This window comes from Leptodactylus fuscus, unplaced genomic scaffold (assembly GCF_031893055.1).
Source record: "Leptodactylus fuscus isolate aLepFus1 unplaced genomic scaffold, aLepFus1.hap2 HAP2_SCAFFOLD_409, whole genome shotgun sequence".
Classification (NCBI taxonomy): Eukaryota; Metazoa; Chordata; class Amphibia; order Anura; family Leptodactylidae; genus Leptodactylus; species Leptodactylus fuscus.
The window spans coordinates 1-69,102 of NW_027440433.1; the positions used below are offsets into that span (position 1 = coordinate 1).

Here is a 69,102-nt window from a genome sequence, read left to right on the forward strand (position 1 = left end):
ATAAACCCTGCCTGCATGTCAGTCTGTCTCCGGAGCAAGCAGGCAGCCACAAGAGGGCAACAAGCACTGCGAAATAAGAAGAAGAGGAGGAGGACGACAACAACAGCAGCAGTAATAGCAGTAGCAGTAGCATCAAGTTGTGCAAAATCCAGGTACAAGTGCAAAGCAATTTCTCTTGCTTGCCTCAGAAATTTTAATACTCCATTCTCTTCCACGGAAAAAAAGTTTTCAAGTCAGCAGGAAAATCTGAAACAAAATGAAGAAACCAAAATGAAAATAAATAAATTTGGACAAAAGAAAAAACAATTACCAAAAATTACAATGATAACAATACATCATATTTATATAGCGCCAACACATTCCGCAGCGCTGTACAATTTGTCAGGTTAATTTACAGACAACAATATACATTACAAAACTAGTCATTTCACACAATGCAGAAACTGAGGGCCCTGCTCGCAAGAGCTGACAATCTAAGAGGTAGAAGGGGTGACACAAAATTATTGAACCAAAAAAAATAAATAAAATTCGGAAATACAAATAGGATTTCTCATCTAATTCTTCTGATTTGTTGCAAGACATTGAAATGCCAGCAAGCAAGCAGCAGAAGGAAAAAAGAAATTCTTTTTCTATTTTTCAACCAAATTAAGAGGGGTGCACCGGTCCTGGAGATACTGCAATACCAGGTCAATGCGTGGAGTGGACAGAGCAAGCTCTATTTCCATCTCCCTGTTCCAAAAATCCATTTAATATATGGTCCCCAGATAGGGGACGTATCAGATATTAAACTGATAAGAACAGATACTACACTTGATCTTAGCCAAAAGGCCGAGAAGCGATAACCCAAAAATTGGACGCACCCGAGCGGCGCCCCCCGGAAGCAACGTGCACTGCCAAAGGAGAAGGAAGAACAGCTAGCAACCTGGTCAGCAACTCTCACACCCAGGCAAGAAACACAGGTGCACAGCATTACCACAGTCAGCCAATCAATGGTTAATCACTACAGGAAAGTGACCACAGGTGATAGTAGAACTTTGGCGGCAAGGACTCGGCAGTGCACTGCCTTCGCAGCAGGCAAATCTGCATCAGGCCCGCCTCTGCATTAGACCACACCCACTAAAACGTACTTCACGAAGAGTTTGTTTGCTTTTCCTCGAAACACAGCTTCTACGGTTTAATTCCCAAAAAATAGAAAAGGAATACATTACATCACAAAATTGGGGCCCCCACAAGAAGAGAGTGAGTGGGGGGAATAGGAAAGCAAGCAGGGAGAAGAAGAAGAAGGATGGCTCTGGCTCTAAGACTCGTCAGGTTTGTCCACCGGAGGCCCGCACGGCTGGAGCATCTTCTCCATCAAATTGAAGCGCACACGGGCCTTGCTCTCGTTCTCAGCTACAGCAAAGTAGTTCAGCAGGTCAAAGTGGCCCATGTAAGAGCAGTAGGAGTCTCGGTGCTGATTCACCAGCCATTCCCACTTGGTGGTATCTGCGTGACCAGTGCCAATATATTTGGACTGGAGGTGCTCCAGCTGGCTGTGGATAGTGTACCGATCTGTCATGGTGTGTGAGGTCTGCACCAAAAGGTGAACAGGGTGATAGCCAATGCGTTTGGCATCACAGTAGGGCCCACGGCCCCACCTCTACACTTCTCAGCACATCGCTGTCTGCTTGGTACATTTTTGTCGTCATCAAAGCAAGTCCAAAAAATGCTAGACAGAGAAAATTTCCGAAACCGTACGAAGAATGTTCCTCTTGTACAGCGAAACAGATCAAATCCAGTTGCCACTACTGTCACTCAGCGATGCACAGCGCTTGCTGCAAATCTGCATAAACCCTGCCTGCATGTCAGTCTGTCTCCGGAGCAAGCAGGCAGCCACAAGAGGGCAACAAGCACTGCGAAATAAGAAGAAGAGGAGGAGGACGACAACAACAGCAGCAGTAATAGCAGTAGCAGTAGCATCAAGTTGTGCAAAATCCAGGTACAAGTGCAAAGCAATTTCTCTTGCTTGCCTCAGAAATTTTAATACTCCATTCTCTTCCACGGAAAAAAAGTTTTCAAGTCAGCAGGAAAATCTGAAACAAAATGAAGAAACCAAAATGAAAATAAATAAATTTGGACAAAAGAAAAAACAATTACCAAAAATTACAATGATAACAATACATCATATTTATATAGCGCCAACACATTCCGCAGCGCTGTACAATTTGTCAGGTTAATTTACAGACAACAATATACATTACAAAACTAGTCATTTCACACAATGCAGAAACTGAGGGCCCTGCTCGCAAGAGCTGACAATCTAAGAGGTAGAAGGGGTGACACAAAATTATTGAACCAAAAAAAATAAATAAAATTCGGAAATACAAATAGGATTTCTCATCTAATTCTTCTGATTTGTTGCAAGACATTGAAATGCCAGCAAGCAAGCAGCAGAAGGAAAAAAGAAATTCTTTTTCTATTTTTCAACCAAATTAAGAGGGGTGCACCGGTCCTGGAGATACTGCAATACCAGGTCAATGCGTGGAGTGGACAGAGCAAGCTCTATTTCCATCTCCCTGTTCCAAAAATCCATTTAATATATGGTCCCCAGATAGGGGACGTATCAGATATTAAACTGATAAGAACAGATACTACACTTGATCTTAGCCAAAAGGCCGAGAAGCGATAACCCAAAAATTGGACGCACCCGAGCGGCGCCCCCCGGAAGCAACGTGCACTGCCAAAGGAGAAGGAAGAACAGCTAGCAACCTGGTCAGCAACTCTCACACCCAGGCAAGAAACACAGGTGCACAGCATTACCACAGTCAGCCAATCAATGGTTAATCACTACAGGAAAGTGACCACAGGTGATAGTAGAACTTTGGCGGCAAGGACTCGGCAGTGCACTGCCTTCGCAGCAGGCAAATCTGCATCAGGCCCGCCTCTGCATTAGACCACACCCACTAAAACGTACTTCACGAAGAGTTTGTTTGCTTTTCCTCGAAACACAGCTTCTACGGTTTAATTCCCAAAAAATAGAAAAGGAATACATTACATCACAAAATTGGGGCCCCCACAAGAAGAGAGTGAGTGGGGGGAATAGGAAAGCAAGCAGGGAGAAGAAGAAGAAGGATGGCTCTGGCTCTAAGACTCGTCAGGTTTGTCCACCGGAGGCCCGCACGGCTGGAGCATCTTCTCCATCAAATTGAAGCGCACACGGGCCTTGCTCTCGTTCTCAGCTACAGCAAAGTAGTTCAGCAGGTCAAAGTGGCCCATGTAAGAGCAGTAGGAGTCTCGGTGCTGATTCACCAGCCATTCCCACTTGGTGGTATCTGCGTGACCAGTGCCAATATATTTGGACTGGAGGTGCTCCAGCTGGCTGTGGATAGTGTACCGATCTGTCATGGTGTGTGAGGTCTGCACCAAAAGGTGAACAGGGTGATAGCCAATGCGTTTGGCATCACAGTAGGGCCCACGGCCCCACCTCTACACTTCTCAGCACATCGCTGTCTGCTTGGTACATTTTTGTCGTCATCAAAGCAAGTCCAAAAAATGCTAGACAGAGAAAATTTCCGAAACCGTACGAAGAATGTTCCTCTTGTACAGCGAAACAGATCAAATCCAGTTGCCACTACTGTCACTCAGCGATGCACAGCGCTTGCTGCAAATCTGCATAAACCCTGCCTGCATGTCAGTCTGTCTCCGGAGCAAGCAGGCAGCCACAAGAGGGCAACAAGCACTGCGAAATAAGAAGAAGAGGAGGAGGACGACAACAACAGCAGCAGTAATAGCAGTAGCAGTAGCATCAAGTTGTGCAAAATCCAGGTACAAGTGCAAAGCAATTTCTCTTGCTTGCCTCAGAAATTTTAATACTCCATTCTCTTCCACGGAAAAAAAGTTTTCAAGTCAGCAGGAAAATCTGAAACAAAATGAAGAAACCAAAATGAAAATAAATAAATTTGGACAAAAGAAAAAACAATTACCAAAAATTACAATGATAACAATACATCATATTTATATAGCGCCAACACATTCCGCAGCGCTGTACAATTTGTCAGGTTAATTTACAGACAACAATATACATTACAAAACTAGTCATTTCACACAATGCAGAAACTGAGGGCCCTGCTCGCAAGAGCTGACAATCTAAGAGGTAGAAGGGGTGACACAAAATTATTGAACCAAAAAAAATAAATAAAATTCGGAAATACAAATAGGATTTCTCATCTAATTCTTCTGATTTGTTGCAAGACATTGAAATGCCAGCAAGCAAGCAGCAGAAGGAAAAAAGAAATTCTTTTTCTATTTTTCAACCAAATTAAGAGGGGTGCACCGGTCCTGGAGATACTGCAATACCAGGTCAATGCGTGGAGTGGACAGAGCAAGCTCTATTTCCATCTCCCTGTTCCAAAAATCCATTTAATATATGGTCCCCAGATAGGGGACGTATCAGATATTAAACTGATAAGAACAGATACTACACTTGATCTTAGCCAAAAGGCCGAGAAGCGATAACCCAAAAATTGGACGCACCCGAGCGGCGCCCCCCGGAAGCAACGTGCACTGCCAAAGGAGAAGGAAGAACAGCTAGCAACCTGGTCAGCAACTCTCACACCCAGGCAAGAAACACAGGTGCACAGCATTACCACAGTCAGCCAATCAATGGTTAATCACTACAGGAAAGTGACCACAGGTGATAGTAGAACTTTGGCGGCAAGGACTCGGCAGTGCACTGCCTTCGCAGCAGGCAAATCTGCATCAGGCCCGCCTCTGCATTAGACCACACCCACTAAAACGTACTTCACGAAGAGTTTGTTTGCTTTTCCTCGAAACACAGCTTCTACGGTTTAATTCCCAAAAAATAGAAAAGGAATACATTACATCACAAAATTGGGGCCCCCACAAGAAGAGAGTGAGTGGGGGGAATAGGAAAGCAAGCAGGGAGAAGAAGAAGAAGGATGGCTCTGGCTCTAAGACTCGTCAGGTTTGTCCACCGGAGGCCCGCACGGCTGGAGCATCTTCTCCATCAAATTGAAGCGCACACGGGCCTTGCTCTCGTTCTCAGCTACAGCAAAGTAGTTCAGCAGGTCAAAGTGGCCCATGTAAGAGCAGTAGGAGTCTCGGTGCTGATTCACCAGCCATTCCCACTTGGTGGTATCTGCGTGACCAGTGCCAATATATTTGGACTGGAGGTGCTCCAGCTGGCTGTGGATAGTGTACCGATCTGTCATGGTGTGTGAGGTCTGCACCAAAAGGTGAACAGGGTGATAGCCAATGCGTTTGGCATCACAGTAGGGCCCACGGCCCCACCTCTACACTTCTCAGCACATCGCTGTCTGCTTGGTACATTTTTGTCGTCATCAAAGCAAGTCCAAAAAATGCTAGACAGAGAAAATTTCCGAAACCGTACGAAGAATGTTCCTCTTGTACAGCGAAACAGATCAAATCCAGTTGCCACTACTGTCACTCAGCGATGCACAGCGCTTGCTGCAAATCTGCATAAACCCTGCCTGCATGTCAGTCTGTCTCCGGAGCAAGCAGGCAGCCACAAGAGGGCAACAAGCACTGCGAAATAAGAAGAAGAGGAGGAGGACGACAACAACAGCAGCAGTAATAGCAGTAGCAGTAGCATCAAGTTGTGCAAAATCCAGGTACAAGTGCAAAGCAATTTCTCTTGCTTGCCTCAGAAATTTTAATACTCCATTCTCTTCCACGGAAAAAAAGTTTTCAAGTCAGCAGGAAAATCTGAAACAAAATGAAGAAACCAAAATGAAAATAAATAAATTTGGACAAAAGAAAAAACAATTACCAAAAATTACAATGATAACAATACATCATATTTATATAGCGCCAACACATTCCGCAGCGCTGTACAATTTGTCAGGTTAATTTACAGACAACAATATACATTACAAAACTAGTCATTTCACACAATGCAGAAACTGAGGGCCCTGCTCGCAAGAGCTGACAATCTAAGAGGTAGAAGGGGTGACACAAAATTATTGAACCAAAAAAAATAAATAAAATTCGGAAATACAAATAGGATTTCTCATCTAATTCTTCTGATTTGTTGCAAGACATTGAAATGCCAGCAAGCAAGCAGCAGAAGGAAAAAAGAAATTCTTTTTCTATTTTTCAACCAAATTAAGAGGGGTGCACCGGTCCTGGAGATACTGCAATACCAGGTCAATGCGTGGAGTGGACAGAGCAAGCTCTATTTCCATCTCCCTGTTCCAAAAATCCATTTAATATATGGTCCCCAGATAGGGGACGTATCAGATATTAAACTGATAAGAACAGATACTACACTTGATCTTAGCCAAAAGGCCGAGAAGCGATAACCCAAAAATTGGACGCACCCGAGCGGCGCCCCCCGGAAGCAACGTGCACTGCCAAAGGAGAAGGAAGAACAGCTAGCAACCTGGTCAGCAACTCTCACACCCAGGCAAGAAACACAGGTGCACAGCATTACCACAGTCAGCCAATCAATGGTTAATCACTACAGGAAAGTGACCACAGGTGATAGTAGAACTTTGGCGGCAAGGACTCGGCAGTGCACTGCCTTCGCAGCAGGCAAATCTGCATCAGGCCCGCCTCTGCATTAGACCACACCCACTAAAACGTACTTCACGAAGAGTTTGTTTGCTTTTCCTCGAAACACAGCTTCTACGGTTTAATTCCCAAAAAATAGAAAAGGAATACATTACATCACAAAATTGGGGCCCCCACAAGAAGAGAGTGAGTGGGGGGAATAGGAAAGCAAGCAGGGAGAAGAAGAAGAAGGATGGCTCTGGCTCTAAGACTCGTCAGGTTTGTCCACCGGAGGCCCGCACGGCTGGAGCATCTTCTCCATCAAATTGAAGCGCACACGGGCCTTGCTCTCGTTCTCAGCTACAGCAAAGTAGTTCAGCAGGTCAAAGTGGCCCATGTAAGAGCAGTAGGAGTCTCGGTGCTGATTCACCAGCCATTCCCACTTGGTGGTATCTGCGTGACCAGTGCCAATATATTTGGACTGGAGGTGCTCCAGCTGGCTGTGGATAGTGTACCGATCTGTCATGGTGTGTGAGGTCTGCACCAAAAGGTGAACAGGGTGATAGCCAATGCGTTTGGCATCACAGTAGGGCCCACGGCCCCACCTCTACACTTCTCAGCACATCGCTGTCTGCTTGGTACATTTTTGTCGTCATCAAAGCAAGTCCAAAAAATGCTAGACAGAGAAAATTTCCGAAACCGTACGAAGAATGTTCCTCTTGTACAGCGAAACAGATCAAATCCAGTTGCCACTACTGTCACTCAGCGATGCACAGCGCTTGCTGCAAATCTGCATAAACCCTGCCTGCATGTCAGTCTGTCTCCGGAGCAAGCAGGCAGCCACAAGAGGGCAACAAGCACTGCGAAATAAGAAGAAGAGGAGGAGGACGACAACAACAGCAGCAGTAATAGCAGTAGCAGTAGCATCAAGTTGTGCAAAATCCAGGTACAAGTGCAAAGCAATTTCTCTTGCTTGCCTCAGAAATTTTAATACTCCATTCTCTTCCACGGAAAAAAAGTTTTCAAGTCAGCAGGAAAATCTGAAACAAAATGAAGAAACCAAAATGAAAATAAATAAATTTGGACAAAAGAAAAAACAATTACCAAAAATTACAATGATAACAATACATCATATTTATATAGCGCCAACACATTCCGCAGCGCTGTACAATTTGTCAGGTTAATTTACAGACAACAATATACATTACAAAACTAGTCATTTCACACAATGCAGAAACTGAGGGCCCTGCTCGCAAGAGCTGACAATCTAAGAGGTAGAAGGGGTGACACAAAATTATTGAACCAAAAAAAATAAATAAAATTCGGAAATACAAATAGGATTTCTCATCTAATTCTTCTGATTTGTTGCAAGACATTGAAATGCCAGCAAGCAAGCAGCAGAAGGAAAAAAGAAATTCTTTTTCTATTTTTCAACCAAATTAAGAGGGGTGCACCGGTCCTGGAGATACTGCAATACCAGGTCAATGCGTGGAGTGGACAGAGCAAGCTCTATTTCCATCTCCCTGTTCCAAAAATCCATTTAATATATGGTCCCCAGATAGGGGACGTATCAGATATTAAACTGATAAGAACAGATACTACACTTGATCTTAGCCAAAAGGCCGAGAAGCGATAACCCAAAAATTGGACGCACCCGAGCGGCGCCCCCCGGAAGCAACGTGCACTGCCAAAGGAGAAGGAAGAACAGCTAGCAACCTGGTCAGCAACTCTCACACCCAGGCAAGAAACACAGGTGCACAGCATTACCACAGTCAGCCAATCAATGGTTAATCACTACAGGAAAGTGACCACAGGTGATAGTAGAACTTTGGCGGCAAGGACTCGGCAGTGCACTGCCTTCGCAGCAGGCAAATCTGCATCAGGCCCGCCTCTGCATTAGACCACACCCACTAAAACGTACTTCACGAAGAGTTTGTTTGCTTTTCCTCGAAACACAGCTTCTACGGTTTAATTCCCAAAAAATAGAAAAGGAATACATTACATCACAAAATTGGGGCCCCCACAAGAAGAGAGTGAGTGGGGGGAATAGGAAAGCAAGCAGGGAGAAGAAGAAGAAGGATGGCTCTGGCTCTAAGACTCGTCAGGTTTGTCCACCGGAGGCCCGCACGGCTGGAGCATCTTCTCCATCAAATTGAAGCGCACACGGGCCTTGCTCTCGTTCTCAGCTACAGCAAAGTAGTTCAGCAGGTCAAAGTGGCCCATGTAAGAGCAGTAGGAGTCTCGGTGCTGATTCACCAGCCATTCCCACTTGGTGGTATCTGCGTGACCAGTGCCAATATATTTGGACTGGAGGTGCTCCAGCTGGCTGTGGATAGTGTACCGATCTGTCATGGTGTGTGAGGTCTGCACCAAAAGGTGAACAGGGTGATAGCCAATGCGTTTGGCATCACAGTAGGGCCCACGGCCCCACCTCTACACTTCTCAGCACATCGCTGTCTGCTTGGTACATTTTTGTCGTCATCAAAGCAAGTCCAAAAAATGCTAGACAGAGAAAATTTCCGAAACCGTACGAAGAATGTTCCTCTTGTACAGCGAAACAGATCAAATCCAGTTGCCACTACTGTCACTCAGCGATGCACAGCGCTTGCTGCAAATCTGCATAAACCCTGCCTGCATGTCAGTCTGTCTCCGGAGCAAGCAGGCAGCCACAAGAGGGCAACAAGCACTGCGAAATAAGAAGAAGAGGAGGAGGACGACAACAACAGCAGCAGTAATAGCAGTAGCAGTAGCATCAAGTTGTGCAAAATCCAGGTACAAGTGCAAAGCAATTTCTCTTGCTTGCCTCAGAAATTTTAATACTCCATTCTCTTCCACGGAAAAAAAGTTTTCAAGTCAGCAGGAAAATCTGAAACAAAATGAAGAAACCAAAATGAAAATAAATAAATTTGGACAAAAGAAAAAACAATTACCAAAAATTACAATGATAACAATACATCATATTTATATAGCGCCAACACATTCCGCAGCGCTGTACAATTTGTCAGGTTAATTTACAGACAACAATATACATTACAAAACTAGTCATTTCACACAATGCAGAAACTGAGGGCCCTGCTCGCAAGAGCTGACAATCTAAGAGGTAGAAGGGGTGACACAAAATTATTGAACCAAAAAAAATAAATAAAATTCGGAAATACAAATAGGATTTCTCATCTAATTCTTCTGATTTGTTGCAAGACATTGAAATGCCAGCAAGCAAGCAGCAGAAGGAAAAAAGAAATTCTTTTTCTATTTTTCAACCAAATTAAGAGGGGTGCACCGGTCCTGGAGATACTGCAATACCAGGTCAATGCGTGGAGTGGACAGAGCAAGCTCTATTTCCATCTCCCTGTTCCAAAAATCCATTTAATATATGGTCCCCAGATAGGGGACGTATCAGATATTAAACTGATAAGAACAGATACTACACTTGATCTTAGCCAAAAGGCCGAGAAGCGATAACCCAAAAATTGGACGCACCCGAGCGGCGCCCCCCGGAAGCAACGTGCACTGCCAAAGGAGAAGGAAGAACAGCTAGCAACCTGGTCAGCAACTCTCACACCCAGGCAAGAAACACAGGTGCACAGCATTACCACAGTCAGCCAATCAATGGTTAATCACTACAGGAAAGTGACCACAGGTGATAGTAGAACTTTGGCGGCAAGGACTCGGCAGTGCACTGCCTTCGCAGCAGGCAAATCTGCATCAGGCCCGCCTCTGCATTAGACCACACCCACTAAAACGTACTTCACGAAGAGTTTGTTTGCTTTTCCTCGAAACACAGCTTCTACGGTTTAATTCCCAAAAAATAGAAAAGGAATACATTACATCACAAAATTGGGGCCCCCACAAGAAGAGAGTGAGTGGGGGGAATAGGAAAGCAAGCAGGGAGAAGAAGAAGAAGGATGGCTCTGGCTCTAAGACTCGTCAGGTTTGTCCACCGGAGGCCCGCACGGCTGGAGCATCTTCTCCATCAAATTGAAGCGCACACGGGCCTTGCTCTCGTTCTCAGCTACAGCAAAGTAGTTCAGCAGGTCAAAGTGGCCCATGTAAGAGCAGTAGGAGTCTCGGTGCTGATTCACCAGCCATTCCCACTTGGTGGTATCTGCGTGACCAGTGCCAATATATTTGGACTGGAGGTGCTCCAGCTGGCTGTGGATAGTGTACCGATCTGTCATGGTGTGTGAGGTCTGCACCAAAAGGTGAACAGGGTGATAGCCAATGCGTTTGGCATCACAGTAGGGCCCACGGCCCCACCTCTACACTTCTCAGCACATCGCTGTCTGCTTGGTACATTTTTGTCGTCATCAAAGCAAGTCCAAAAAATGCTAGACAGAGAAAATTTCCGAAACCGTACGAAGAATGTTCCTCTTGTACAGCGAAACAGATCAAATCCAGTTGCCACTACTGTCACTCAGCGATGCACAGCGCTTGCTGCAAATCTGCATAAACCCTGCCTGCATGTCAGTCTGTCTCCGGAGCAAGCAGGCAGCCACAAGAGGGCAACAAGCACTGCGAAATAAGAAGAAGAGGAGGAGGACGACAACAACAGCAGCAGTAATAGCAGTAGCAGTAGCATCAAGTTGTGCAAAATCCAGGTACAAGTGCAAAGCAATTTCTCTTGCTTGCCTCAGAAATTTTAATACTCCATTCTCTTCCACGGAAAAAAAGTTTTCAAGTCAGCAGGAAAATCTGAAACAAAATGAAGAAACCAAAATGAAAATAAATAAATTTGGACAAAAGAAAAAACAATTACCAAAAATTACAATGATAACAATACATCATATTTATATAGCGCCAACACATTCCGCAGCGCTGTACAATTTGTCAGGTTAATTTACAGACAACAATATACATTACAAAACTAGTCATTTCACACAATGCAGAAACTGAGGGCCCTGCTCGCAAGAGCTGACAATCTAAGAGGTAGAAGGGGTGACACAAAATTATTGAACCAAAAAAAATAAATAAAATTCGGAAATACAAATAGGATTTCTCATCTAATTCTTCTGATTTGTTGCAAGACATTGAAATGCCAGCAAGCAAGCAGCAGAAGGAAAAAAGAAATTCTTTTTCTATTTTTCAACCAAATTAAGAGGGGTGCACCGGTCCTGGAGATACTGCAATACCAGGTCAATGCGTGGAGTGGACAGAGCAAGCTCTATTTCCATCTCCCTGTTCCAAAAATCCATTTAATATATGGTCCCCAGATAGGGGACGTATCAGATATTAAACTGATAAGAACAGATACTACACTTGATCTTAGCCAAAAGGCCGAGAAGCGATAACCCAAAAATTGGACGCACCCGAGCGGCGCCCCCCGGAAGCAACGTGCACTGCCAAAGGAGAAGGAAGAACAGCTAGCAACCTGGTCAGCAACTCTCACACCCAGGCAAGAAACACAGGTGCACAGCATTACCACAGTCAGCCAATCAATGGTTAATCACTACAGGAAAGTGACCACAGGTGATAGTAGAACTTTGGCGGCAAGGACTCGGCAGTGCACTGCCTTCGCAGCAGGCAAATCTGCATCAGGCCCGCCTCTGCATTAGACCACACCCACTAAAACGTACTTCACGAAGAGTTTGTTTGCTTTTCCTCGAAACACAGCTTCTACGGTTTAATTCCCAAAAAATAGAAAAGGAATACATTACATCACAAAATTGGGGCCCCCACAAGAAGAGAGTGAGTGGGGGGAATAGGAAAGCAAGCAGGGAGAAGAAGAAGAAGGATGGCTCTGGCTCTAAGACTCGTCAGGTTTGTCCACCGGAGGCCCGCACGGCTGGAGCATCTTCTCCATCAAATTGAAGCGCACACGGGCCTTGCTCTCGTTCTCAGCTACAGCAAAGTAGTTCAGCAGGTCAAAGTGGCCCATGTAAGAGCAGTAGGAGTCTCGGTGCTGATTCACCAGCCATTCCCACTTGGTGGTATCTGCGTGACCAGTGCCAATATATTTGGACTGGAGGTGCTCCAGCTGGCTGTGGATAGTGTACCGATCTGTCATGGTGTGTGAGGTCTGCACCAAAAGGTGAACAGGGTGATAGCCAATGCGTTTGGCATCACAGTAGGGCCCACGGCCCCACCTCTACACTTCTCAGCACATCGCTGTCTGCTTGGTACATTTTTGTCGTCATCAAAGCAAGTCCAAAAAATGCTAGACAGAGAAAATTTCCGAAACCGTACGAAGAATGTTCCTCTTGTACAGCGAAACAGATCAAATCCAGTTGCCACTACTGTCACTCAGCGATGCACAGCGCTTGCTGCAAATCTGCATAAACCCTGCCTGCATGTCAGTCTGTCTCCGGAGCAAGCAGGCAGCCACAAGAGGGCAACAAGCACTGCGAAATAAGAAGAAGAGGAGGAGGACGACAACAACAGCAGCAGTAATAGCAGTAGCAGTAGCATCAAGTTGTGCAAAATCCAGGTACAAGTGCAAAGCAATTTCTCTTGCTTGCCTCAGAAATTTTAATACTCCATTCTCTTCCACGGAAAAAAAGTTTTCAAGTCAGCAGGAAAATCTGAAACAAAATGAAGAAACCAAAATGAAAATAAATAAATTTGGACAAAAGAAAAAACAATTACCAAAAATTACAATGATAACAATACATCATATTTATATAGCGCCAACACATTCCGCAGCGCTGTACAATTTGTCAGGTTAATTTACAGACAACAATATACATTACAAAACTAGTCATTTCACACAATGCAGAAACTGAGGGCCCTGCTCGCAAGAGCTGACAATCTAAGAGGTAGAAGGGGTGACACAAAATTATTGAACCAAAAAAAATAAATAAAATTCGGAAATACAAATAGGATTTCTCATCTAATTCTTCTGATTTGTTGCAAGACATTGAAATGCCAGCAAGCAAGCAGCAGAAGGAAAAAAGAAATTCTTTTTCTATTTTTCAACCAAATTAAGAGGGGTGCACCGGTCCTGGAGATACTGCAATACCAGGTCAATGCGTGGAGTGGACAGAGCAAGCTCTATTTCCATCTCCCTGTTCCAAAAATCCATTTAATATATGGTCCCCAGATAGGGGACGTATCAGATATTAAACTGATAAGAACAGATTTTTTTTTGATTTACTAGCCACTAAGGGCCATTTTTATTAAGCAAGAAAGTCAAGTAACATACATTTTTATGATTATTCATGTATACAAATAATCACATAATTTAGCATAAAATAACATAAATATACAAGTTTACACGTCTCAGTCACAGAAATGCATAAAATATCATATCACAGTTCATTAAAAGATTCCGACTCGGTACATAAGTTGGACACATGGTGACGTCAAGTAGCTGTTCTCCACTCCTCATAATGCCATAATTTTATTGCAGGAGCGTTCTGTTTTTTGTCTAAAACATAATATAAATACATTCCACTAAAACACAGATTTAAAACGTCGCGTGTAGTTAAAAGTTCATGTTTAAAGACTAAAATGTTTCTCGCCGCCCAGAGTGCGCCCTTTGCTGTGTTGATGGCCTTCCACGCCGTCGCCTGATGTCTTTGGGAGGGGCATCTGAATAGTCCATATAAAATAGTTTCAGGGGTTAAAATCTGGAGGTCCGCCATCTTCTTTAAAAGTGGAAAAAACAGCTTCCAGAAATCTTGCGCGAAACTGCAGTCCCAAAGGAGGTGTTGTATTGTTTCATCTCTCCTACATCCAGTCCTGGGACAGACGGCGGACCTCGCATAGCCCCTCCGGTATTGGAACGCCCGGCATGGAAGGCACATCTGGGCGCAACTCCAGGCGAGGTCTCTCTGTGGGTTAAAAAGATAAGAAGCGTTAATTAAAATCCACGCGGTTTTGCTCTTTTGCTCACTGAGGTTACCAATCTTACACACGACCTCTTTGCTTTTAAAATCTGCGGTTAACTTTTTGCTATTCTTAAGAAGTTCAACACTCTTACTTTTTAAGTCATATAAAAACACAATTTTTTCTATTATCACATAGTGCGGGACTAATTTAAAAGAGTAAGGGGCTGTTAAAACGATATCGAACCACTTAAATCTCCGCATAAAAAAACCTAGATAATAACGAGTAAAATATGACCAATGGTTGTTTTTAAAAAGAGTGTTAAAAACGTAGCAAAAATATTTTAATAAAAGGAATCTGCTAAAATCGGGAAAATCCCTCCCCCCGTTCTTTTTGGACTTCATTACTTCACTTCGTTTTAATTTCTCCATAGGGGAGTTCCAAAAGAACGTGTAACAGTTTTTCGTGATTTTTTTAAGCATATTTGTGGGGGGAGGGAACACCATGCTTAAATAGAGTAAAATCGGTAAAATAATCATCTTTAAAACCAGCACTTTACCCTCCATGGACAGATTCCTCAATTTCCAGAGACACAGCTTAGCATTTACCTTGTCCGCCACCATGTTCCAACTTGTCACGCCATTATTAGACTCGCTGAAAGAAATGCCTAAAATGGTTATTGACTCTAAAACTGGGACGGGTACATCTTTAAAATCCATTCCTCTCCCAATTTCTAAAACAGAGCTCTTGTTAAAATTAACCTTAAAACCAGAGGCACAGCAATAAAACTCGATTTGTCTTAATGTTTTTAAAAGCGAAGGGGTGTCCCTGCATAAAATCGCGACATCGTCCATGTACCCCACTGCTTTAGCCTCGACCCCCGCCCCCCCTGGGAGGGGGACGCCATGGATCTGCTTGTCTTTGCGTATTACACTTAAAAGAGGCTCTAACGCACAAATAAAAAGCAGTGGGGACAAGGGACACCCCTGTTTTACCCCTGATTCTAAAAAAAATTCCTCTGTTTTAAAACCATTGATTAAAACTTGGCTAGTACAACAGTCATAAAAAGCCCGTAGCGATAATAAAAAACCTTCAGGTATGCCCATCTTCTCTAAAACCTTAAACAAATAAAAATGCGACACTCTGTCGAAGGCTTTTTCAAAGTCTATGGAAAGTATTGCCAAATGACCTCTGCGGCTCTTAGTATCCTCTATCACGTCCTTTATTAAATTAAGGTTCTCCCAGATGTTGCGCCCCGGGATTGCACATACCTGGTTTCCGTGAATTATTTTAGCGGCGATGTTTTTGAGGCGGGTAGCACACAGCTTAGCCATGATTTTATAATCCGTGTTTAGGAGTGTGATTGGCCTCCAATTTTTTAAATCACTTTTTTCTCCTTTTTTATATATCAAAGTTACCACACCTCTTTTCCAGGACCCCGGGATCTGCTTGGATCTAAAAACCTCTAAAAACAAAGTAAAAAGGTCATCCTTTAAAACTTCATAAAACTTTACATAAAATTCGACAGGCATACCATCCAGTCCGGGCACCTTCCCCGTCTTAAAGCTTTTAATAGCGTCTAAAATTTCCCTCTCATTGGGCTCTCGGGATAAAAAGTTTTGTGAGACAGGGTCTAAAACTGCTGTAATTTCTTTCAGCGAGTCATCTAAAAAAGACTGATCCACGGGCTTAGCACTAAAAAGGTTAGAATAAAAACCATGTACCTTTTTTAAAATATTTTGGATATTAGATTCACCATCAATTTCTGAGATGCACTCTTTTTTACCGTTTGCCTTTTTAAAAAAATATCTGGAACACGTTTCATTTTGTTCTATGTGCTTAATACGGGAGCGGAAGATAATCTCCTTCCCTTTCTTTTCCAGACATTTTCTAATTTCTTCCTTCAGAATTAAAATCTCGTGTTCCATATCAAGGCCATGGTTTTTAAAATAGTAAAAGGTCTGCAAGCGGGTGTTTAAATTGTCATAAAAAGCCCTGTTTTCCTTTGCGATCTTTTTTCCCCATTTGATAAAAAACTTACGAATTTTCTTTTTTGTGTCTTCCCACCAGGCTACGATGGAGGACTGGGGATTTCTTTGCCGCCTGCAGACCGCATAAAACCTTTTAAAATCTTCTGCCACCCGTGGATCGTCTAGCAGGGAAACATTCAATTTCCAAGACCTAAAACCTCTAAAATGATTATTATTAAGATTCACAGTAAAACATATCATTTTATGGTCAGAAAAAACATTGGCTAAAACCTCGCAACTAGATGGCAGTACGTCCTCAGAGCATAAAACAAAATCGATTCTAGAACTACAGGTTGCGTTGCTCCAGGTGGCGCCGGCTTCCTCCGGTATGCCCCTGTTACAAGTTTTGTACACGTCTGTTAAATTATTGTCAATGATTATGTTTTTGAGCATACCGGAGGTTTTATCGTAGTTGCGACTATTGCTGCTTGTCAGCCGGCGCTCACCCTTGAGGACGGTGTTAAAATCCCCGGCAAGGATGAGGGGTTCAGCAGAATTTATATGCAGTTGTAATACCTCCATCATCCTTGCCCTGTCGTCTCTGTTGGGGGAAGCATAAAAATTTAAAAACTGCCATCTAGTGCCGTCAATAAAAGCTTTAACCAATAAAATCCTACCAGGTAAAATTTCTTGGATAAAATCAATTTGAATGTTTCCCCTAAAAAGAATGGCGACCCCGGCGGATCCGGGCTCGTTAGACCCGGACCACGCAGACGAACCATAGATCCAGTCTCTTTCGTAGATTTCGTAGTTTGAACGGTGGGGGATGCTGCACTCCTGCAGGAAAAACACTGATGCCGATAAAAGTGAAAGATAATTCATTAAAGCCGCACGCCTCCTTCTGCTGCTGGCGCTCCTTATATTTAGTGTAATGCCCTTCAGGACTGCCATGAGGAGAGAAGGAGAGGTTATAGTTCACACGAAAAAAACAACGATACTTCATCCCAAGGAAGACTTCCTGGTTTCTGTATGCTAATCTTCTGACCCACCAGCCCGCCTCACTATCTGGCAATCTTCCCCACTCAGGTCAGACCTGGGGGAAAAGGAGAGGGAGCTAGCATCGTCAAAACCGCAGATAACCCCGCTACGGGATCTCGCGTCAATGTTTGGCCACAGGTCCACTAGGGCCTCCAGGGACTGGGCATTCAGATCCATTTCGTATGAGTCAGGTGGTCTACCCGGGGACCCCCCTTCCTCCCTCGGGCTTTCACCCGGCTGATCTACGGGAGGGGGGGGGCTGCGCACATGGCGGTGTGTTTACCATTTCGTACGGGTCAGGGACAGCATCACCTGGGGCGGGCACACCAGTCTCACCCGACACGCCCACTCCCCTGGGCGACACCACCCCCTCATCCCCGTAATGGAACCTAGGATCTCTGAGAATGCCCATACCTATCCCTCTCTTTGACCCGGACTTGGACCCTGAGTCGGGCGCTGGCTGGCTTTCCGACCTCTTAGGCCCGCTGCCACTATGGGTCTTCCCAGCACCCTTAGTACCCTGCGAGGCAGACTTTTTGAGTTTTTTTGGCCCCAGGTCTACAGCTTCGCCCTCCTCAAATACAATCCTGGTCCCTACCCTCGGGGTATCTGCAATGACCATGCTCACCAACTCGGCAGACTCTGTTCCAGCAGTCTCCATTTGCTCCCCCCCCTGGCGGGCCGGTGGGGTCTCCGGGGGATCAGGCGGTACCTCTGGGGGGGCCGGGGGCACCTCTGGTTCTTCACCTGTGGTCTCCATTGGTGACTCTTCCTTCCTCTCCTCCTCCTTTTCCTCTCCCTCCGGGCCAGGCTCAGCTGACGTGTCATCTCCGGCACATTTGTTGTGGGGGCATTCCCTGTACAGGTGTCCCACCTGCTGGCAGAAATTGCAGCGCCTGTCGCTTTCACAGTTCTTCATCTGGTGGTCAGTGCCGCCGCAATTTCGACAGGTAACATTGCAGCTTTCTTTGGTGTGGCCGTACTTCCCACAGCTCCTGCAGAAGGGCTGCATCCCCTTATAAAAGAGGTCGCCATTCACCGTACCGAGTCGGAACCGGGCGGGTGGGAGTAGTGGTCGTCCATCCTCGCCCATCTTTAAATTGACTGAGAACCGCCACTTGACGCACCATATGCCGCATTCATTTTCGACGGATCCAAGGAATTCCACGTCTAGAAAAAAGAATTTAACAAACCTTATTACTACATCATCAGGCACTAATGGGGAGTACATTTTAAGAGTTAGTATGGTTCTCTCGCCATGGTGCAGTAGCACATCAACGCCCATATCAGCTAATTTCTGGCGGTGTAAACGGGCCATGCCTAAGGCAGTTTTGTAATATTCCGGGCCATTAAAAGTAATGTCATAGTCCCCTCTTTTCTGGTAGTCCTGCATGGCCAGGACATTACGCCTATGTACTTGGAGGACGCCCTCCAACACCTTTTCTACCACAAAAACAACTGGACGGCCTCCAGTCTCAGCTCCACTGAGGTGGATCCTCAGGGAATTTGGGATGCGGACATATTCAGGCACTTGTTTAAAAGGCCTGTCCATGTCCGCAACCGGTTACCGCAACCAACGCAACAAAATGTTTCTCTTTAGCCACTAAGGACTCAAAAGAGAGCTCACTGGGGGATCCCTCCTCGTTCCTCTCAGGACTAATCCTCCCCCCCTATAGCAGCAGGTGGGTGAAGTCCGGGCAATGAACCCGGACGATCCCACCAGGCCGAGGGGGAGGGTACCTAAGAGGGCCTGTCGCACTGACTTGGACCAAATAACTTGCCACTGAACAGACAAATCACTTGATCTTTGCCAGAAGGCCGAGAAGCGATAACCCAAAAATTGGACGCACCCGAGCGGCGCCCCCCGGAAGCAACGTGCACTGCCAAAGGAGAAGGAAGAACAGCTAGCAACCTGGTCAGCAACTCTCACACCCAGGCAAGAAACACAGGTGCACAGCATTACCACAGTCAGCCAATCAATGGTTAATCACTACAGGAAAGTGACCACAGGTGATAGTAGAACTTTGGCGGCAAGGACTCGGCAGTGCACTGCCTTCGCAGCAGGCAAATCTGCATCAGGCCCGCCTCTGCATTAGACCACACCCACTAAAACGTACTTCACGAAGAGTTTGTTTGCTTTTCCTCGAAACACAGCTTCTACGGTTTAATTCCCAAAAAATAGAAAAGGAATACATTACATCACAAAATTGGGGCCCCCACAAGAAGAGAGTGAGTGGGGGGAATAGGAAAGCAAGCAGGGAGAAGAAGAAGAAGGATGGCTCTGGCTCTAAGACTCGTCAGGTTTGTCCACCGGAGGCCCGCACGGCTGGAGCATCTTCTCCATCAAATTGAAGCGCACACGGGCCTTGCTCTCGTTCTCAGCTACAGCAAAGTAGTTCAGCAGGTCAAAGTGGCCCATGTAAGAGCAGTAGGAGTCTCGGTGCTGATTCACCAGCCATTCCCACTTGGTGGTATCTGCGTGACCAGTGCCAATATATTTGGACTGGAGGTGCTCCAGCTGGCTGTGGATAGTGTACCGATCTGTCATGGTGTGTGAGGTCTGCACCAAAAGGTGAACAGGGTGATAGCCAATGCGTTTGGCATCACAGTAGGGCCCACGGCCCCACCTCTACACTTCTCAGCACATCGCTGTCTGCTTGGTACATTTTTGTCGTCATCAAAGCAAGTCCAAAAAATGCTAGACAGAGAAAATTTCCGAAACCGTACGAAGAATGTTCCTCTTGTACAGCGAAACAGATCAAATCCAGTTGCCACTACTGTCACTCAGCGATGCACAGCGCTTGCTGCAAATCTGCATAAACCCTGCCTGCATGTCAGTCTGTCTCCGGAGCAAGCAGGCAGCCACAAGAGGGCAACAAGCACTGCGAAATAAGAAGAAGAGGAGGAGGACGACAACAACAGCAGCAGTAATAGCAGTAGCAGTAGCATCAAGTTGTGCAAAATCCAGGTACAAGTGCAAAGCAATTTCTCTTGCTTGCCTCAGAAATTTTAATACTCCATTCTCTTCCACGGAAAAAAAGTTTTCAAGTCAGCAGGAAAATCTGAAACAAAATGAAGAAACCAAAATGAAAATAAATAAATTTGGACAAAAGAAAAAACAATTACCAAAAATTACAATGATAACAATACATCATATTTATATAGCGCCAACACATTCCGCAGCGCTGTACAATTTGTCAGGTTAATTTACAGACAACAATATACATTACAAAACTAGTCATTTCACACAATGCAGAAACTGAGGGCCCTGCTCGCAAGAGCTGACAATCTAAGAGGTAGAAGGGGTGACACAAAATTATTGAACCAAAAAAAATAAATAAAATTCGGAAATACAAATAGGATTTCTCATCTAATTCTTCTGATTTGTTGCAAGACATTGAAATGCCAGCAAGCAAGCAGCAGAAGGAAAAAAGAAATTCTTTTTCTATTTTTCAACCAAATTAAGAGGGGTGCACCGGTCCTGGAGATACTGCAATACCAGGTCAATGCGTGGAGTGGACAGAGCAAGCTCTATTTCCATCTCCCTGTTCCAAAAATCCATTTAATATATGGTCCCCAGATAGGGGACGTATCAGATATTAAACTGATAAGAACAGATACTACACTTGATCTTAGCCAAAAGGCCGAGAAGCGATAACCCAAAAATTGGACGCACCCGAGCGGCGCCCCCCGGAAGCAACGTGCACTGCCAAAGGAGAAGGAAGAACAGCTAGCAACCTGGTCAGCAACTCTCACACCCAGGCAAGAAACACAGGTGCACAGCATTACCACAGTCAGCCAATCAATGGTTAATCACTACAGGAAAGTGACCACAGGTGATAGTAGAACTTTGGCGGCAAGGACTCGGCAGTGCACTGCCTTCGCAGCAGGCAAATCTGCATCAGGCCCGCCTCTGCATTAGACCACACCCACTAAAACGTACTTCACGAAGAGTTTGTTTGCTTTTCCTCGAAACACAGCTTCTACGGTTTAATTCCCAAAAAATAGAAAAGGAATACATTACATCACAAAATTGGGGCCCCCACAAGAAGAGAGTGAGTGGGGGGAATAGGAAAGCAAGCAGGGAGAAGAAGAAGAAGGATGGCTCTGGCTCTAAGACTCGTCAGGTTTGTCCACCGGAGGCCCGCACGGCTGGAGCATCTTCTCCATCAAATTGAAGCGCACACGGGCCTTGCTCTCGTTCTCAGCTACAGCAAAGTAGTTCAGCAGGTCAAAGTGGCCCATGTAAGAGCAGTAGGAGTCTCGGTGCTGATTCACCAGCCATTCCCACTTGGTGGTATCTGCGTGACCAGTGCCAATATATTTGGACTGGAGGTGCTCCAGCTGGCTGTGGATAGTGTACCGATCTGTCATGGTGTGTGAGGTCTGCACCAAAAGGTGAACAGGGTGATAGCCAATGCGTTTGGCATCACAGTAGGGCCCACGGCCCCACCTCTACACTTCTCAGCACATCGCTGTCTGCTTGGTACATTTTTGTCGTCATCAAAGCAAGTCCAAAAAATGCTAGACAGAGAAAATTTCCGAAACCGTACGAAGAATGTTCCTCTTGTACAGCGAAACAGATCAAATCCAGTTGCCACTACTGTCACTCAGCGATGCACAGCGCTTGCTGCAAATCTGCATAAACCCTGCCTGCATGTCAGTCTGTCTCCGGAGCAAGCAGGCAGCCACAAGAGGGCAACAAGCACTGCGAAATAAGAAGAAGAGGAGGAGGACGACAACAACAGCAGCAGTAATAGCAGTAGCAGTAGCATCAAGTTGTGCAAAATCCAGGTACAAGTGCAAAGCAATTTCTCTTGCTTGCCTCAGAAATTTTAATACTCCATTCTCTTCCACGGAAAAAAAGTTTTCAAGTCAGCAGGAAAATCTGAAACAAAATGAAGAAACCAAAATGAAAATAAATAAATTTGGACAAAAGAAAAAACAATTACCAAAAATTACAATGATAACAATACATCATATTTATATAGCGCCAACACATTCCGCAGCGCTGTACAATTTGTCAGGTTAATTTACAGACAACAATATACATTACAAAACTAGTCATTTCACACAATGCAGAAACTGAGGGCCCTGCTCGCAAGAGCTGACAATCTAAGAGGTAGAAGGGGTGACACAAAATTATTGAACCAAAAAAAATAAATAAAATTCGGAAATACAAATAGGATTTCTCATCTAATTCTTCTGATTTGTTGCAAGACATTGAAATGCCAGCAAGCAAGCAGCAGAAGGAAAAAAGAAATTCTTTTTCTATTTTTCAACCAAATTAAGAGGGGTGCACCGGTCCTGGAGATACTGCAATACCAGGTCAATGCGTGGAGTGGACAGAGCAAGCTCTATTTCCATCTCCCTGTTCCAAAAATCCATTTAATATATGGTCCCCAGATAGGGGACGTATCAGATATTAAACTGATAAGAACAGATACTACACTTGATCTTAGCCAAAAGGCCGAGAAGCGATAACCCAAAAATTGGACGCACCCGAGCGGCGCCCCCCGGAAGCAACGTGCACTGCCAAAGGAGAAGGAAGAACAGCTAGCAACCTGGTCAGCAACTCTCACACCCAGGCAAGAAACACAGGTGCACAGCATTACCACAGTCAGCCAATCAATGGTTAATCACTACAGGAAAGTGACCACAGGTGATAGTAGAACTTTGGCGGCAAGGACTCGGCAGTGCACTGCCTTCGCAGCAGGCAAATCTGCATCAGGCCCGCCTCTGCATTAGACCACACCCACTAAAACGTACTTCACGAAGAGTTTGTTTGCTTTTCCTCGAAACACAGCTTCTACGGTTTAATTCCCAAAAAATAGAAAAGGAATACATTACATCACAAAATTGGGGCCCCCACAAGAAGAGAGTGAGTGGGGGGAATAGGAAAGCAAGCAGGGAGAAGAAGAAGAAGGATGGCTCTGGCTCTAAGACTCGTCAGGTTTGTCCACCGGAGGCCCGCACGGCTGGAGCATCTTCTCCATCAAATTGAAGCGCACACGGGCCTTGCTCTCGTTCTCAGCTACAGCAAAGTAGTTCAGCAGGTCAAAGTGGCCCATGTAAGAGCAGTAGGAGTCTCGGTGCTGATTCACCAGCCATTCCCACTTGGTGGTATCTGCGTGACCAGTGCCAATATATTTGGACTGGAGGTGCTCCAGCTGGCTGTGGATAGTGTACCGATCTGTCATGGTGTGTGAGGTCTGCACCAAAAGGTGAACAGGGTGATAGCCAATGCGTTTGGCATCACAGTAGGGCCCACGGCCCCACCTCTACACTTCTCAGCACATCGCTGTCTGCTTGGTACATTTTTGTCGTCATCAAAGCAAGTCCAAAAAATGCTAGACAGAGAAAATTTCCGAAACCGTACGAAGAATGTTCCTCTTGTACAGCGAAACAGATCAAATCCAGTTGCCACTACTGTCACTCAGCGATGCACAGCGCTTGCTGCAAATCTGCATAAACCCTGCCTGCATGTCAGTCTGTCTCCGGAGCAAGCAGGCAGCCACAAGAGGGCAACAAGCACTGCGAAATAAGAAGAAGAGGAGGAGGACGACAACAACAGCAGCAGTAATAGCAGTAGCAGTAGCATCAAGTTGTGCAAAATCCAGGTACAAGTGCAAAGCAATTTCTCTTGCTTGCCTCAGAAATTTTAATACTCCATTCTCTTCCACGGAAAAAAAGTTTTCAAGTCAGCAGGAAAATCTGAAACAAAATGAAGAAACCAAAATGAAAATAAATAAATTTGGACAAAAGAAAAAACAATTACCAAAAATTACAATGATAACAATACATCATATTTATATAGCGCCAACACATTCCGCAGCGCTGTACAATTTGTCAGGTTAATTTACAGACAACAATATACATTACAAAACTAGTCATTTCACACAATGCAGAAACTGAGGGCCCTGCTCGCAAGAGCTGACAATCTAAGAGGTAGAAGGGGTGACACAAAATTATTGAACCAAAAAAAATAAATAAAATTCGGAAATACAAATAGGATTTCTCATCTAATTCTTCTGATTTGTTGCAAGACATTGAAATGCCAGCAAGCAAGCAGCAGAAGGAAAAAAGAAATTCTTTTTCTATTTTTCAACCAAATTAAGAGGGGTGCACCGGTCCTGGAGATACTGCAATACCAGGTCAATGCGTGGAGTGGACAGAGCAAGCTCTATTTCCATCTCCCTGTTCCAAAAATCCATTTAATATATGGTCCCCAGATAGGGGACGTATCAGATATTAAACTGATAAGAACAGATTTTTTTTTTAAGTTGAAGTCTACCACGAAGGTAGCATTTTTATTCAAAAATTTGCATACATACAAATTAAAATTCAACTTTCATTATACATAAAATCATTTGACAAATCAGTCATAAAAACATAAAAGGGTACATGGTGGCTTATATACTGGAGTTCCATTCCCTGACATACCACTGTTTTATTAGGGGGGAATTCCTTTTTTTATCAATTAAATAGTATAAAAACATTTCACTAAAACACAAGCGTAAAACATCAGCAGTGGATAAAACATCTTTCTTAAAAAGCAAGATGTTCCTGGCCTTCCAGAGCGCGGCTTTCACACAGTTCATAGTCTTCCATGCCGTGACCTTCTTTCCTTGTGACGTGCAGTTAAAAAGTCCATATAAAATCATTTGAGAGGATAAGTCCTTGATGTCTGCCATTTTAGTCAGTAGAGGGAGTATTTTTTTCCATATCTCTTGGGCAAAGACGCAGTCCCACATCAGATGTAATACAGTTTCGTCAGCCTGGCAGCCCTCCCTCGGGCAGACAGCGGTTGTTGCGTATCCTCTCCTGTGTTGGAAGGCCCGACACGGAAGACACTCATGCACGCAGCTCCAGGCCAGGTCCATCTGCTGATTAAAAAGAGGGGAACAGTTAGTCATTTTCCATATTTGTTTCACTTGCACTTCACTAAACCTCCCAACGGGTATTAGGGTTTCTCCCTCTCTTAAAACCTTTATAAGTTTTCCGCTCTGTTTTAATTCTGTGGTGCTTCTAGGTCGTAGATTAAAAAGATTAATAACGGTTTCTAAAATGGCATAATGTGAGGGAAGATTAAAAGCGTAGGGTGAATTAAGAACAGTTTGGAACCACCCGTGCTTCCTCATAAAAGAACCCACGTTATATCTAATAAAATAGGACCAAAAATGATTTTTAAAAAGCCCATTAAAAACGTAACAGAAATATTTAATTAAAAGGAATCTTTGTATGTCAGGGAAATCTTTCCCCCCTTTTGGCTTAGATCTTACCACCAACTCTCTTTTCAGCTTTTCTGCTCTGGAACTCCAGAAGAAGGTAAAACAGGATTTGGTGATCCTTTTTAATAAAACTGCTGGGGGAGGGAAAACTAAACTTAAGTATAAAAGTATGGGAAGGATCACCATTTTTAAAATCAGTACCTTACCCTCCATTGTTAGCTGTCTCATATTCCACATTAAAATTTTCCTGTTTACCTTCTCAGCCACCATGTCCCAGTTAGAAGCACCACTAAGATCCTCGCTGAAGGAGACACCTAAAATAGTAGCAGAGTCAGACACGGGCACAGGAATATCCGTAAAAACCATGCCCCCCACATTTAAAATGCTGCATTTGCTGTAATTCACTTTAAAACCGGAGGCAAGGCAATAAAAGTCAAGATGTCTAAAAGCTCTCTGTAGGGCAGGGGCGTCCCGGCATAAAATCGTGACGTCATCCATGTACCCCACTGCTCTAGCCTCGACCCCTCCTCCTCCGGGCAGGGGTACACCGCGGACCACCTTGTCATTACGTATGGCACATAGGAGAGGCTCTAGGGCGCATATGAAGAGCAGTGGGGACAAGGGACACCCCTGCTTGACCCCCGACTTTAAAAACACGTCCCGTGTCTTAAAACCGTTGACTAAAATCTGACTGCTACAATTATAATAAAAAGCTTTTAAAGACAGTAAAAAGCCCTCTGGTATACCCATTCGATCTAAAACCTTAAAAAGATAAAAATGGGATACCCTGTCAAACGCTTTTTCAAAATCAATATTTAAAAGTGCAAGTTTACTTTTCCGTTCTTTCGTGTGTGCTATAATATCTTTAATCAGGTTCAGGGTATCCCATATGCTCCTGCCTGGCACCCCACAGACCTGGTTTGAGTGGATGATCTGTGGGATCACCGTCTTTAGGCGGTTCGCACATATTTTGGCCATTATCTTATAATCGACGTTGAGAAGGGTGATTGGCCTCCAGTTTTTTAAATCGGCCCGGTCTCCCTTTTTGTATAACAGGGAGACCTCACCCTTCCGCCAGGACTTAGGGAGCATCTTAGTGTTAAAAACTTCTTTAAAAAGGCTTAAAAGATCTTCTTTTAAAATGTTATAGAATTTTGAATAAAACTCTATAGGTATACCATCGGGCCCTGGCACCTTACCTGCCTTAAAACTTTTGACTGTTTCTAAAATCTCCTGCTCCCTTGGTATCTGTAATAAAAATTGCTGGGAAACAGGGGTTAAAACAGACTTTATCTCCTTCAGCGAGTCTTCTAAAAAATGACGATCCACAGGCTTTGTGTTAAAAAGCTCAGAATAAAAGGCGTGGACTTTGTCTAAAAGACCCTGCACTTCCGTCACCCCATCTATGTTGTCTATAGCTGCTTTTTTGTTGTTGATTTTCTTAAAAAAGTACCTGGAGCAGGTCTCGTTCTCCTCTATGTGTTTCACTTGGCTTCTGAATATAATCTCTTTGCCCTTCTGCTCCAGGTACTTATCAATTTCATCTTTGAGTGATTGTATATGTGGGGTGACGTCTAGCCCTCCGTCCCTTAATTTGTACAGGGTCTGCAGGCGGTCGTTGAGGGTCTGATAAGCAGCATACCTCTCTTTAGATTTTTGGATACTTGCTTTGATAAAAAAATGTTTAATTTTAATTTTCATTCTCTCCCACCATTTACTGGTGGGCGCTTCAGACCCTCTGGACCGCCTGCATCTAGAATAAAATTCAATAAAATCTTTACAAACCTGTGGATCGTCTAAAATAGAGACATTCAACTTCCAGGACTTCCGACCTTTAAAAGCGTTATTAAGAATTTTAACTTTAAAACTTAAAACTCTATGATCGGATAAAACATTTGGTAAAACTTCACACGATAAAGGCAATAGACATTGTGATAAAAGGGTAAAATCTATTCTAGAGCTGCAGGTTGCGTTGCTCCATGTAACGCCGGCTTCCTCCGGCATGCCCACATTACAAGTCTTATATGCATCTATCAGTCCATTGTCTATGATGATATCCTTCAGCATGCCGGAGGTCTTGTCATAGTTCCTGGAGGAACTATCTGTCAGCCGGCGTTCACCCCTTAAAACACAATTAAAATCCCCTGCAATGATTAAAGGTTCTGAAGCGTTAATAAATAAAGGTAAAATTTCCAACATCTTTGCACGCTCATTCTTGTCAGGGGATGCATAAATATTTAAAAATTGCCACTTAAAACCGTTAATAAAAGCTTTGACCAATAAAACTCGTCCTGGAAGGATCTCTTGAGTAAAATCAATTAAAACGTCACCTCGAAAAAGGATTGCCACGCCGGAAGCCCGGTTTTCGTTGGATCCCGACCAGACGGAGGGCCCGAGCTTCCAATCCCTTTCATACTTCTTGTACGAGGTGGCGTGAGGGATGCCACATTCTTGGAGGAAGAGGACTGAGGCTGCCAGGCTGGAAAGATAGTGAAACAGAGCGGCCCTTCGTACTTTCGACTTTGCACCCCTCACATTGAAGGAGACTCCATGGAGGTCCGCCATTTGGAAAGTTGCAAGAGAGAGTCCAACACTAAGTTAAAACAATAACTTAATGCAATACATGTTAAGAACAGCTTACCACCCATCAATGGAACTGAGGCTGCCCGAAATCTTCACCTTCGTCCAATACCGACTGCAAGGACGCAGGGGAGGAGCATTCACTCAAAACTTCACCGCCAACGAACCCAAAGAAGTCCGCTGCGTCACCGTAGGGGTACAGGTAGCCCTGGGTCCCCCCAATTTGACCATTCTGGTCCTCCGGAGGCCCCCCAGGTGGGTCAGGGGGCTCCGGAGGGTCGCCAATCACATCTGCCACCTCCCTCGGGCCCTCTTTATCAGAGAACCTGTCTACAGGAGGGGGCTGTGCACACGGGATAGAACCCTCAGGATCTGGCAGGGAGTCAGTACTCTCCCCCCCGACCTGGACAGGCCGGGAGGGAGTTTTCGAGGTCGGGACCACCCCGGATCCCTCCGAGGTGTCCATCCCTTCCTCTCCTTCCTCCTCTGCCTTCATTTCCTCCATTTTACCTTTCTTATGGCGACCCTCCTCCACGTCCGAAAGTTCGTCCGCACTGCTTAAGGGGGAACCCAGGTTTCGTGAGGAATTTACCAATTCTTCTCTAGAAGACTTCCCATGATTACCTCTCTGACCACGCTTGATTGTTTTGTCCTTCTTTGGCTTCTGGCTTTCTTTGGGGGCCATTGATTCGAGGGTTACTTGTGGTTCCACTTCATCTGGCATCTTTGGAACTGGCTTCTCACCTGGTGATTCTTCTTGCTCCTCCCCTCTTGGGCAGCCTGGCTCCACCAATGGGGGTTGTGGGGGTGCCTCTGGAACCTCCATTTCTTCTTCAGGCCGCTCTGTTTCTGCCTCTTCCTCCAAACCTTTGTTCGGGCACTGCTTGAAGAGATGACCTGGAAGCTGACAAAAGGTACATTTCTTTGGTTTTTTACACTCTCTTACATAGTGTTCCTTACTCCCACAATTTCGGCATTTAACGCCGCAAGTACCTCTTGTGTGGCCATACACCCCGCAGTCCCTACAAAAATCCGGCATCCCATTAAAGAATATCTCACCATTTATGGAACCAAGTTTAAAACGGGCTGGTGGTAATTTCATATTGCCTGCCGCATCTCGCCTTACATCCGCTATAAACTTCCACTTGCAATTCCAAATCTTATATTCATTGACTATTTTATTTACAAGTTTAACACTATTAAAGTGGTATTTCATAAATCTTATCAGATCTGTCTCTGAAATAAATGGTGAGTATAGTTTCACTGTTACGACCTTGCCTACATCCTGTTCGTGCCTAATCACTTTTATCTTTAAGTTAGCCAACTTATCTTTTTCGATGTTAGCGAAGTTCATGGCACTCTCCAGGATGGTTCCCGACTTTAAGGTCACATCATAAACTCCTCGCTTTGGGTAGTCTTGCAGGCAGACGATGTCATTTACTGCTACGTGCAGCAGCTTCCCCAAAACGACCTCCACGATAGTTTTCAACCCATGCTCTTTGGCCTGGGTCCCCTTCAGGAAGTAGATCCTAAGGGTTCGAGGGATCCTCGCCCACTCGGGGACGGGATCTATATCTCCAGATGATGACATCTGAACGCAGATATCAACACCTAATTCGCAAAAAACGCAACACCGAGGCTGCACCTAGACACAGATTCCTCCGTGCCCAGGCCGGGGGGGATCGCCACCCGTTGCTGGGGACTAAGCCCCCTCCCTATAGTAGCAACCCGAGGCCAGCAGTCCAGAAGAAATTTGGATGCCAGACACTCGGGAAGACCGAGAGGGGGGTACCCCAGCACCTCTCAACACGACCAAGATGGGAAAGAGAAATGAATCACAATCCAACACCCAGATCGTGCCAAAAGGCCGAGAAGCGATAACCCAAAAATTGGACGCACCCGAGCGGCGCCCCCCGGAAGCAACGTGCACTGCCAAAGGAGAAGGAAGAACAGCTAGCAACCTGGTCAGCAACTCTCACACCCAGGCAAGAAACACAGGTGCACAGCATTACCACAGTCAGCCAATCAATGGTTAATCACTACAGGAAAGTGACCACAGGTGATAGTAGAACTTTGGCGGCAAGGACTCGGCAGTGCACTGCCTTCGCAGCAGGCAAATCTGCATCAGGCCCGCCTCTGCATTAGACCACACCCACTAAAACGTACTTCACGAAGAGTTTGTTTGCTTTTCCTCGAAACACAGCTTCTACGGTTTAATTCCCAAAAAATAGAAAAGGAATACATTACATCACAAAATTGGGGCCCCCACAAGAAGAGAGTGAGTGGGGGGAATAGGAAAGCAAGCAGGGAGAAGAAGAAGAAGGATGGCTCTGGCTCTAAGACTCGTCAGGTTTGTCCACCGGAGGCCCGCACGGCTGGAGCATCTTCTCCATCAAATTGAAGCGCACACGGGCCTTGCTCTCGTTCTCAGCTACAGCAAAGTAGTTCAGCAGGTCAAAGTGGCCCATGTAAGAGCAGTAGGAGTCTCGGTGCTGATTCACCAGCCATTCCCACTTGGTGGTATCTGCGTGACCAGTGCCAATATATTTGGACTGGAGGTGCTCCAGCTGGCTGTGGATAGTGTACCGATCTGTCATGGTGTGTGAGGTCTGCACCAAAAGGTGAACAGGGTGATAGCCAATGCGTTTGGCATCACAGTAGGGCCCACGGCCCCACCTCTACACTTCTCAGCACATCGCTGTCTGCTTGGTACATTTTTGTCGTCATCAAAGCAAGTCCAAAAAATGCTAGACAGAGAAAATTTCCGAAACCGTACGAAGAATGTTCCTCTTGTACAGCGAAACAGATCAAATCCAGTTGCCACTACTGTCACTCAGCGATGCACAGCGCTTGCTGCAAATCTGCATAAACCCTGCCTGCATGTCAGTCTGTCTCCGGAGCAAGCAGGCAGCCACAAGAGGGCAACAAGCACTGCGAAATAAGAAGAAGAGGAGGAGGACGACAACAACAGCAGCAGTAATAGCAGTAGCAGTAGCATCAAGTTGTGCAAAATCCAGGTACAAGTGCAAAGCAATTTCTCTTGCTTGCCTCAGAAATTTTAATACTCCATTCTCTTCCACGGAAAAAAAGTTTTCAAGTCAGCAGGAAAATCTGAAACAAAATGAAGAAACCAAAATGAAAATAAATAAATTTGGACAAAAGAAAAAACAATTACCAAAAATTACAATGATAACAATACATCATATTTATATAGCGCCAACACATTCCGCAGCGCTGTACAATTTGTCAGGTTAATTTACAGACAACAATATACATTACAAAACTAGTCATTTCACACAATGCAGAAACTGAGGGCCCTGCTCGCAAGAGCTGACAATCTAAGAGGTAGAAGGGGTGACACAAAATTATTGAACCAAAAAAAATAAATAAAATTCGGAAATACAAATAGGATTTCTCATCTAATTCTTCTGATTTGTTGCAAGACATTGAAATGCCAGCAAGCAAGCAGCAGAAGGAAAAAAGAAATTCTTTTTCTATTTTTCAACCAAATTAAGAGGGGTGCACCGGTCCTGGAGATACTGCAATACCAGGTCAATGCGTGGAGTGGACAGAGCAAGCTCTATTTCCATCTCCCTGTTCCAAAAATCCATTTAATATATGGTCCCCAGATAGGGGACGTATCAGATATTAAACTGATAAGAACAGATACTACACTTGATCTTAGCCAAAAGGCCGAGAAGCGATAACCCAAAAATTGGACGCACCCGAGCGGCGCCCCCCGGAAGCAACGTGCACTGCCAAAGGAGAAGGAAGAACAGCTAGCAACCTGGTCAGCAACTCTCACACCCAGGCAAGAAACACAGGTGCACAGCATTACCACAGTCAGCCAATCAATGGTTAATCACTACAGGAAAGTGACCACAGGTGATAGTAGAACTTTGGCGGCAAGGACTCGGCAGTGCACTGCCTTCGCAGCAGGCAAATCTGCATCAGGCCCGCCTCTGCATTAGACCACACCCACTAAAACGTACTTCACGAAGAGTTTGTTTGCTTTTCCTCGAAACACAGCTTCTACGGTTTAATTCCCAAAAAATAGAAAAGGAATACATTACATCACAAAATTGGGGCCCCCACAAGAAGAGAGTGAGTGGGGGGAATAGGAAAGCAAGCAGGGAGAAGAAGAAGAAGGATGGCTCTGGCTCTAAGACTCGTCAGGTTTGTCCACCGGAGGCCCGCACGGCTGGAGCATCTTCTCCATCAAATTGAAGCGCACACGGGCCTTGCTCTCGTTCTCAGCTACAGCAAAGTAGTTCAGCAGGTCAAAGTGGCCCATGTAAGAGCAGTAGGAGTCTCGGTGCTGATTCACCAGCCATTCCCACTTGGTGGTATCTGCGTGACCAGTGCCAATATATTTGGACTGGAGGTGCTCCAGCTGGCTGTGGATAGTGTACCGATCTGTCATGGTGTGTGAGGTCTGCACCAAAAGGTGAACAGGGTGATAGCCAATGCGTTTGGCATCACAGTAGGGCCCACGGCCCCACCTCTACACTTCTCAGCACATCGCTGTCTGCTTGGTACATTTTTGTCGTCATCAAAGCAAGTCCAAAAAATGCTAGACAGAGAAAATTTCCGAAACCGTACGAAGAATGTTCCTCTTGTACAGCGAAACAGATCAAATCCAGTTGCCACTACTGTCACTCAGCGATGCACAGCGCTTGCTGCAAATCTGCATAAACCCTGCCTGCATGTCAGTCTGTCTCCGGAGCAAGCAGGCAGCCACAAGAGGGCAACAAGCACTGCGAAATAAGAAGAAGAGGAGGAGGACGACAACAACAGCAGCAGTAATAGCAGTAGCAGTAGCATCAAGTTGTGCAAAATCCAGGTACAAGTGCAAAGCAATTTCTCTTGCTTGCCTCAGAAATTTTAATACTCCATTCTCTTCCACGGAAAAAAAGTTTTCAAGTCAGCAGGAAAATCTGAAACAAAATGAAGAAACCAAAATGAAAATAAATAAATTTGGACAAAAGAAAAAACAATTACCAAAAATTACAATGATAACAATACATCATATTTATATAGCGCCAACACATTCCGCAGCGCTGTACAATTTGTCAGGTTAATTTACAGACAACAATATACATTACAAAACTAGTCATTTCACACAATGCAGAAACTGAGGGCCCTGCTCGCAAGAGCTGACAATCTAAGAGGTAGAAGGGGTGACACAAAATTATTGAACCAAAAAAAATAAATAAAATTCGGAAATACAAATAGGATTTCTCATCTAATTCTTCTGATTTGTTGCAAGACATTGAAATGCCAGCAAGCAAGCAGCAGAAGGAAAAAAGAAATTCTTTTTCTATTTTTCAACCAAATTAAGAGGGGTGCACCGGTCCTGGAGATACTGCAATACCAGGTCAATGCGTGGAGTGGACAGAGCAAGCTCTATTTCCATCTCCCTGTTCCAAAAATCCATTTAATATATGGTCCCCAGATAGGGGACGTATCAGATATTAAACTGATAAGAACAGATACTACACTTGATCTTAGCCAAAAGGCCGAGAAGCGATAACCCAAAAATTGGACGCACCCGAGCGGCGCCCCCCGGAAGCAACGTGCACTGCCAAAGGAGAAGGAAGAACAGCTAGCAACCTGGTCAGCAACTCTCACACCCAGGCAAGAAACACAGGTGCACAGCATTACCACAGTCAGCCAATCAATGGTTAATCACTACAGGAAAGTGACCACAGGTGATAGTAGAACTTTGGCGGCAAGGACTCGGCAGTGCACTGCCTTCGCAGCAGGCAAATCTGCATCAGGCCCGCCTCTGCATTAGACCACACCCACTAAAACGTACTTCACGAAGAGTTTGTTTGCTTTTCCTCGAAACACAGCTTCTACGGTTTAATTCCCAAAAAATAGAAAAGGAATACATTACATCACAAAATTGGGGCCCCCACAAGAAGAGAGTGAGTGGGGGGAATAGGAAAGCAAGCAGGGAGAAGAAGAAGAAGGATGGCTCTGGCTCTAAGACTCGTCAGGTTTGTCCACCGGAGGCCCGCACGGCTGGAGCATCTTCTCCATCAAATTGAAGCGCACACGGGCCTTGCTCTCGTTCTCAGCTACAGCAAAGTAGTTCAGCAGGTCAAAGTGGCCCATGTAAGAGCAGTAGGAGTCTCGGTGCTGATTCACCAGCCATTCCCACTTGGTGGTATCTGCGTGACCAGTGCCAATATATTTGGACTGGAGGTGCTCCAGCTGGCTGTGGATAGTGTACCGATCTGTCATGGTGTGTGAGGTCTGCACCAAAAGGTGAACAGGGTGATAGCCAATGCGTTTGGCATCACAGTAGGGCCCACGGCCCCACCTCTACACTTCTCAGCACATCGCTGTCTGCTTGGTACATTTTTGTCGTCATCAAAGCAAGTCCAAAAAATGCTAGACAGAGAAAATTTCCGAAACCGTACGAAGAATGTTCCTCTTGTACAGCGAAACAGATCAAATCCAGTTGCCACTACTGTCACTCAGCGATGCACAGCGCTTGCTGCAAATCTGCATAAACCCTGCCTGCATGTCAGTCTGTCTCCGGAGCAAGCAGGCAGCCACAAGAGGGCAACAAGCACTGCGAAATAAGAAGAAGAGGAGGAGGACGACAACAACAGCAGCAGTAATAGCAGTAGCAGTAGCATCAAGTTGTGCAAAATCCAGGTACAAGTGCAAAGCAATTTCTCTTGCTTGCCTCAGAAATTTTAATACTCCATTCTCTTCCACGGAAAAAAAGTTTTCAAGTCAGCAGGAAAATCTGAAACAAAATGAAGAAACCAAAATGAAAATAAATAAATTTGGACAAAAGAAAAAACAATTACCAAAAATTACAATGATAACAATACATCATATTTATATAGCGCCAACACATTCCGCAGCGCTGTACAATTTGTCAGGTTAATTTACAGACAACAATATACATTACAAAACTAGTCATTTCACACAATGCAGAAACTGAGGGCCCTGCTCGCAAGAGCTGACAATCTAAGAGGTAGAAGGGGTGACACAAAATTATTGAACCAAAAAAAATAAATAAAATTCGGAAATACAAATAGGATTTCTCATCTAATTCTTCTGATTTGTTGCAAGACATTGAAATGCCAGCAAGCAAGCAGCAGAAGGAAAAAAGAAATTCTTTTTCTATTTTTCAACCAAATTAAGAGGGGTGCACCGGTCCTGGAGATACTGCAATACCAGGTCAATGCGTGGAGTGGACAGAGCAAGCTCTATTTCCATCTCCCTGTTCCAAAAATCCATTTAATATATGGTCCCCAGATAGGGGACGTATCAGATATTAAACTGATAAGAACAGATACTACACTTGATCTTAGCCAAAAGGCCGAGAAGCGATAACCCAAAAATTGGACGCACCCGAGCGGCGCCCCCCGGAAGCAACGTGCACTGCCAAAGGAGAAGGAAGAACAGCTAGCAACCTGGTCAGCAACTCTCACACCCAGGCAAGAAACACAGGTGCACAGCATTACCACAGTCAGCCAATCAATGGTTAATCACTACAGGAAAGTGACCACAGGTGATAGTAGAACTTTGGCGGCAAGGACTCGGCAGTGCACTGCCTTCGCAGCAGGCAAATCTGCATCAGGCCCGCCTCTGCATTAGACCACACCCACTAAAACGTACTTCACGAAGAGTTTGTTTGCTTTTCCTCGAAACACAGCTTCTACGGTTTAATTCCCAAAAAATAGAAAAGGAATACATTACATCACAAAATTGGGGCCCCCACAAGAAGAGAGTGAGTGGGGGGAATAGGAAAGCAAGCAGGGAGAAGAAGAAGAAGGATGGCTCTGGCTCTAAGACTCGTCAGGTTTGTCCACCGGAGGCCCGCACGGCTGGAGCATCTTCTCCATCAAATTGAAGCGCACACGGGCCTTGCTCTCGTTCTCAGCTACAGCAAAGTAGTTCAGCAGGTCAAAGTGGCCCATGTAAGAGCAGTAGGAGTCTCGGTGCTGATTCACCAGCCATTCCCACTTGGTGGTATCTGCGTGACCAGTGCCAATATATTTGGACTGGAGGTGCTCCAGCTGGCTGTGGATAGTGTACCGATCTGTCATGGTGTGTGAGGTCTGCACCAAAAGGTGAACAGGGTGATAGCCAATGCGTTTGGCATCACAGTAGGGCCCACGGCCCCACCTCTACACTTCTCAGCACATCGCTGTCTGCTTGGTACATTTTTGTCGTCATCAAAGCAAGTCCAAAAAATGCTAGACAGAGAAAATTTCCGAAACCGTACGAAGAATGTTCCTCTTGTACAGCGAAACAGATCAAATCCAGTTGCCACTACTGTCACTCAGCGATGCACAGCGCTTGCTGCAAATCTGCATAAACCCTGCCTGCATGTCAGTCTGTCTCCGGAGCAAGCAGGCAGCCACAAGAGGGCAACAAGCACTGCGAAATAAGAAGAAGAGGAGGAGGACGACAACAACAGCAGCAGTAATAGCAGTAGCAGTAGCATCAAGTTGTGCAAAATCCAGGTACAAGTGCAAAGCAATTTCTCTTGCTTGCCTCAGAAATTTTAATACTCCATTCTCTTCCACGGAAAAAAAGTTTTCAAGTCAGCAGGAAAATCTGAAACAAAATGAAGAAACCAAAATGAAAATAAATAAATTTGGACAAAAGAAAAAACAATTACCAAAAATTACAATGATAACAATACATCATATTTATATAGCGCCAACACATTCCGCAGCGCTGTACAATTTGTCAGGTTAATTTACAGACAACAATATACATTACAAAACTAGTCATTTCACACAATGCAGAAACTGAGGGCCCTGCTCGCAAGAGCTGACAATCTAAGAGGTAGAAGGGGTGACACAAAATTATTGAACCAAAAAAAATAAATAAAATTCGGAAATACAAATAGGATTTCTCATCTAATTCTTCTGATTTGTTGCAAGACATTGAAATGCCAGCAAGCAAGCAGCAGAAGGAAAAAAGAAATTCTTTTTCTATTTTTCAACCAAATTAAGAGGGGTGCACCGGTCCTGGAGATACTGCAATACCAGGTCAATGCGTGGAGTGGACAGAGCAAGCTCTATTTCCATCTCCCTGTTCCAAAAATCCATTTAATATATGGTCCCCAGATAGGGGACGTATCAGATATTAAACTGATAAGAACAGATTTTTTTTACGTTTTTATTAGAAAAATAAATGAAACATACAAGAACATGTACAGTACAAATAGGATCGTACATTAAGGAAGATTACAAGAAGGTATATGCAAATACATAAACAGCTAGGTATATCACCTAAAAAACAAAAACAGGTATATGCAATAAAAGGCAAAACAAGTGGTATATCCTATAAGGAGAAAAACAGGTAGAAATGAATAAAACAGTTGTATATGCAGGGAGAAGAGGAATGATATATGCAGTGCAAGTCAACAAGTTAGAAAATCACATTCCATAACTGAAAGTTCCATATGACATTGGCACTTTTACGGCCCAACTTTTTAATGTCCAACAGGTAATAGATATAAACATCAGCAAGTGCTAACCGGACACAGTCTGTTTCAGAGATGAGATCTCTCTGGAAAACCAAAACATTGCGGGCGGACCACAAGGCCTGTTTTAAAGCACTCAAAAAGGTCCAGCAGACCCGTTCCTTCTCAGGCGACAAGTCCATAAAAAGGCCATAGGATATTACGGTGTAGTCCAACCGTCTGAGGCCCGTGGCAAATTTTAAAAAGTCTCCTACAGACCGCCACACAGTCTGCGCATAAACGCAATTCCAGAGGAGGTGGATAAGCGTCTCCTCGTTACCACACCTCGGGCATAGGGAAGTGGTACTGAGTCTCCTGGCATATTGGAAGGCCCGGGTGGGAAGGGCGCCATGTACTATCAGCCAGTTCAAATCTTTCAAGGTATTGGCTAGGTAAGGCGCCGACACTCTGGCCCAGATGGCGCTGCAGTTGGCAAATGAGAAACGGTCCACCGGGACCAGAGTATCCAGTCCTGAGAGAGTCTTTAGGATGCGTTTGGGGCACCTCAAAACGTCGGGCCTCCAGCCCGCCAGGCCATAGGATGCAATAGTCCTTAGCAGAAAACGATAGTGGGCAGGGCAAGACAGCAGCGTTGGGGACGTCAGCGGGAGATGAAGCCAGCCATTTTTCCTAAAAACGTGCCCCACAGCATATCGCAGGAACCGAGCCCAGGTGATGTCCAAGTCTTTAGCTCGGAAAATCAAAGAGAAAAGGTGGACGGAGAGGAAAGTCTGGAGATTGGGGAGACCCTTCCCACCTTTGTCCATGGCTTTGAAACAGATTTCCCTGCGCACCTTCTCAAATCCAGACCCCCAGAAGAAGGTAAAGAAAATCCGTTGGATCCGTTTAAGTATGGCATCTGGGGGGGGATAAACCAAATTCAGATAAAGGAGCAGGGGCAATAGAACAGATTTTATGACGAGCTTCTTGCCCTCAAAGGAGAGCTTCCGCAGCTTCCAAAAATCCACCCGTTTCTGGACTTTGGACCTCACGGAGTCCCAGCTAGTGGCTCCATCATTTGCTGCACTGAAGCAGACTCCTAAAATTTTCACTTCCGCACTAGGAGGAGGGAGCATGTGCAGGTCGGCATTGTTCCAACGTCCAAGGACCAGACGCTCCGATTTGTCCATATTGAGACGAAAGCCAGATGCAGAGCAAAAGGACAAAGTTGTGTGCAGGGTCCTGCACAAAGACGCCTCTGAGCCGCACAAAATGGAAACGTCGTCCATGTATGCTTTGACTTTGACTGGTAGACCTCCATTCCCAGGAACGGGTACTCCCTGGATCAGGGTATCACTGCGGATGCTACATAGCAAGGGCTCCAGCGCACAGAGGAAAAGGATGGGGCTCAGCGGACAGCCTTGCTTGACCCCAGAGCACAGTGGAATTGTATCCGACAATGAGCCGTTTATCAAGATCCGGCTATGGGCGTCCGTATACAGCAAGGACAGAACCTTCCTGAAGGGGGGCGGCAACCCCATGGCGTCCAGGACCATCCAGAGGTAGGCATGGGAAACTCGGTCAAACGCCTTCTGGAAGTCGAGGCTAAGTATGGAAAGTTTTTGGCTCCTCTCCGTCTGGTACCAGATGACATCTTTTATACAATTAAGGTTAGCCCAGATCCCCCTGCCCGGCACAGAACAGGTCTGATCTGGGTGGATGAGCTTTGCAAGGACGGTCTTGAAACGCCCAACTAAGAGTTTGGAAAAAAGTTTGTAATCCAAATTCAATAGTGTGATAGGCCTCCAATTGGCCAGAGCAGACTTGTCGCCTTTCTTGTATAGGAGAACGACTATGCCCTCTCTCCATGTTTGAGGCAAACAGTCCATTAGAAACACCTCGCGGAAAACCCCCAGCAAGTCCTGCTGCAGAATCGGCCAAAAGGTAGTATAGAACTCTGCGGGCAGACCATCAGAACCTGGGGACTTCCCAGGAGAGAAGCTGCGGACCGCCGAGTACAATTCCTGTGGGGAGACGGGAGTGAGCAAGGTTGTACAATCCTCTGGATGGAGTCGCTCCTCCAAGGAGCAGAGCACGGTCCGCAAATTGGCAAAGTCGATGTCCTTGGTGGCAAAAAGGGACCGATAATAATCCCGAGCCTTATTGAGCATCCCTGAGGTCTCAGTCTCACCTTCCAAGGCCGTGATGGGTTCTTTGGCACCAGCAACGGTTTTGAAGAAATAGCGTGAACACGCTTCATTCTCCTCCAGGTGACGGACTTTAGACTGGAAGATTATTTCCTTGCCACGCTGCGCCACAGCCGACTGAATTTGCCGCCGGACTGTGGTGATGGCACTAGTGACATCCACCCCCAGGTCCGCAAGCTGGTGCAAGGTTTGTAGCTGAGTTTGTAGCTGGCGATAGAATAATTTCCGTCGACGAGCAGCCCTCACTCCCTCTTTCTGAAAAAAGCGACGGCACTCCAGTTTGGCATATTCCCACCAAGCTGTCAGGCATGGGAAACGGTGCTGACGCCCTCTCAGTTTTTCATAAAGACGGTGAAAGGAGGTACGAACCGCCATGTCCTCAAGTAACTGTACATTTAGCTTCCAGACCCCTGGACCTTTTGGAGCAGAGCCCAGGCGTAAGGTTGCGATGAGCCAGCGATGATCAGAGAAAACACAGTCTTTTAAGACGAAGGAGTCAGCAGTGAAGGCAGACGAGATCAGGATATAGTCAATGCGCGACCTATAGCGGGAACTCCGCCAGGTATAGTCAGGGCTGGCGGGAGAGAGAGCTTTCCCGACGTCGCAGAGACGGTGATCCGCAATCAAGTCCTGTAAAAGTTTCCTCGTCTTATCAATTCGGACAGTGTCAGTACCACCAAACCGGGTTTCATCCGGCAGGAGGCAGTTAAAGTCCCCGGCTACTAACACTGGCGTAGCACCAGGCAGAAAATGCTGTAGTACCTCCAGCAGCTCCGCACGCTCATGAACTGTTGGGTGCGCATAGATGTTAAACAACCTGAAGAGGGAGCCATACAGGGAAACTGTTGCCAACAGGCATCTGCCAGGTACCAGTTCTTGGAAGGAACAGAGTTTAATGTCAGGATTGGTACAGAGAATGCATACGCCAGAGTTGCGGTTGGAGTTGTCCCCTGACCACACTGAGAAACCACGGGTCCAACCTCTGCGCAAGGATTTGTAATTCACATCATGAGGGATGCTACATTCCTGAAGAAAGACCAAGTCATATTTTTCCAAGGACACATAGTCATATACTGCAGCCCGTTTCACAGGGCTCATGAAGCCTCTAATGTTGACAGAAGCTATGCGTAAAGAAGCCATGGGAAATATTAAGTTTGCGAACGCCCACGAGGCCCAGAGCCAAGCCGAGTACTCTGGGAGGAGCCAGAGCTGATGCTGGTAGCAGGAGAAGTCAGGACTGAAGTCGCCATAGCAACAGCCTCCCCAGACTCAGGAGGGTGGGATGAGGCATGGGGCGAGACATGAGGCTGACGGCGTTTAAGGTCACGCCTACCAGAAGCAGAATCCTTTCTCTTCTTTTTGGAGACAGTGGTCCAGTCCATAGAGTCCTCACCTATGGCAATAACAGAGGTCTCCCCCTGCTCCTCCACAGGCGTCTCCTCCACAGTAGTAGGAGACACCCCATCAGGAGTATCTCCCCACTGAACCACAGCCCCAGAAGGAGCTGGATGATGATTCTCAGAGGTTGAGGCAGCAGGCTGTATGAGCTCCTCCCCAGACACCTCAGGGAGAGGTTTTGGTACAGGCAAAGTGGGGGTCACCAAAGAAGACTCCATGGCAGGCTGGTCAGCTGGCTCACCGTCCTCAGGGTCAAGGTCAGGTGCTGCGTCCGAATCGTCCTGAAGAAAGATGGAGGCGATAATCCCAGGCGCCAGATCTTGGACAGGACCATCATTCCTAGCAGCATCTGCATAAGTCCGCCTCCTTGTTGGACAGTCTTTGTAAAGGTGATCAGAGCCTTTGCAGACATTGCAGATGATGTTGTTTGTGCAGGAGGAAGCGCCGTGCCCTGATTGGCCACACTTCCGACACACCTCCTGGTTCTTACAGCCAGAGTTCCAATGTCCAAATTGTAGACAATTAAAGCAGAAATCAGGCATTTGATTGTAAAATAAACGACCAATTTCCTTTCCTATCCTGAATCTGGAGGGGGGGTGTAAGACTCCTTTGTAACTGGCTGGGGAGTTGTCAGGCCTGAACTTAACCCAAAATAAAAACTTCCCCGTCCAGATCCCGTCTGCATCCCTTTGAGGGCCACATCTGGTAATATCCACGTACATCATCAAGAATGTTTTTACGTCCAAAAGATGTACATGAGGGCTCCGCATGGAAACAACTACCACCACCTCCTCCTCATATAGGAACACAAAGGACAGTCCCTTAAGAGTAGTAAGTTGTAAACTCAGTCTGACCTTTTGTTGAAACTGCTGGAAGGCGTGGTCGGAGATGAATGACAGGGTGAAGCTCCCATACGTCTCCTGTAGAGCCAGAATAGCTAATTTGGGTACCTCCAATGTCTTGAAGAGGATCTCTCTCACAAGGTACTGCCTGGTAAAAAGATCTTTTGCTGCTGAAGCCACATCAATCCGTACAGCGTTCTTTATCTTGAAATCGTGTTCAGACGCGCACCGGCAGGTCGCATGTTGAAGGGTTCCGGCCATCTTTGTAGATGAGTGTCACCGCTTGATGTATGATCGCCTTCTCCAATTCTTCTGGGTCAAACCATCAGCCTCCCCACTTGGTCTTAGCCAAAAGGCCGAGAAGCGATAACCCAAAAATTGGACGCACCCGAGCGGCGCCCCCCGGAAGCAACGTGCACTGCCAAAGGAGAAGGAAGAACAGCTAGCAACCTGGTCAGCAACTCTCACACCCAGGCAAGAAACACAGGTGCACAGCATTACCACAGTCAGCCAATCAATGGTTAATCACTACAGGAAAGTGACCACAGGTGATAGTAGAACTTTGGCGGCAAGGACTCGGCAGTGCACTGCCTTCGCAGCAGGCAAATCTGCATCAGGCCCGCCTCTGCATTAGACCACACCCACTAAAACGTACTTCACGAAGAGTTTGTTTGCTTTTCCTCGAAACACAGCTTCTACGGTTTAATTCCCAAAAAATAGAAAAGGAATACATTACATCACAAAATTGGGGCCCCCACAAGAAGAGAGTGAGTGGGGGGAATAGGAAAGCAAGCAGGGAGAAGAAGAAGAAGGATGGCTCTGGCTCTAAGACTCGTCAGGTTTGTCCACCGGAGGCCCGCACGGCTGGAGCATCTTCTCCATCAAATTGAAGCGCACACGGGCCTTGCTCTCGTTCTCAGCTACAGCAAAGTAGTTCAGCAGGTCAAAGTGGCCCATGTAAGAGCAGTAGGAGTCTCGGTGCTGATTCACCAGCCATTCCCACTTGGTGGTATCTGCGTGACCAGTGCCAATATATTTGGACTGGAGGTGCTCCAGCTGGCTGTGGATAGTGTACCGATCTGTCATGGTGTGTGAGGTCTGCACCAAAAGGTGAACAGGGTGATAGCCAATGCGTTTGGCATCACAGTAGGGCCCACGGCCCCACCTCTACACTTCTCAGCACATCGCTGTCTGCTTGGTACATTTTTGTCGTCATCAAAGCAAGTCCAAAAAATGCTAGACAGAGAAAATTTCCGAAACCGTACGAAGAATGTTCCTCTTGTACAGCGAAACAGATCAAATCCAGTTGCCACTACTGTCACTCAGCGATGCACAGCGCTTGCTGCAAATCTGCATAAACCCTGCCTGCATGTCAGTCTGTCTCCGGAGCAAGCAGGCAGCCACAAGAGGGCAACAAGCACTGCGAAATAAGAAGAAGAGGAGGAGGACGACAACAACAGCAGCAGTAATAGCAGTAGCAGTAGCATCAAGTTGTGCAAAATCCAGGTACAAGTGCAAAGCAATTTCTCTTGCTTGCCTCAGAAATTTTAATACTCCATTCTCTTCCACGGAAAAAAAGTTTTCAAGTCAGCAGGAAAATCTGAAACAAAATGAAGAAACCAAAATGAAAATAAATAAATTTGGACAAAAGAAAAAACAATTACCAAAAATTACAATGATAACAATACATCATATTTATATAGCGCCAACACATTCCGCAGCGCTGTACAATTTGTCAGGTTAATTTACAGACAACAATATACATTACAAAACTAGTCATTTCACACAATGCAGAAACTGAGGGCCCTGCTCGCAAGAGCTGACAATCTAAGAGGTAGAAGGGGTGACACAAAATTATTGAACCAAAAAAAATAAATAAAATTCGGAAATACAAATAGGATTTCTCATCTAATTCTTCTGATTTGTTGCAAGACATTGAAATGCCAGCAAGCAAGCAGCAGAAGGAAAAAAGAAATTCTTTTTCTATTTTTCAACCAAATTAAGAGGGGTGCACCGGTCCTGGAGATACTGCAATACCAGGTCAATGCGTGGAGTGGACAGAGCAAGCTCTATTTCCATCTCCCTGTTCCAAAAATCCATTTAATATATGGTCCCCAGATAGGGGACGTATCAGATATTAAACTGATAAGAACAGATTTTTTTTTTTGATTTACTAGCCACTAAGGGCCATTTTTTATTAAACATAACAAAATAACAATGAAAAAACACTATTTCTCAATTTTCCATATTACTACACATACAACACACATAAGAACAACAACAAAGAACTTCTGTATATCTCACAGTTTTTCACAATGTTTAACAGTATTTTACACTTTTGTTTGTTCCTTTTTTTCCATTTCTTTCTCTCTCATTTCTTTTATTTCTTGTATTTTATCATACAGTTCTCTATTTTCCCTATATTTACCATTTTCATACGTTGGGGATATTGGCGCAGGGCATCCTCCCTCCAGGGCCATCATAAATAACACATCCATTTCATCCTCATTTAAAGTACGTTTTTCTAACACATTTCTAACATAAGGATCACCTATGTATTTCTCAAAAAACCTGTAATGACCTTCATGGAATGATTTAACTATTACATACCTACAGTGCCCATAATTACCCATACACTTCTTTAACTTACTTGCTTCTCCTACCCATTTTTTTGTAAGTACCTTCTCTCTAGGCTCCATACAACTAACTTCTCTTTTTTCCCTCACCTTCACCACCCTTATTCTATCTTTCCCTTCTACTGTTATTTCTGCATTACACATAATTGGCTCCTTCTCTATCACTTTTTCTACTACTAGTTCACATTTAAATTCTTGTTCCATACATATCATTTTTTTACATTTATTATTACCGGGTTCCTGCATCTCATCACGGACAGGAGTTAAATCTGTAAAGGAAGCATCAGAAATAACAGACTCTGAAAAAACACTCCCAGTCTCTATTTTGTCCATGGAATTTCCTTCATCTGGCAACAAAGTCTCTTTTTTTTCCGTTTTCCTGGGGAATTTCCCCTTTAAGTCCTCCCAAAAGGCAAACCCAGTCTTACCATCAAACTGGATTGCTCCGTTAAATAAGTCCATGTCTTTCTCCTCAATCCATACGGAAAAACGTCTTTTACCAGTCCAATAACCAGCTTGGTTCAATAAGTCCTTCTTGAACCTGCACATAGGCACATGAAGTCTCAAAAAGCCCATAATGTCCGCAGCACTCACAAAAGGGTCATCCATAGACACGACCAGCGATTTCCAGCCCCCGTGCAAGGAAGTCAAGCAGCTCACTCGGTCCCTGACTCCAGTGGTCCCGCCTCCGTACCATCCGAGGAAGGCCTCCGAACACAGTTGCTCCGAAGTGAAGGTGACATCGCAAGACCTCTTGGTGGCGTTCCATTGCATGGCCAGGACATCCTCCCTCCGAACCATCAAACGATCCTCCAGTATCCTCACCACCGACATCTCCGACCAGTCATCAGCTCTAGCGGCATCCTTCTTAAGGAAGAACCTCAGGCAGAACTTCTTCCGTCTTAGATCCATTGTAGATCTTTGATCTGTAAATAATCAGACCCTAGGAGTCTCAATAGATTCTCCAGGTGATCGCTTCTCGTTGCCCCGGGACTAAGCCTCAAACCCAATAGCAGCAGGTAGTTCCAGCCAGGCTATAAACCTGACTTTTCCTACCAGGCCGAGTAGAGGGTACCCGGGGCACCTCTGGCTAAGATCCTTGGCAGCACACAAACACTGAGCAGAATGTATGCTACACTTGATCTCAGCCAAAAGGCCGAGAAGCGATAACCCAAAAATTGGACGCACCCGAGCGGCGCCCCCCGGAAGCAACGTGCACTGCCAAAGGAGAAGGAAGAACAGCTAGCAACCTGGTCAGCAACTCTCACACCCAGGCAAGAAACACAGGTGCACAGCATTACCACAGTCAGCCAATCAATGGTTAATCACTACAGGAAAGTGACCACAGGTGATAGTAGAACTTTGGCGGCAAGGACTCGGCAGTGCACTGCCTTCGCAGCAGGCAAATCTGCATCAGGCCCGCCTCTGCATTAGACCACACCCACTAAAACGTACTTCACGAAGAGTTTGTTTGCTTTTCCTCGAAACACAGCTTCTACGGTTTAATTCCCAAAAAATAGAAAAGGAATACATTACATCACAAAATTGGGGCCCCCACAAGAAGAGAGTGAGTGGGGGGAATAGGAAAGCAAGCAGGGAGAAGAAGAAGAAGGATGGCTCTGGCTCTAAGACTCGTCAGGTTTGTCCACCGGAGGCCCGCACGGCTGGAGCATCTTCTCCATCAAATTGAAGCGCACACGGGCCTTGCTCTCGTTCTCAGCTACAGCAAAGTAGTTCAGCAGGTCAAAGTGGCCCATGTAAGAGCAGTAGGAGTCTCGGTGCTGATTCACCAGCCATTCCCACTTGGTGGTATCTGCGTGACCAGTGCCAATATATTTGGACTGGAGGTGCTCCAGCTGGCTGTGGATAGTGTACCGATCTGTCATGGTGTGTGAGGTCTGCACCAAAAGGTGAACAGGGTGATAGCCAATGCGTTTGGCATCACAGTAGGGCCCACGGCCCCACCTCTACACTTCTCAGCACATCGCTGTCTGCTTGGTACATTTTTGTCGTCATCAAAGCAAGTCCAAAAAATGCTAGACAGAGAAAATTTCCGAAACCGTACGAAGAATGTTCCTCTTGTACAGCGAAACAGATCAAATCCAGTTGCCACTACTGTCACTCAGCGATGCACAGCGCTTGCTGCAAATCTGCATAAACCCTGCCTGCATGTCAGTCTGTCTCCGGAGCAAGCAGGCAGCCACAAGAGGGCAACAAGCACTGCGAAATAAGAAGAAGAGGAGGAGGACGACAACAACAGCAGCAGTAATAGCAGTAGCAGTAGCATCAAGTTGTGCAAAATCCAGGTACAAGTGCAAAGCAATTTCTCTTGCTTGCCTCAGAAATTTTAATACTCCATTCTCTTCCACGGAAAAAAAGTTTTCAAGTCAGCAGGAAAATCTGAAACAAAATGAAGAAACCAAAATGAAAATAAATAAATTTGGACAAAAGAAAAAACAATTACCAAAAATTACAATGATAACAATACATCATATTTATATAGCGCCAACACATTCCGCAGCGCTGTACAATTTGTCAGGTTAATTTACAGACAACAATATACATTACAAAACTAGTCATTTCACACAATGCAGAAACTGAGGGCCCTGCTCGCAAGAGCTGACAATCTAAGAGGTAGAAGGGGTGACACAAAATTATTGAACCAAAAAAAATAAATAAAATTCGGAAATACAAATAGGATTTCTCATCTAATTCTTCTGATTTGTTGCAAGACATTGAAATGCCAGCAAGCAAGCAGCAGAAGGAAAAAAGAAATTCTTTTTCTATTTTTCAACCAAATTAAGAGGGGTGCACCGGTCCTGGAGATACTGCAATACCAGGTCAATGCGTGGAGTGGACAGAGCAAGCTCTATTTCCATCTCCCTGTTCCAAAAATCCATTTAATATATGGTCCCCAGATAGGGGACGTATCAGATATTAAACTGATAAGAACAGATACTACACTTGATCTTAGCCAAAAGGCCGAGAAGCGATAACCCAAAAATTGGACGCACCCGAGCGGCGCCCCCCGGAAGCAACGTGCACTGCCAAAGGAGAAGGAAGAACAGCTAGCAACCTGGTCAGCAACTCTCACACCCAGGCAAGAAACACAGGTGCACAGCATTACCACAGTCAGCCAATCAATGGTTAATCACTACAGGAAAGTGACCACAGGTGATAGTAGAACTTTGGCGGCAAGGACTCGGCAGTGCACTGCCTTCGCAGCAGGCAAATCTGCATCAGGCCCGCCTCTGCATTAGACCACACCCACTAAAACGTACTTCACGAAGAGTTTGTTTGCTTTTCCTCGAAACACAGCTTCTACGGTTTAATTCCCAAAAAATAGAAAAGGAATACATTACATCACAAAATTGGGGCCCCCACAAGAAGAGAGTGAGTGGGGGGAATAGGAAAGCAAGCAGGGAGAAGAAGAAGAAGGATGGCTCTGGCTCTAAGACTCGTCAGGTTTGTCCACCGGAGGCCCGCACGGCTGGAGCATCTTCTCCATCAAATTGAAGCGCACACGGGCCTTGCTCTCGTTCTCAGCTACAGCAAAGTAGTTCAGCAGGTCAAAGTGGCCCATGTAAGAGCAGTAGGAGTCTCGGTGCTGATTCACCAGCCATTCCCACTTGGTGGTATCTGCGTGACCAGTGCCAATATATTTGGACTGGAGGTGCTCCAGCTGGCTGTGGATAGTGTACCGATCTGTCATGGTGTGTGAGGTCTGCACCAAAAGGTGAACAGGGTGATAGCCAATGCGTTTGGCATCACAGTAGGGCCCACGGCCCCACCTCTACACTTCTCAGCACATCGCTGTCTGCTTGGTACATTTTTGTCGTCATCAAAGCAAGTCCAAAAAATGCTAGACAGAGAAAATTTCCGAAACCGTACGAAGAATGTTCCTCTTGTACAGCGAAACAGATCAAATCCAGTTGCCACTACTGTCACTCAGCGATGCACAGCGCTTGCTGCAAATCTGCATAAACCCTGCCTGCATGTCAGTCTGTCTCCGGAGCAAGCAGGCAGCCACAAGAGGGCAACAAGCACTGCGAAATAAGAAGAAGAGGAGGAGGACGACAACAACAGCAGCAGTAATAGCAGTAGCAGTAGCATCAAGTTGTGCAAAATCCAGGTACAAGTGCAAAGCAATTTCTCTTGCTTGCCTCAGAAATTTTAATACTCCATTCTCTTCCACGGAAAAAAAGTTTTCAAGTCAGCAGGAAAATCTGAAACAAAATGAAGAAACCAAAATGAAAATAAATAAATTTGGACAAAAGAAAAAACAATTACCAAAAATTACAATGATAACAATACATCATATTTATATAGCGCCAACACATTCCGCAGCGCTGTACAATTTGTCAGGTTAATTTACAGACAACAATATACATTACAAAACTAGTCATTTCACACAATGCAGAAACTGAGGGCCCTGCTCGCAAGAGCTGACAATCTAAGAGGTAGAAGGGGTGACACAAAATTATTGAACCAAAAAAAATAAATAAAATTCGGAAATACAAATAGGATTTCTCATCTAATTCTTCTGATTTGTTGCAAGACATTGAAATGCCAGCAAGCAAGCAGCAGAAGGAAAAAAGAAATTCTTTTTCTATTTTTCAACCAAATTAAGAGGGGTGCACCGGTCCTGGAGATACTGCAATACCAGGTCAATGCGTGGAGTGGACAGAGCAAGCTCTATTTCCATCTCCCTGTTCCAAAAATCCATTTAATATATGGTCCCCAGATAGGGGACGTATCAGATATTAAACTGATAAGAACAGATACTACACTTGATCTTAGCCAAAAGGCCGAGAAGCGATAACCCAAAAATTGGACGCACCCGAGCGGCGCCCCCCGGAAGCAACGTGCACTGCCAAAGGAGAAGGAAGAACAGCTAGCAACCTGGTCAGCAACTCTCACACCCAGGCAAGAAACACAGGTGCACAGCATTACCACAGTCAGCCAATCAATGGTTAATCACTACAGGAAAGTGACCACAGGTGATAGTAGAACTTTGGCGGCAAGGACTCGGCAGTGCACTGCCTTCGCAGCAGGCAAATCTGCATCAGGCCCGCCTCTGCATTAGACCACACCCACTAAAACGTACTTCACGAAGAGTTTGTTTGCTTTTCCTCGAAACACAGCTTCTACGGTTTAATTCCCAAAAAATAGAAAAGGAATACATTACATCACAAAATTGGGGCCCCCACAAGAAGAGAGTGAGTGGGGGGAATAGGAAAGCAAGCAGGGAGAAGAAGAAGAAGGATGGCTCTGGCTCTAAGACTCGTCAGGTTTGTCCACCGGAGGCCCGCACGGCTGGAGCATCTTCTCCATCAAATTGAAGCGCACACGGGCCTTGCTCTCGTTCTCAGCTACAGCAAAGTAGTTCAGCAGGTCAAAGTGGCCCATGTAAGAGCAGTAGGAGTCTCGGTGCTGATTCACCAGCCATTCCCACTTGGTGGTATCTGCGTGACCAGTGCCAATATATTTGGACTGGAGGTGCTCCAGCTGGCTGTGGATAGTGTACCGATCTGTCATGGTGTGTGAGGTCTGCACCAAAAGGTGAACAGGGTGATAGCCAATGCGTTTGGCATCACAGTAGGGCCCACGGCCCCACCTCTACACTTCTCAGCACATCGCTGTCTGCTTGGTACATTTTTGTCGTCATCAAAGCAAGTCCAAAAAATGCTAGACAGAGAAAATTTCCGAAACCGTACGAAGAATGTTCCTCTTGTACAGCGAAACAGATCAAATCCAGTTGCCACTACTGTCACTCAGCGATGCACAGCGCTTGCTGCAAATCTGCATAAACCCTGCCTGCATGTCAGTCTGTCTCCGGAGCAAGCAGGCAGCCACAAGAGGGCAACAAGCACTGCGAAATAAGAAGAAGAGGAGGAGGACGACAACAACAGCAGCAGTAATAGCAGTAGCAGTAGCATCAAGTTGTGCAAAATCCAGGTACAAGTGCAAAGCAATTTCTCTTGCTTGCCTCAGAAATTTTAATACTCCATTCTCTTCCACGGAAAAAAAGTTTTCAAGTCAGCAGGAAAATCTGAAACAAAATGAAGAAACCAAAATGAAAATAAATAAATTTGGACAAAAGAAAAAACAATTACCAAAAATTACAATGATAACAATACATCATATTTATATAGCGCCAACACATTCCGCAGCGCTGTACAATTTGTCAGGTTAATTTACAGACAACAATATACATTACAAAACTAGTCATTTCACACAATGCAGAAACTGAGGGCCCTGCTCGCAAGAGCTGACAATCTAAGAGGTAGAAGGGGTGACACAAAATTATTGAACCAAAAAAAATAAATAAAATTCGGAAATACAAATAGGATTTCTCATCTAATTCTTCTGATTTGTTGCAAGACATTGAAATGCCAGCAAGCAAGCAGCAGAAGGAAAAAAGAAATTCTTTTTCTATTTTTCAACCAAATTAAGAGGGGTGCACCGGTCCTGGAGATACTGCAATACCAGGTCAATGCGTGGAGTGGACAGAGCAAGCTCTATTTCCATCTCCCTGTTCCAAAAATCCATTTAATATATGGTCCCCAGATAGGGGACGTATCAGATATTAAACTGATAAGAACAGATACTACACTTGATCTTAGCCAAAAGGCCGAGAAGCGATAACCCAAAAATTGGACGCACCCGAGCGGCGCCCCCCGGAAGCAACGTGCACTGCCAAAGGAGAAGGAAGAACAGCTAGCAACCTGGTCAGCAACTCTCACACCCAGGCAAGAAACACAGGTGCACAGCATTACCACAGTCAGCCAATCAATGGTTAATCACTACAGGAAAGTGACCACAGGTGATAGTAGAACTTTGGCGGCAAGGACTCGGCAGTGCACTGCCTTCGCAGCAGGCAAATCTGCATCAGGCCCGCCTCTGCATTAGACCACACCCACTAAAACGTACTTCACGAAGAGTTTGTTTGCTTTTCCTCGAAACACAGCTTCTACGGTTTAATTCCCAAAAAATAGAAAAGGAATACATTACATCACAAAATTGGGGCCCCCACAAGAAGAGAGTGAGTGGGGGGAATAGGAAAGCAAGCAGGGAGAAGAAGAAGAAGGATGGCTCTGGCTCTAAGACTCGTCAGGTTTGTCCACCGGAGGCCCGCACGGCTGGAGCATCTTCTCCATCAAATTGAAGCGCACACGGGCCTTGCTCTCGTTCTCAGCTACAGCAAAGTAGTTCAGCAGGTCAAAGTGGCCCATGTAAGAGCAGTAGGAGTCTCGGTGCTGATTCACCAGCCATTCCCACTTGGTGGTATCTGCGTGACCAGTGCCAATATATTTGGACTGGAGGTGCTCCAGCTGGCTGTGGATAGTGTACCGATCTGTCATGGTGTGTGAGGTCTGCACCAAAAGGTGAACAGGGTGATAGCCAATGCGTTTGGCATCACAGTAGGGCCCACGGCCCCACCTCTACACTTCTCAGCACATCGCTGTCTGCTTGGTACATTTTTGTCGTCATCAAAGCAAGTCCAAAAAATGCTAGACAGAGAAAATTTCCGAAACCGTACGAAGAATGTTCCTCTTGTACAGCGAAACAGATCAAATCCAGTTGCCACTACTGTCACTCAGCGATGCACAGCGCTTGCTGCAAATCTGCATAAACCCTGCCTGCATGTCAGTCTGTCTCCGGAGCAAGCAGGCAGCCACAAGAGGGCAACAAGCACTGCGAAATAAGAAGAAGAGGAGGAGGACGACAACAACAGCAGCAGTAATAGCAGTAGCAGTAGCATCAAGTTGTGCAAAATCCAGGTACAAGTGCAAAGCAATTTCTCTTGCTTGCCTCAGAAATTTTAATACTCCATTCTCTTCCACGGAAAAAAAGTTTTCAAGTCAGCAGGAAAATCTGAAACAAAATGAAGAAACCAAAATGAAAATAAATAAATTTGGACAAAAGAAAAAACAATTACCAAAAATTACAATGATAACAATACATCATATTTATATAGCGCCAACACATTCCGCAGCGCTGTACAATTTGTCAGGTTAATTTACAGACAACAATATACATTACAAAACTAGTCATTTCACACAATGCAGAAACTGAGGGCCCTGCTCGCAAGAGCTGACAATCTAAGAGGTAGAAGGGGTGACACAAAATTATTGAACCAAAAAAAATAAATAAAATTCGGAAATACAAATAGGATTTCTCATCTAATTCTTCTGATTTGTTGCAAGACATTGAAATGCCAGCAAGCAAGCAGCAGAAGGAAAAAAGAAATTCTTTTTCTATTTTTCAACCAAATTAAGAGGGGTGCACCGGTCCTGGAGATACTGCAATACCAGGTCAATGCGTGGAGTGGACAGAGCAAGCTCTATTTCCATCTCCCTGTTCCAAAAATCCATTTAATATATGGTCCCCAGATAGGGGACGTATCAGATATTAAACTGATAAGAACAGATACTACACTTGATCTTAGCCAAAAGGCCGAGAAGCGATAACCCAAAAATTGGACGCACCCGAGCGGCGCCCCCCGGAAGCAACGTGCACTGCCAAAGGAGAAGGAAGAACAGCTAGCAACCTGGTCAGCAACTCTCACACCCAGGCAAGAAACACAGGTGCACAGCATTACCACAGTCAGCCAATCAATGGTTAATCACTACAGGAAAGTGACCACAGGTGATAGTAGAACTTTGGCGGCAAGGACTCGGCAGTGCACTGCCTTCGCAGCAGGCAAATCTGCATCAGGCCCGCCTCTGCATTAGACCACACCCACTAAAACGTACTTCACGAAGAGTTTGTTTGCTTTTCCTCGAAACACAGCTTCTACGGTTTAATTCCCAAAAAATAGAAAAGGAATACATTACATCACAAAATTGGGGCCCCCACAAGAAGAGAGTGAGTGGGGGGAATAGGAAAGCAAGCAGGGAGAAGAAGAAGAAGGATGGCTCTGGCTCTAAGACTCGTCAGGTTTGTCCACCGGAGGCCCGCACGGCTGGAGCATCTTCTCCATCAAATTGAAGCGCACACGGGCCTTGCTCTCGTTCTCAGCTACAGCAAAGTAGTTCAGCAGGTCAAAGTGGCCCATGTAAGAGCAGTAGGAGTCTCGGTGCTGATTCACCAGCCATTCCCACTTGGTGGTATCTGCGTGACCAGTGCCAATATATTTGGACTGGAGGTGCTCCAGCTGGCTGTGGATAGTGTACCGATCTGTCATGGTGTGTGAGGTCTGCACCAAAAGGTGAACAGGGTGATAGCCAATGCGTTTGGCATCACAGTAGGGCCCACGGCCCCACCTCTACACTTCTCAGCACATCGCTGTCTGCTTGGTACATTTTTGTCGTCATCAAAGCAAGTCCAAAAAATGCTAGACAGAGAAAATTTCCGAAACCGTACGAAGAATGTTCCTCTTGTACAGCGAAACAGATCAAATCCAGTTGCCACTACTGTCACTCAGCGATGCACAGCGCTTGCTGCAAATCTGCATAAACCCTGCCTGCATGTCAGTCTGTCTCCGGAGCAAGCAGGCAGCCACAAGAGGGCAACAAGCACTGCGAAATAAGAAGAAGAGGAGGAGGACGACAACAACAGCAGCAGTAATAGCAGTAGCAGTAGCATCAAGTTGTGCAAAATCCAGGTACAAGTGCAAAGCAATTTCTCTTGCTTGCCTCAGAAATTTTAATACTCCATTCTCTTCCACGGAAAAAAAGTTTTCAAGTCAGCAGGAAAATCTGAAACAAAATGAAGAAACCAAAATGAAAATAAATAAATTTGGACAAAAGAAAAAACAATTACCAAAAATTACAATGATAACAATACATCATATTTATATAGCGCCAACACATTCCGCAGCGCTGTACAATTTGTCAGGTTAATTTACAGACAACAATATACATTACAAAACTAGTCATTTCACACAATGCAGAAACTGAGGGCCCTGCTCGCAAGAGCTGACAATCTAAGAGGTAGAAGGGGTGACACAAAATTATTGAACCAAAAAAAATAAATAAAATTCGGAAATACAAATAGGATTTCTCATCTAATTCTTCTGATTTGTTGCAAGACATTGAAATGCCAGCAAGCAAGCAGCAGAAGGAAAAAAGAAATTCTTTTTCTATTTTTCAACCAAATTAAGAGGGGTGCACCGGTCCTGGAGATACTGCAATACCAGGTCAATGCGTGGAGTGGACAGAGCAAGCTCTATTTCCATCTCCCTGTTCCAAAAATCCATTTAATATATGGTCCCCAGATAGGGGACGTATCAGATATTAAACTGATAAGAACAGATACTACACTTGATCTTAGCCAAAAGGCCGAGAAGCGATAACCCAAAAATTGGACGCACCCGAGCGGCGCCCCCCGGAAGCAACGTGCACTGCCAAAGGAGAAGGAAGAACAGCTAGCAACCTGGTCAGCAACTCTCACACCCAGGCAAGAAACACAGGTGCACAGCATTACCACAGTCAGCCAATCAATGGTTAATCACTACAGGAAAGTGACCACAGGTGATAGTAGAACTTTGGCGGCAAGGACTCGGCAGTGCACTGCCTTCGCAGCAGGCAAATCTGCATCAGGCCCGCCTCTGCATTAGACCACACCCACTAAAACGTACTTCACGAAGAGTTTGTTTGCTTTTCCTCGAAACACAGCTTCTACGGTTTAATTCCCAAAAAATAGAAAAGGAATACATTACATCACAAAATTGGGGCCCCCACAAGAAGAGAGTGAGTGGGGGGAATAGGAAAGCAAGCAGGGAGAAGAAGAAGAAGGATGGCTCTGGCTCTAAGACTCGTCAGGTTTGTCCACCGGAGGCCCGCACGGCTGGAGCATCTTCTCCATCAAATTGAAGCGCACACGGGCCTTGCTCTCGTTCTCAGCTACAGCAAAGTAGTTCAGCAGGTCAAAGTGGCCCATGTAAGAGCAGTAGGAGTCTCGGTGCTGATTCACCAGCCATTCCCACTTGGTGGTATCTGCGTGACCAGTGCCAATATATTTGGACTGGAGGTGCTCCAGCTGGCTGTGGATAGTGTACCGATCTGTCATGGTGTGTGAGGTCTGCACCAAAAGGTGAACAGGGTGATAGCCAATGCGTTTGGCATCACAGTAGGGCCCACGGCCCCACCTCTACACTTCTCAGCACATCGCTGTCTGCTTGGTACATTTTTGTCGTCATCAAAGCAAGTCCAAAAAATGCTAGACAGAGAAAATTTCCGAAACCGTACGAAGAATGTTCCTCTTGTACAGCGAAACAGATCAAATCCAGTTGCCACTACTGTCACTCAGCGATGCACAGCGCTTGCTGCAAATCTGCATAAACCCTGCCTGCATGTCAGTCTGTCTCCGGAGCAAGCAGGCAGCCACAAGAGGGCAACAAGCACTGCGAAATAAGAAGAAGAGGAGGAGGACGACAACAACAGCAGCAGTAATAGCAGTAGCAGTAGCATCAAGTTGTGCAAAATCCAGGTACAAGTGCAAAGCAATTTCTCTTGCTTGCCTCAGAAATTTTAATACTCCATTCTCTTCCACGGAAAAAAAGTTTTCAAGTCAGCAGGAAAATCTGAAACAAAATGAAGAAACCAAAATGAAAATAAATAAATTTGGACAAAAGAAAAAACAATTACCAAAAATTACAATGATAACAATACATCATATTTATATAGCGCCAACACATTCCGCAGCGCTGTACAATTTGTCAGGTTAATTTACAGACAACAATATACATTACAAAACTAGTCATTTCACACAATGCAGAAACTGAGGGCCCTGCTCGCAAGAGCTGACAATCTAAGAGGTAGAAGGGGTGACACAAAATTATTGAACCAAAAAAAATAAATAAAATTCGGAAATACAAATAGGATTTCTCATCTAATTCTTCTGATTTGTTGCAAGACATTGAAATGCCAGCAAGCAAGCAGCAGAAGGAAAAAAGAAATTCTTTTTCTATTTTTCAACCAAATTAAGAGGGGTGCACCGGTCCTGGAGATACTGCAATACCAGGTCAATGCGTGGAGTGGACAGAGCAAGCTCTATTTCCATCTCCCTGTTCCAAAAATCCATTTAATATATGGTCCCCAGATAGGGGACGTATCAGATATTAAACTGATAAGAACAGATACTACACTTGATCTTAGCCAAAAGGCCGAGAAGCGATAACCCAAAAATTGGACGCACCCGAGCGGCGCCCCCCGGAAGCAACGTGCACTGCCAAAGGAGAAGGAAGAACAGCTAGCAACCTGGTCAGCAACTCTCACACCCAGGCAAGAAACACAGGTGCACAGCATTACCACAGTCAGCCAATCAATGGTTAATCACTACAGGAAAGTGACCACAGGTGATAGTAGAACTTTGGCGGCAAGGACTCGGCAGTGCACTGCCTTCGCAGCAGGCAAATCTGCATCAGGCCCGCCTCTGCATTAGACCACACCCACTAAAACGTACTTCACGAAGAGTTTGTTTGCTTTTCCTCGAAACACAGCTTCTACGGTTTAATTCCCAAAAAATAGAAAAGGAATACATTACATCACAAAATTGGGGCCCCCACAAGAAGAGAGTGAGTGGGGGGAATAGGAAAGCAAGCAGGGAGAAGAAGAAGAAGGATGGCTCTGGCTCTAAGACTCGTCAGGTTTGTCCACCGGAGGCCCGCACGGCTGGAGCATCTTCTCCATCAAATTGAAGCGCACACGGGCCTTGCTCTCGTTCTCAGCTACAGCAAAGTAGTTCAGCAGGTCAAAGTGGCCCATGTAAGAGCAGTAGGAGTCTCGGTGCTGATTCACCAGCCATTCCCACTTGGTGGTATCTGCGTGACCAGTGCCAATATATTTGGACTGGAGGTGCTCCAGCTGGCTGTGGATAGTGTACCGATCTGTCATGGTGTGTGAGGTCTGCACCAAAAGGTGAACAGGGTGATAGCCAATGCGTTTGGCATCACAGTAGGGCCCACGGCCCCACCTCTACACTTCTCAGCACATCGCTGTCTGCTTGGTACATTTTTGTCGTCATCAAAGCAAGTCCAAAAAATGCTAGACAGAGAAAATTTCCGAAACCGTACGAAGAATGTTCCTCTTGTACAGCGAAACAGATCAAATCCAGTTGCCACTACTGTCACTCAGCGATGCACAGCGCTTGCTGCAAATCTGCATAAACCCTGCCTGCATGTCAGTCTGTCTCCGGAGCAAGCAGGCAGCCACAAGAGGGCAACAAGCACTGCGAAATAAGAAGAAGAGGAGGAGGACGACAACAACAGCAGCAGTAATAGCAGTAGCAGTAGCATCAAGTTGTGCAAAATCCAGGTACAAGTGCAAAGCAATTTCTCTTGCTTGCCTCAGAAATTTTAATACTCCATTCTCTTCCACGGAAAAAAAGTTTTCAAGTCAGCAGGAAAATCTGAAACAAAATGAAGAAACCAAAATGAAAATAAATAAATTTGGACAAAAGAAAAAACAATTACCAAAAATTACAATGATAACAATACATCATATTTATATAGCGCCAACACATTCCGCAGCGCTGTACAATTTGTCAGGTTAATTTACAGACAACAATATACATTACAAAACTAGTCATTTCACACAATGCAGAAACTGAGGGCCCTGCTCGCAAGAGCTGACAATCTAAGAGGTAGAAGGGGTGACACAAAATTATTGAACCAAAAAAAATAAATAAAATTCGGAAATACAAATAGGATTTCTCATCTAATTCTTCTGATTTGTTGCAAGACATTGAAATGCCAGCAAGCAAGCAGCAGAAGGAAAAAAGAAATTCTTTTTCTATTTTTCAACCAAATTAAGAGGGGTGCACCGGTCCTGGAGATACTGCAATACCAGGTCAATGCGTGGAGTGGACAGAGCAAGCTCTATTTCCATCTCCCTGTTCCAAAAATCCATTTAATATATGGTCCCCAGATAGGGGACGTATCAGATATTAAACTGATAAGAACAGATTTTTTTTAAGTTGAAATCTACCACAAAGGGTAGCATCTTTATTTAACATTTTATCAATACACATCAACTTAACATTTTATACAAAAATAAATCATTTACACATACAATACACATACTTGTTTACATATCACATCATATTAAGCATTTTTCCAACATTTTAACATATTAATTCCTTTGACCAATCTATATTTAATCTCTTTACTAATTCCTCCTGAGCTTCTGCACTTTTCCTATATTTACCTTTATGACTTTTTTTCCTAACACTTGTTGGATATCCCCCCTGCATAGCAAGAAGAAATAGTACAGTCATTTCTACATTATTCAAGCATTTTTTATCTAGTGCTTCCCTAACTATAGGGTCATTAATTGAGTACCGATCATAGAAACCCTCATGATCCTTATGAAAGTCCCTCACAGCCTGGCCCCTTTCCTCATTAAAGTTTTCTAACTCTTCTCTTAGTGCATCCTGATCTTCAATTGCTTTACACAACAATACATTTACCATTTCCTCACTAGGCTTTTTGTATTTTGCTTCAATCCCATCTCCATAATCAGCTTTTTCTACCTTTATTATTTCAGTTACCTTTGCCTTCAATTTACATACTTTATTAAACGGCACAACCTCCTCCAAACATTTTCCTGTGTTAAAATCACACAACACTCCATAAGACAAAGTTTCCCCCACCCTCCGCATTGAAGGTAAACCTGTAAGAGAAACATCAGAGCTGGGCTCTGTTTTTTGAGTCCCACACACAGTCTCTGTTTTTCCCATCTTGGGTCCTGAATCAAAAGGAAAGTCCTTACAATCAGTCTTTGTTTCTTCTTTATCAGTCCTTATTTTGTCCATACTGGAGGATCTTTTACCAAGACCCTCCCAATAGCAATATCCAGTGTTTCCACCGAAATCAATGTCCCCATCAAGCTGGCTTAGGTTCTCCTCTTTGATCCAGACGGAGAACCTCTTTCTACCAGTCCAGAAACCAACCTTGTTTAACAGGTCTTTCTTAAATCTGCATACCGGGGCAACCAACTTCACAAAGCTCAAAATCTCCGAGGTCGTCACGAACGGATCGTCCATGGATACCACCAAAGTTTTCCATCCGCCCTGCAAGGAGGTCAAGCAAGCCACACGGTTCCTGATCCCAGCGATCCCTCCTTCGTTCCACCTCCGGAAGGCCTCCGAGCACAGGAACTCCGATCTGAACGTGACATCGCAAGAGCCTCTGGCGGTGTTCCACTGCATGGCAAAGACGTCATCTCGGGTCATCATCAGGTCCTCCAACAGGATTCTAGCCATCACCGTCTCATCCCAAGCGTCCAAGGAAGCCTCTTTCTTGGGGAAGAACCGCAAGCAGAACTTCTTCCTCTTTAGCTCCATAGTCACCAACACCGTCTCAGCCAAGCCTGCGAAAATCAATAGATTGACCAGGTGATCGCTCCTCGTTGCCCCGGGACTAAGCCTCAAACCCTATAGCAGCATGTGCTTCCACCCAGGCTATAAACCTGGGTTTCCACACAAGGCCGAGTAGAGGGTACCCGGGGCACCTCCGGCTAAGACCCTTGGCAGCACACAAACACTAAACAGTAAGTATGCTACACTTGGTCTTAGCCAAAAGGCCGAGAAGCGATAACCCAAAAATTGGACGCACCCGAGCGGCGCCCCCCGGAAGCAACGTGCACTGCCAAAGGAGAAGGAAGAACAGCTAGCAACCTGGTCAGCAACTCTCACACCCAGGCAAGAAACACAGGTGCACAGCATTACCACAGTCAGCCAATCAATGGTTAATCACTACAGGAAAGTGACCACAGGTGATAGTAGAACTTTGGCGGCAAGGACTCGGCAGTGCACTGCCTTCGCAGCAGGCAAATCTGCATCAGGCCCGCCTCTGCATTAGACCACACCCACTAAAACGTACTTCACGAAGAGTTTGTTTGCTTTTCCTCGAAACACAGCTTCTACGGTTTAATTCCCAAAAAATAGAAAAGGAATACATTACATCACAAAATTGGGGCCCCCACAAGAAGAGAGTGAGTGGGGGGAATAGGAAAGCAAGCAGGGAGAAGAAGAAGAAGGATGGCTCTGGCTCTAAGACTCGTCAGGTTTGTCCACCGGAGGCCCGCACGGCTGGAGCATCTTCTCCATCAAATTGAAGCGCACACGGGCCTTGCTCTCGTTCTCAGCTACAGCAAAGTAGTTCAGCAGGTCAAAGTGGCCCATGTAAGAGCAGTAGGAGTCTCGGTGCTGATTCACCAGCCATTCCCACTTGGTGGTATCTGCGTGACCAGTGCCAATATATTTGGACTGGAGGTGCTCCAGCTGGCTGTGGATAGTGTACCGATCTGTCATGGTGTGTGAGGTCTGCACCAAAAGGTGAACAGGGTGATAGCCAATGCGTTTGGCATCACAGTAGGGCCCACGGCCCCACCTCTACACTTCTCAGCACATCGCTGTCTGCTTGGTACATTTTTGTCGTCATCAAAGCAAGTCCAAAAAATGCTAGACAGAGAAAATTTCCGAAACCGTACGAAGAATGTTCCTCTTGTACAGCGAAACAGATCAAATCCAGTTGCCACTACTGTCACTCAGCGATGCACAGCGCTTGCTGCAAATCTGCATAAACCCTGCCTGCATGTCAGTCTGTCTCCGGAGCAAGCAGGCAGCCACAAGAGGGCAACAAGCACTGCGAAATAAGAAGAAGAGGAGGAGGACGACAACAACAGCAGCAGTAATAGCAGTAGCAGTAGCATCAAGTTGTGCAAAATCCAGGTACAAGTGCAAAGCAATTTCTCTTGCTTGCCTCAGAAATTTTAATACTCCATTCTCTTCCACGGAAAAAAAGTTTTCAAGTCAGCAGGAAAATCTGAAACAAAATGAAGAAACCAAAATGAAAATAAATAAATTTGGACAAAAGAAAAAACAATTACCAAAAATTACAATGATAACAATACATCATATTTATATAGCGCCAACACATTCCGCAGCGCTGTACAATTTGTCAGGTTAATTTACAGACAACAATATACATTACAAAACTAGTCATTTCACACAATGCAGAAACTGAGGGCCCTGCTCGCAAGAGCTGACAATCTAAGAGGTAGAAGGGGTGACACAAAATTATTGAACCAAAAAAAATAAATAAAATTCGGAAATACAAATAGGATTTCTCATCTAATTCTTCTGATTTGTTGCAAGACATTGAAATGCCAGCAAGCAAGCAGCAGAAGGAAAAAAGAAATTCTTTTTCTATTTTTCAACCAAATTAAGAGGGGTGCACCGGTCCTGGAGATACTGCAATACCAGGTCAATGCGTGGAGTGGACAGAGCAAGCTCTATTTCCATCTCCCTGTTCCAAAAATCCATTTAATATATGGTCCCCAGATAGGGGACGTATCAGATATTAAACTGATAAGAACAGATACTACACTTGATCTTAGCCAAAAGGCCGAGAAGCGATAACCCAAAAATTGGACGCACCCGAGCGGCGCCCCCCGGAAGCAACGTGCACTGCCAAAGGAGAAGGAAGAACAGCTAGCAACCTGGTCAGCAACTCTCACACCCAGGCAAGAAACACAGGTGCACAGCATTACCACAGTCAGCCAATCAATGGTTAATCACTACAGGAAAGTGACCACAGGTGATAGTAGAACTTTGGCGGCAAGGACTCGGCAGTGCACTGCCTTCGCAGCAGGCAAATCTGCATCAGGCCCGCCTCTGCATTAGACCACACCCACTAAAACGTACTTCACGAAGAGTTTGTTTGCTTTTCCTCGAAACACAGCTTCTACGGTTTAATTCCCAAAAAATAGAAAAGGAATACATTACATCACAAAATTGGGGCCCCCACAAGAAGAGAGTGAGTGGGGGGAATAGGAAAGCAAGCAGGGAGAAGAAGAAGAAGGATGGCTCTGGCTCTAAGACTCGTCAGGTTTGTCCACCGGAGGCCCGCACGGCTGGAGCATCTTCTCCATCAAATTGAAGCGCACACGGGCCTTGCTCTCGTTCTCAGCTACAGCAAAGTAGTTCAGCAGGTCAAAGTGGCCCATGTAAGAGCAGTAGGAGTCTCGGTGCTGATTCACCAGCCATTCCCACTTGGTGGTATCTGCGTGACCAGTGCCAATATATTTGGACTGGAGGTGCTCCAGCTGGCTGTGGATAGTGTACCGATCTGTCATGGTGTGTGAGGTCTGCACCAAAAGGTGAACAGGGTGATAGCCAATGCGTTTGGCATCACAGTAGGGCCCACGGCCCCACCTCTACACTTCTCAGCACATCGCTGTCTGCTTGGTACATTTTTGTCGTCATCAAAGCAAGTCCAAAAAATGCTAGACAGAGAAAATTTCCGAAACCGTACGAAGAATGTTCCTCTTGTACAGCGAAACAGATCAAATCCAGTTGCCACTACTGTCACTCAGCGATGCACAGCGCTTGCTGCAAATCTGCATAAACCCTGCCTGCATGTCAGTCTGTCTCCGGAGCAAGCAGGCAGCCACAAGAGGGCAACAAGCACTGCGAAATAAGAAGAAGAGGAGGAGGACGACAACAACAGCAGCAGTAATAGCAGTAGCAGTAGCATCAAGTTGTGCAAAATCCAGGTACAAGTGCAAAGCAATTTCTCTTGCTTGCCTCAGAAATTTTAATACTCCATTCTCTTCCACGGAAAAAAAGTTTTCAAGTCAGCAGGAAAATCTGAAACAAAATGAAGAAACCAAAATGAAAATAAATAAATTTGGACAAAAGAAAAAACAATTACCAAAAATTACAATGATAACAATACATCATATTTATATAGCGCCAACACATTCCGCAGCGCTGTACAATTTGTCAGGTTAATTTACAGACAACAATATACATTACAAAACTAGTCATTTCACACAATGCAGAAACTGAGGGCCCTGCTCGCAAGAGCTGACAATCTAAGAGGTAGAAGGGGTGACACAAAATTATTGAACCAAAAAAAATAAATAAAATTCGGAAATACAAATAGGATTTCTCATCTAATTCTTCTGATTTGTTGCAAGACATTGAAATGCCAGCAAGCAAGCAGCAGAAGGAAAAAAGAAATTCTTTTTCTATTTTTCAACCAAATTAAGAGGGGTGCACCGGTCCTGGAGATACTGCAATACCAGGTCAATGCGTGGAGTGGACAGAGCAAGCTCTATTTCCATCTCCCTGTTCCAAAAATCCATTTAATATATGGTCCCCAGATAGGGGACGTATCAGATATTAAACTGATAAGAACAGATACTACACTTGATCTTAGCCAAAAGGCCGAGAAGCGATAACCCAAAAATTGGACGCACCCGAGCGGCGCCCCCCGGAAGCAACGTGCACTGCCAAAGGAGAAGGAAGAACAGCTAGCAACCTGGTCAGCAACTCTCACACCCAGGCAAGAAACACAGGTGCACAGCATTACCACAGTCAGCCAATCAATGGTTAATCACTACAGGAAAGTGACCACAGGTGATAGTAGAACTTTGGCGGCAAGGACTCGGCAGTGCACTGCCTTCGCAGCAGGCAAATCTGCATCAGGCCCGCCTCTGCATTAGACCACACCCACTAAAACGTACTTCACGAAGAGTTTGTTTGCTTTTCCTCGAAACACAGCTTCTACGGTTTAATTCCCAAAAAATAGAAAAGGAATACATTACATCACAAAATTGGGGCCCCCACAAGAAGAGAGTGAGTGGGGGGAATAGGAAAGCAAGCAGGGAGAAGAAGAAGAAGGATGGCTCTGGCTCTAAGACTCGTCAGGTTTGTCCACCGGAGGCCCGCACGGCTGGAGCATCTTCTCCATCAAATTGAAGCGCACACGGGCCTTGCTCTCGTTCTCAGCTACAGCAAAGTAGTTCAGCAGGTCAAAGTGGCCCATGTAAGAGCAGTAGGAGTCTCGGTGCTGATTCACCAGCCATTCCCACTTGGTGGTATCTGCGTGACCAGTGCCAATATATTTGGACTGGAGGTGCTCCAGCTGGCTGTGGATAGTGTACCGATCTGTCATGGTGTGTGAGGTCTGCACCAAAAGGTGAACAGGGTGATAGCCAATGCGTTTGGCATCACAGTAGGGCCCACGGCCCCACCTCTACACTTCTCAGCACATCGCTGTCTGCTTGGTACATTTTTGTCGTCATCAAAGCAAGTCCAAAAAATGCTAGACAGAGAAAATTTCCGAAACCGTACGAAGAATGTTCCTCTTGTACAGCGAAACAGATCAAATCCAGTTGCCACTACTGTCACTCAGCGATGCACAGCGCTTGCTGCAAATCTGCATAAACCCTGCCTGCATGTCAGTCTGTCTCCGGAGCAAGCAGGCAGCCACAAGAGGGCAACAAGCACTGCGAAATAAGAAGAAGAGGAGGAGGACGACAACAACAGCAGCAGTAATAGCAGTAGCAGTAGCATCAAGTTGTGCAAAATCCAGGTACAAGTGCAAAGCAATTTCTCTTGCTTGCCTCAGAAATTTTAATACTCCATTCTCTTCCACGGAAAAAAAGTTTTCAAGTCAGCAGGAAAATCTGAAACAAAATGAAGAAACCAAAATGAAAATAAATAAATTTGGACAAAAGAAAAAACAATTACCAAAAATTACAATGATAACAATACATCATATTTATATAGCGCCAACACATTCCGCAGCGCTGTACAATTTGTCAGGTTAATTTACAGACAACAATATACATTACAAAACTAGTCATTTCACACAATGCAGAAACTGAGGGCCCTGCTCGCAAGAGCTGACAATCTAAGAGGTAGAAGGGGTGACACAAAATTATTGAACCAAAAAAAATAAATAAAATTCGGAAATACAAATAGGATTTCTCATCTAATTCTTCTGATTTGTTGCAAGACATTGAAATGCCAGCAAGCAAGCAGCAGAAGGAAAAAAGAAATTCTTTTTCTATTTTTCAACCAAATTAAGAGGGGTGCACCGGTCCTGGAGATACTGCAATACCAGGTCAATGCGTGGAGTGGACAGAGCAAGCTCTATTTCCATCTCCCTGTTCCAAAAATCCATTTAATATATGGTCCCCAGATAGGGGACGTATCAGATATTAAACTGATAAGAACAGATACTACACTTGATCTTAGCCAAAAGGCCGAGAAGCGATAACCCAAAAATTGGACGCACCCGAGCGGCGCCCCCCGGAAGCAACGTGCACTGCCAAAGGAGAAGGAAGAACAGCTAGCAACCTGGTCAGCAACTCTCACACCCAGGCAAGAAACACAGGTGCACAGCATTACCACAGTCAGCCAATCAATGGTTAATCACTACAGGAAAGTGACCACAGGTGATAGTAGAACTTTGGCGGCAAGGACTCGGCAGTGCACTGCCTTCGCAGCAGGCAAATCTGCATCAGGCCCGCCTCTGCATTAGACCACACCCACTAAAACGTACTTCACGAAGAGTTTGTTTGCTTTTCCTCGAAACACAGCTTCTACGGTTTAATTCCCAAAAAATAGAAAAGGAATACATTACATCACAAAATTGGGGCCCCCACAAGAAGAGAGTGAGTGGGGGGAATAGGAAAGCAAGCAGGGAGAAGAAGAAGAAGGATGGCTCTGGCTCTAAGACTCGTCAGGTTTGTCCACCGGAGGCCCGCACGGCTGGAGCATCTTCTCCATCAAATTGAAGCGCACACGGGCCTTGCTCTCGTTCTCAGCTACAGCAAAGTAGTTCAGCAGGTCAAAGTGGCCCATGTAAGAGCAGTAGGAGTCTCGGTGCTGATTCACCAGCCATTCCCACTTGGTGGTATCTGCGTGACCAGTGCCAATATATTTGGACTGGAGGTGCTCCAGCTGGCTGTGGATAGTGTACCGATCTGTCATGGTGTGTGAGGTCTGCACCAAAAGGTGAACAGGGTGATAGCCAATGCGTTTGGCATCACAGTAGGGCCCACGGCCCCACCTCTACACTTCTCAGCACATCGCTGTCTGCTTGGTACATTTTTGTCGTCATCAAAGCAAGTCCAAAAAATGCTAGACAGAGAAAATTTCCGAAACCGTACGAAGAATGTTCCTCTTGTACAGCGAAACAGATCAAATCCAGTTGCCACTACTGTCACTCAGCGATGCACAGCGCTTGCTGCAAATCTGCATAAACCCTGCCTGCATGTCAGTCTGTCTCCGGAGCAAGCAGGCAGCCACAAGAGGGCAACAAGCACTGCGAAATAAGAAGAAGAGGAGGAGGACGACAACAACAGCAGCAGTAATAGCAGTAGCAGTAGCATCAAGTTGTGCAAAATCCAGGTACAAGTGCAAAGCAATTTCTCTTGCTTGCCTCAGAAATTTTAATACTCCATTCTCTTCCACGGAAAAAAAGTTTTCAAGTCAGCAGGAAAATCTGAAACAAAATGAAGAAACCAAAATGAAAATAAATAAATTTGGACAAAAGAAAAAACAATTACCAAAAATTACAATGATAACAATACATCATATTTATATAGCGCCAACACATTCCGCAGCGCTGTACAATTTGTCAGGTTAATTTACAGACAACAATATACATTACAAAACTAGTCATTTCACACAATGCAGAAACTGAGGGCCCTGCTCGCAAGAGCTGACAATCTAAGAGGTAGAAGGGGTGACACAAAATTATTGAACCAAAAAAAATAAATAAAATTCGGAAATACAAATAGGATTTCTCATCTAATTCTTCTGATTTGTTGCAAGACATTGAAATGCCAGCAAGCAAGCAGCAGAAGGAAAAAAGAAATTCTTTTTCTATTTTTCAACCAAATTAAGAGGGGTGCACCGGTCCTGGAGATACTGCAATACCAGGTCAATGCGTGGAGTGGACAGAGCAAGCTCTATTTCCATCTCCCTGTTCCAAAAATCCATTTAATATATGGTCCCCAGATAGGGGACGTATCAGATATTAAACTGATAAGAACAGATACTACACTTGATCTTAGCCAAAAGGCCGAGAAGCGATAACCCAAAAATTGGACGCACCCGAGCGGCGCCCCCCGGAAGCAACGTGCACTGCCAAAGGAGAAGGAAGAACAGCTAGCAACCTGGTCAGCAACTCTCACACCCAGGCAAGAAACACAGGTGCACAGCATTACCACAGTCAGCCAATCAATGGTTAATCACTACAGGAAAGTGACCACAGGTGATAGTAGAACTTTGGCGGCAAGGACTCGGCAGTGCACTGCCTTCGCAGCAGGCAAATCTGCATCAGGCCCGCCTCTGCATTAGACCACACCCACTAAAACGTACTTCACGAAGAGTTTGTTTGCTTTTCCTCGAAACACAGCTTCTACGGTTTAATTCCCAAAAAATAGAAAAGGAATACATTACATCACAAAATTGGGGCCCCCACAAGAAGAGAGTGAGTGGGGGGAATAGGAAAGCAAGCAGGGAGAAGAAGAAGAAGGATGGCTCTGGCTCTAAGACTCGTCAGGTTTGTCCACCGGAGGCCCGCACGGCTGGAGCATCTTCTCCATCAAATTGAAGCGCACACGGGCCTTGCTCTCGTTCTCAGCTACAGCAAAGTAGTTCAGCAGGTCAAAGTGGCCCATGTAAGAGCAGTAGGAGTCTCGGTGCTGATTCACCAGCCATTCCCACTTGGTGGTATCTGCGTGACCAGTGCCAATATATTTGGACTGGAGGTGCTCCAGCTGGCTGTGGATAGTGTACCGATCTGTCATGGTGTGTGAGGTCTGCACCAAAAGGTGAACAGGGTGATAGCCAATGCGTTTGGCATCACAGTAGGGCCCACGGCCCCACCTCTACACTTCTCAGCACATCGCTGTCTGCTTGGTACATTTTTGTCGTCATCAAAGCAAGTCCAAAAAATGCTAGACAGAGAAAATTTCCGAAACCGTACGAAGAATGTTCCTCTTGTACAGCGAAACAGATCAAATCCAGTTGCCACTACTGTCACTCAGCGATGCACAGCGCTTGCTGCAAATCTGCATAAACCCTGCCTGCATGTCAGTCTGTCTCCGGAGCAAGCAGGCAGCCACAAGAGGGCAACAAGCACTGCGAAATAAGAAGAAGAGGAGGAGGACGACAACAACAGCAGCAGTAATAGCAGTAGCAGTAGCATCAAGTTGTGCAAAATCCAGGTACAAGTGCAAAGCAATTTCTCTTGCTTGCCTCAGAAATTTTAATACTCCATTCTCTTCCACGGAAAAAAAGTTTTCAAGTCAGCAGGAAAATCTGAAACAAAATGAAGAAACCAAAATGAAAATAAATAAATTTGGACAAAAGAAAAAACAATTACCAAAAATTACAATGATAACAATACATCATATTTATATAGCGCCAACACATTCCGCAGCGCTGTACAATTTGTCAGGTTAATTTACAGACAACAATATACATTACAAAACTAGTCATTTCACACAATGCAGAAACTGAGGGCCCTGCTCGCAAGAGCTGACAATCTAAGAGGTAGAAGGGGTGACACAAAATTATTGAACCAAAAAAAATAAATAAAATTCGGAAATACAAATAGGATTTCTCATCTAATTCTTCTGATTTGTTGCAAGACATTGAAATGCCAGCAAGCAAGCAGCAGAAGGAAAAAAGAAATTCTTTTTCTATTTTTCAACCAAATTAA

At 45.2% G+C, this 69,102-nt stretch overlaps 26 non-coding genes and 1 pseudogene across 26 annotated transcripts; all 27 read right to left on the reverse strand.

Annotated features, from left to right (window-relative positions):
- Positions 1–649: 649 nt before the first annotated feature.
- On the reverse strand, positions 650–840 carry LOC142188240 (U2 spliceosomal RNA). The gene has a single exon (XR_012712772.1). It is a non-coding gene; the product is annotated as a U2 spliceosomal RNA (small nuclear RNA).
- Positions 841–2,475: 1,635 nt separating this feature from the next.
- On the reverse strand, positions 2,476–2,666 carry LOC142188252 (U2 spliceosomal RNA). The gene has a single exon (XR_012712783.1). It is a non-coding gene; the product is annotated as a U2 spliceosomal RNA (small nuclear RNA).
- A 1,635-nt stretch (positions 2,667–4,301) lies between these two features.
- LOC142188263 (U2 spliceosomal RNA) lies at positions 4,302–4,492 on the reverse strand. Its single transcript, XR_012712794.1, has one exon. It is a non-coding gene; the product is annotated as a U2 spliceosomal RNA (small nuclear RNA).
- Positions 4,493–6,127: 1,635 nt separating this feature from the next.
- On the reverse strand, positions 6,128–6,318 carry LOC142188275 (U2 spliceosomal RNA). The gene has a single exon (XR_012712805.1). It is a non-coding gene; the product is annotated as a U2 spliceosomal RNA (small nuclear RNA).
- Positions 6,319–7,953: 1,635 nt separating this feature from the next.
- On the reverse strand, positions 7,954–8,144 carry LOC142188287 (U2 spliceosomal RNA). The gene has a single exon (XR_012712815.1). It is a non-coding gene; the product is annotated as a U2 spliceosomal RNA (small nuclear RNA).
- A 1,635-nt stretch (positions 8,145–9,779) lies between these two features.
- LOC142188241 (U2 spliceosomal RNA) lies at positions 9,780–9,970 on the reverse strand. Its single transcript, XR_012712773.1, has one exon. It is a non-coding gene; the product is annotated as a U2 spliceosomal RNA (small nuclear RNA).
- Positions 9,971–11,605: 1,635 nt separating this feature from the next.
- On the reverse strand, positions 11,606–11,796 carry LOC142188242 (U2 spliceosomal RNA). The gene has a single exon (XR_012712774.1). It is a non-coding gene; the product is annotated as a U2 spliceosomal RNA (small nuclear RNA).
- Positions 11,797–13,431: 1,635 nt separating this feature from the next.
- LOC142188281 (U2 spliceosomal RNA) lies at positions 13,432–13,623 on the reverse strand. The gene has a single exon (XR_012712811.1). It is a non-coding gene; the product is annotated as a U2 spliceosomal RNA (small nuclear RNA).
- A 7,124-nt stretch (positions 13,624–20,747) lies between these two features.
- LOC142188243 (U2 spliceosomal RNA) lies at positions 20,748–20,938 on the reverse strand. Its single transcript, XR_012712775.1, has one exon. It is a non-coding gene; the product is annotated as a U2 spliceosomal RNA (small nuclear RNA).
- Positions 20,939–22,573: 1,635 nt separating this feature from the next.
- LOC142188245 (U2 spliceosomal RNA) lies at positions 22,574–22,764 on the reverse strand. Its single transcript, XR_012712776.1, has one exon. It is a non-coding gene; the product is annotated as a U2 spliceosomal RNA (small nuclear RNA).
- Positions 22,765–24,399: 1,635 nt separating this feature from the next.
- On the reverse strand, positions 24,400–24,587 carry LOC142188284 (U2 spliceosomal RNA). The gene has a single exon (XR_012712813.1). It is a non-coding gene; the product is annotated as a U2 spliceosomal RNA (small nuclear RNA).
- Positions 24,588–31,607: 7,020 nt separating this feature from the next.
- On the reverse strand, positions 31,608–31,798 carry LOC142188246 (U2 spliceosomal RNA). The gene has a single exon (XR_012712777.1). It is a non-coding gene; the product is annotated as a U2 spliceosomal RNA (small nuclear RNA).
- A 1,635-nt stretch (positions 31,799–33,433) lies between these two features.
- Positions 33,434–33,624, reverse strand: LOC142188247 (U2 spliceosomal RNA). The gene has a single exon (XR_012712778.1). It is a non-coding gene; the product is annotated as a U2 spliceosomal RNA (small nuclear RNA).
- A 1,635-nt stretch (positions 33,625–35,259) lies between these two features.
- On the reverse strand, positions 35,260–35,450 carry LOC142188248 (U2 spliceosomal RNA). Its single transcript, XR_012712779.1, has one exon. It is a non-coding gene; the product is annotated as a U2 spliceosomal RNA (small nuclear RNA).
- Positions 35,451–37,085: 1,635 nt separating this feature from the next.
- Positions 37,086–37,269, reverse strand: LOC142188283 (U2 spliceosomal RNA). Its single transcript, XR_012712812.1, has one exon. It is a non-coding gene; the product is annotated as a U2 spliceosomal RNA (small nuclear RNA).
- Positions 37,270–43,988: 6,719 nt separating this feature from the next.
- Positions 43,989–44,204, reverse strand: LOC142188282 (U2 spliceosomal RNA; annotated as a pseudogene).
- A 3,220-nt stretch (positions 44,205–47,424) lies between these two features.
- Positions 47,425–47,615, reverse strand: LOC142188249 (U2 spliceosomal RNA). The gene has a single exon (XR_012712780.1). It is a non-coding gene; the product is annotated as a U2 spliceosomal RNA (small nuclear RNA).
- Positions 47,616–49,250: 1,635 nt separating this feature from the next.
- Positions 49,251–49,441, reverse strand: LOC142188250 (U2 spliceosomal RNA). The gene has a single exon (XR_012712781.1). It is a non-coding gene; the product is annotated as a U2 spliceosomal RNA (small nuclear RNA).
- A 1,635-nt stretch (positions 49,442–51,076) lies between these two features.
- On the reverse strand, positions 51,077–51,267 carry LOC142188251 (U2 spliceosomal RNA). The gene has a single exon (XR_012712782.1). It is a non-coding gene; the product is annotated as a U2 spliceosomal RNA (small nuclear RNA).
- A 1,635-nt stretch (positions 51,268–52,902) lies between these two features.
- LOC142188253 (U2 spliceosomal RNA) lies at positions 52,903–53,093 on the reverse strand. Its single transcript, XR_012712784.1, has one exon. It is a non-coding gene; the product is annotated as a U2 spliceosomal RNA (small nuclear RNA).
- A 1,635-nt stretch (positions 53,094–54,728) lies between these two features.
- On the reverse strand, positions 54,729–54,919 carry LOC142188254 (U2 spliceosomal RNA). Its single transcript, XR_012712785.1, has one exon. It is a non-coding gene; the product is annotated as a U2 spliceosomal RNA (small nuclear RNA).
- A 1,635-nt stretch (positions 54,920–56,554) lies between these two features.
- LOC142188255 (U2 spliceosomal RNA) lies at positions 56,555–56,745 on the reverse strand. Its single transcript, XR_012712786.1, has one exon. It is a non-coding gene; the product is annotated as a U2 spliceosomal RNA (small nuclear RNA).
- Positions 56,746–58,380: 1,635 nt separating this feature from the next.
- On the reverse strand, positions 58,381–58,567 carry LOC142188280 (U2 spliceosomal RNA). Its single transcript, XR_012712810.1, has one exon. It is a non-coding gene; the product is annotated as a U2 spliceosomal RNA (small nuclear RNA).
- Positions 58,568–61,798: 3,231 nt separating this feature from the next.
- On the reverse strand, positions 61,799–61,989 carry LOC142188256 (U2 spliceosomal RNA). Its single transcript, XR_012712787.1, has one exon. It is a non-coding gene; the product is annotated as a U2 spliceosomal RNA (small nuclear RNA).
- Positions 61,990–63,624: 1,635 nt separating this feature from the next.
- LOC142188257 (U2 spliceosomal RNA) lies at positions 63,625–63,815 on the reverse strand. Its single transcript, XR_012712788.1, has one exon. It is a non-coding gene; the product is annotated as a U2 spliceosomal RNA (small nuclear RNA).
- Positions 63,816–65,450: 1,635 nt separating this feature from the next.
- On the reverse strand, positions 65,451–65,641 carry LOC142188258 (U2 spliceosomal RNA). The gene has a single exon (XR_012712789.1). It is a non-coding gene; the product is annotated as a U2 spliceosomal RNA (small nuclear RNA).
- A 1,635-nt stretch (positions 65,642–67,276) lies between these two features.
- On the reverse strand, positions 67,277–67,467 carry LOC142188259 (U2 spliceosomal RNA). Its single transcript, XR_012712790.1, has one exon. It is a non-coding gene; the product is annotated as a U2 spliceosomal RNA (small nuclear RNA).
- Positions 67,468–69,102: the final 1,635 nt, after the last annotated feature.